The sequence below is a fragment of the Cajanus cajan genome, chromosome 3 (genome assembly GCF_000230855.2).
Source record: "Cajanus cajan strain Asha chromosome 3, NIPB_CcT2T_4, whole genome shotgun sequence".
Taxonomy (NCBI): Eukaryota; Viridiplantae; Streptophyta; class Magnoliopsida; order Fabales; family Fabaceae; genus Cajanus; species Cajanus cajan.
The window spans coordinates 70,367,271-70,418,779 of record NC_138519.1 but is presented as its reverse complement, the minus strand read 5'-3'; the positions used below and the strand labels follow the sequence as shown (position 1 = coordinate 70,418,779).

Sequence of the window (51,509 nt, the reverse complement as noted above, 5' to 3'; positions counted from 1 at the left end):
TTTATAACTTTCAAATCATGTAATAAAAATAATATGACAAAGATGTACATTTTGGTCTTTTCTCAAGAACGTTCAAAATTACAAAAGAAGAGAAAATTAAAGCTTTTTAAAACAATAACATCCAAAATAAGCCTAGCTATGCCCGATGTCACGTCCTATCAGAGCATACCCAACTGAAGCCTTAAGCATCATCACCAACATCCTCATGATGATGATCGCCTGCAACATAATTTAAACATATACAAGAACAACAAGGGAGTGAGAAACATCTCACTCAGTTTCAGGTGCAGAAATAAAGGTTAGATAGCACACACACACAACAAATATAAGTCACATGTAAATAGTACACATACATAATCAACAACACATATACACTTATTTATCATGCAATGATGTCATGGACTCGACTCATAAATGCATGCATGTAGCGCCATAAGGAAGTTTCACAATTCATCATCACTGGTGACCCTAAGGCACACCTGGTTACATCACTGGTGACCCTAAGGTACACCTTGTTAGCAGGTTACATCACTGGTGACCCTAAGGTACATCTTGTTAGCATGTTACATCACTGGTATGCGGCCTCAGCGGCACACCTAGAATCATATATGCATATGATGCATGTCACACATTCATTATTTCATTAACTCAACATTTGACTTATTACAGAATTTCATTTAGTACATCATATCATCATTTTTCATAGTCTCATAATCATAGCTTGTCTCAATAGTCCATTCTTATGTCTCATGTCATTTATGCATATTTCACATGGTCACGTCATAAATACTCCTCATAAGGTCCGCACTGGAATTCACAGAGAGCATCTTTATTCATATTTATTTTTAACATTAATTCCATATTCATTTATTACTTCCAACAAGGAAATAAAGTAGAACAAATAGAAAATAAAACAGAACAACAGGCAAGGGATTGGGGACCAATCCGACAAACAAACTATCTAACAATTATCCCTACACTCCTGAGCGAGGTTTCTTACTCCCCCTTTACCTAGATAAGAAGGAGTTGAAACTTGGACAGGGTCTCCTCTTCTGGATTCCCTCTTTCTTTCCCTCTCTCTTTCTTTCTCTTTCTCTCTCTCTCTCTCTCTCTCTCTCTCTCTCTCTCTTTCTCTCTCTTTCTCTTTCTCTCTCTAAGATTTTACCTTCTCACTCAGTATAATTTTTTCACCCCCTGCCTCCTATTTATAGGCATCCAGGGGTTCCCGGAATGGCCCGTACTGAATTCGGAACAGCCCGTTCCGGATCCTTCAAATATGTGTAAATTTTTGAACTGGAACGGTCCGTTTCCAAAAAGCAGAACGGCCCGTTCTAAAATCAGAACGGACCGTTCTGGGGTTGGTGTTAACACTGATTGACCATAATCAGAATGACCCGTTTCTAACTTAACTTTCTAGCCATTTTTTAAATATCGGAACGGCCCGTTTCCCTTTGGGAACGACCCGTTCTGGTAAAACTCAAATAGGCGTTTTTACAAATTTGGAACGGTCCGTTCTGGTTCTTCAAAAATTGTTCACTTTCATTCTTTGGAACAGCCCGTTTCACTTTTTAGAACAGCCCGTTCTGGGCCTAAAACAGAATTTTATAAAAAAAATTCATAAATAATTTAAATTATTAAAAACCTTTACAATATTTTATAAAAACCCCTTTTAATAAACTAACATAACTATATAAAAATATTCTTCATAAATATAAAAATAAACAATAACTAATATTATATTAGTAGAAAATTTGGGGTGTTACATTAATAATTCTAGTTAGTTTTGTGCTAAAAGGAGAAAGAAAATTGCCACACAAAAATTGAGACAAAATATAAAATATTAATTAAGATAATAAAGGTAATATATAATATTTTAGATTGAAATAATTAAATTACATTTACATGCATGATCTAATTAATATATTTATTACTATATAAAATAATATACTTATATATAATTTAATTTTGCAATTAATTTTTAATTTTAATATATTAAAAATAATCATATTTATTACATTTAATTTATTCCTTTTATCATAATTTAATTTTTATTGTATTTAATTTTATTCTTACATTTAGTTTTGTTAATTTTTTAATATTTTATTTTTTTACAAACCTGCCAACATGTGCAACACAAGGAGCCTCCCCCATGTTCTTTCTTCACAAACTGTCACGTGCAACAAAAAGAGCCTCCTTCTATGCTCTTTCTTCACAAACTGCCACGCATCACCACCTCAACAGAAGGCGCCTTGGGAGGAGGCTCGTTCTGAAAAACGCATGCCCCCTGCTCTTTCTTTTTTTCACGTGTGCAGGTGTCACATCAGCCATATAAGGCGCATGGGGAGACTTTTTCTAAAAAACGTCCCATCCCCTGCGTTTTCTGTTCTACGTGGCGCCACGCTGTCCAAAATTACCTATTTTAATAAATTGTTTTTTCTTTAATTTATTTCGTATATTTTATTTATTTTTATTTATTGGGGTCAAAAAGCCCGTTGGAAGTATGATAAACGTTGGGCACGTTGTTAACTGTTCTCTGTGCTTTCAAGACGATTAAAGTCAATCTTGGCTGCACCTTAGGTTTTTATTTATTTATTTATTTATTTGGTGAGTGTAAATTGACATGTTCTCGGTGTATTTATTAATTGTCCGATTCCAATTATTCTTTGATCGAAAATTAAAAGAAAACTAGACTTCTTATCTGTAATATACATATTAAAATATTTTTCCTTTTAATATTTAAATTTATTTAAAATTATTTTTAGTTTCTTCAATTTAATATATATATATATATATATATATATATATATATATATATATATTAGTCCAGAAGATTAATTGTATAATATCAATTAAATTAAATATAAAATTTTTATCAAAGATACTAAAGAGTTTTGTTTGATAAATTTAATAATAGATGAGTTTTTTTAAACATATTCACTAACATTTATTTTTCATAGATTGATTCACATAATATTACAAAATTGATAATTAAGGATGTGTTAATTTACATTTGCAAGATAGGATTTTTATTAGCCAAACCTTATTTTAATATTAATAAAAACAAAATTTAGGAGTACCATGTTGAACCACCTTATTTCAAAATATGTCTTATAATCACTAATTTAAGAAAATTGGTTTCACTAAGGATATTTAAATAGAGGAATTGAAATAAGTTTTTTTTTATAAAAAAATTATAGACTAAAAATTTTAAATTTGAGAGGTCAAACAAACTTATCATAATTGAAAAACTAAAATCATATTTAAGTTTATTTTTTATTTTATTATTATAATAACAACTTATTATGAATGAAAGATTAAGGATTAAAATTGTATAACTATGATATATGATTCATCCTTAATTCGTACAATTAAAATCACATAAGATAAGTTTAAAAGGAGATAAATTACATATGATATCAGGTTTGAGATAAGTCCTACTTTATACCACAATTGTTTTTTGTTTTTTTTTCATATTACTATTATTTTTTTAATTTCTTATTATTTTTATTTCTTCTCATTTTTTGACACCTTTATTTCATTTAAAAATTAATTAATTATTAATTTTAATTAAATAGATTGTCTCTTAGTATATTCATTCTTACTAAATTTAAAATTAATTAGTCACTAATTTTAATAAAATATCTTTTAATATAGCAATTTTTACCAATTTAAAGTTAACTAGTTATTAATTTTCATTAAATAAATTATCTCTTATTATATTAATTTTTACCAAATTTTGATCATATTCTTGAACCAAGAGTATCTCATCTCATCTTAGAAGTTGTTTTAGATTTCCTATGCACTATAACAAAATTTATTATTACCGATAATTATTTAACGCTAATAAATTAATTGTATTATTTTATTATTTAATAAAAATATTAATGACTAATATATAATGGTCACTAAAAATATATTTACATCACACTAAAATTTAATATTAGTGACAATTATTTATTGGAAAAAGCTTAAGTCTCACATCGATTAGAAATAAGATAATTAAAAAGTACATAAATGGGTGATAACTCTCACCGTACAAGTTTGCTTTATAGGGTTGAGTTAAACTTATAACTTACTATTTTAAGTTGTATTAGATTACTCATCATACCAAACTCAATAGTCCCTAAATTTGAGGAGGTGTATTGAGAAAAATCTAAATCTCACATTGACTATTGATAAAAATAATTAATTACTAATTAGGAGATAAAACAATTAAAAAAATAAGGAAATTAAAGAATATATAAGGAGAAAATAACTCTCATCTTACAAGTCCAACGTCGACTAGAAATGAGGTAATTAAAGAGTGTTTGTACTCATCTTATAAAGTCCCACATCGACTAGAAAGTAAAAAAAATATCACAAAAAGTTATTTTTTCGACTATTATAAGGATTTTTACCACTAATATAACTAATGTGAAAATGTCAGTAAAAGATTTCGTAATAACTTTTATTACTACTAAAAGTCATATTAAATATTATTAAAAGTCTATTTTATTGCAGTGATGTTTGACCGACCATTACTTAGCTTTATTTTTGCGGAGTGATTCAAGAAAAATTATTATATGTTCCAAGATTATTGTATTTATATTATTTTTGTAACTTATAATTAAATATTTTAATATATGAATAAATTGGAATATATAACATGCATGATCATACTATTAATAATTTCTTATGATTTTGGAGAGGGATCAAAGTGAAGTGAGATCGAGAATGTCTATTATATTTATTTATCGGGAGAGCAATGGCAGAGAGAAATAAAATGTGGAACCAAGAAAAGGTAATGACATGTTTGGATAATTTTTCCGTAAGTATTTATAGAAAAATAAAAATAAAAATAAAAATATTTTTTTTACAACTAAAAATTAATGTACATATACGTTAAAATATGTTTTTTAATATTAATACGAAAGACTTTATATAGTTTATTTGTACATAAGTTAATTTTAGATTATGAAAAAATAAATTATTGTATTTTTTTGTTGTAATGATTTGATAGATTTTTACACTTACTATAATTCAATAACTAAGCAACAAAAATATAAAAATCATCTAACTTATGCAATCAATACATGAATATTCATGCAACATTATGTATTATAAGTAAATAACATTATGTAGATTTTCTCAGTGGGATTATATCATGATCCTATACATACACACATATATATGAAGAGGAATATGTTTATTCTATGAGTAAGTCTACCTAGATTTATTTTGTTCAATAACTCATATTCTACATCAGATTTTAACGATCTAACCATTGAATTTAAAGTTTTTAATGCATAGATCAAATCTATAATTTTTAAAAAATTTGAAAACTATTTGATACTTTGTTTCATTAATTCAAATCAACGTATAAAATGATTTTATGATTATCCGTCAATTTGAACTAATGAAATGAAATATCAAATGATTTTTAAATTTTTCAAAAATTTACAGATTTGATCTATGCATTAAGAACTTTAAATTCAACGGTTGAATCGTTGAAATTTAATGTAGAACATGAGTTATTGAACAGAGTAAGTCTAGGTAGACTTACTCCTATATTAAACGGATCCCTCCTAAATATATATATATATATATATATATATATATATATACACACACACATATATATAACACAAAAATCCTAAGTTGTTGGTCAAGCAACAACCAGTTGTTTAACAACAACATCCACCAAAGAAAAACCATCAATAGTATGATACATCATGCTCACCTTCTCATGCCTCACTCCCATAATAATATGATCACCATAGTTTAACAACATGAAAAAGTAAGGATAATCTTATATGTAAAGAAAACAACTTAACAACATAATGTATCCACAAAACTCCATTTTCACAGCATAATATCTTTATGTGTCGGTCACGCATTACAACTAAGAGATCCCTTACAACATGGTTGAATAGTTTAATTGGCTTGACATTGAATCAAAATGACCTTTCATCTCTAGGTCAATGCAACACAACTTTTTGATATCAATCCATTTTCATTACAACACAATTTCTCGAATTTTTCCAATTAAACTAAGAAATTTTGACATCACTATTAGGTATAATATATCTTAGGCGTGGGTCTTCCATGACATTGACATGCATTAACCAAGTCACATGTAAGTTTAGCCCACTAACTATCCTCTCAATACCATGGACCCTTTTAGTAATCATTAAAGAATTTTATCCTTCTTGGAGGAGGACCACAATAGTAGACTTAGTCTGCATCCTAGCATGACTAAGATGTACTAGGATCTCAAGAAGAATTTTTGGTAGTCAAGTATGAAAAGAAAGGTGGTAGAGTATTTGGCAACTAGTCTGCTTGTTCGAAAGTAAGGTGGAACACCATAAGTCGAGTGGCTTACTATATTTGATGGAGATTCTAGAGTAGAAATGTGATAGCATTACTATAGACTTCATAGATGGATTGCTTAGGTGTGCCAGGAACAATGATGTTATTTGGGTAATAGTTGATACGTTGACCTGTAGACACCCAATTTCGTCCGGGGGCATAGAAACATGGGAATGGACCTTTGTTATGAAGGGAAGGAGCTCCCGAAGCATGCAAACAACAAGACAAGACTTTAGAAGGCCCAAAAGCTAAAAAAAGCTAATTTTGAAGATCGGAACGGACTGTTCCAAAATCGGAACGGGCCGTTCCCAATTTGGAACGGGCCGTTCCAAGGTCCTAAAAGGGGCAAAAACCCTAATTTGGAATGGGCTGTTCCGAAATTGGAACGGGCTGTTCCGAAATTGGAACGGGCCGTTCCAAACTCTTCAAAAGAGGGCTAAAGCTTTAACTGGAACAAGTCGTTCCTAAACTGGAACAGCCCGTTCCAAGTTATTAGAATGGCCTACAAGTTCTTTTTTGGAACGGCCGTTCCAGTCTAAGAAATTAAGTGTTAATCTCACTACTGGAACGGGCCGTTCCGATTTCAGAACGGGTCGTCCCAGTATATGAAATTTACACACAATGGCCATGTCCAGAACGGGCTGTTCGGATTTCGGAACGGGCCGTTCTGAACCCCTTCTAAAGGCTATAAATAGACAACTTGGGCTCATTTCTCAGGACCCCAAAAATTTCGTCCAGACTCCTTAGAGCACGAAATTTCTCTCTTTTTCTCTCTCCCCCTCTCTTTTGTATTTCTTGAGATTTTTGTGAGGCATTGTAGTGTGAAAGGTTGCCACAAAGCACCTAAAATCTTCCTGTTTTGAGGATTCAATAGAGCTCATTCAAGAGATATTTCAGTTAATCTCTTTCTCCTTTTTATTTATTTCTTCTATATAATAAATATTGTTATAATAAAAATAATCATGTGGACATTTTAGGATTAATTGTATAATTTAAATTTCAAGAATGTAAATAATTATTAATAAAAAGGGGATTTAATATTTTTATTATTATCATTTATAATGCTAACTTCATCATAGGGTACCAATTAAGGGCGCTGTAGGGGTGTTTAATACCTTCCCTACACGTAACCGACCCTCGAACCCAATTCTGGTTATTAAGGCCATATTAGAGAGATAGTATGGATGCATAGAGTGCCTTCTGATATTATCCTAGATAAAGATCCAAGGTCCACTTCCAAGTTTTGTCAAAGTTTGCACTAAGCCCAGAGAACATGGTTCCCAATTCTGGTTATTAAGGCCATTATTAGATTTTTAAAAACCTTTTCTTTTTTCAATGTTTTGAGTAAAACATTGGTGGCGACTCTATGAACTCATTTTTTCAAAATCATTAATTAAGGATTAGTCTGGTGTCCGGGCATTCCTTAATTGATGAGACTTTTAAAAGAACGTCTAAACCATTAGTTGCAAGATTAGAAATTTTCGTTGCGACATGACCAAGTGTGTTTTTTTTCTTCCTATCAACATTAAATGGTCTTTGGAGAAGCTTATCTAATTGTATATTAGAGAGATAGTATGGTTGCATAGAGTGCCTTCTGATATTATCGTAGATAAAGATCCAAGGTCCACTTCCAAGTTTTGCCAAAGTTTGCACTAAGCCCAGAGAACATGGTTGAGGGTGAGTTTCGTTTATACCCACAGACGGATGGTTAGTCAAAGAAGACTATTCAGTCACTAGATTTATTGAGGGTTTGTGTTCTAGATCATTTTGGTAGTTGAGAGAATGCATTACCTTTGGTTGAGTTTACTTAAAACAACTTTCATGATAGTATTAACATGACACTTTTTGAGGCTTTGTATGAAAGAAGGTGTAGGACTCCTCTATGTTGCTATAAGGAGGTTAAGTTAGTTGTGGTGAGATCATAATTAATTCTACAAACTACAAAAAAATGTGAAGATGATTTACGAAAGGATGAAGATTGTTTAGAGTGAGCAGAAATTTTATGTTGATGGGAGGAGAAACCCTTTGGAGTTTGAGGAAGGAGAACATGTGTTTCTTAGAGTGACACCCACTAATGGGGTGGGAAAGGAGATAAAGTCCAGGAAACCGACACCAAAGTTTATTGGGCCTTATTAAATCCTTCATTATATAGGTCCGGTGGCATGTTAGTTGGCCTTATTAAAGTTTATCTAGCCTACATGATGTGTTTCATATCTCCCAATTGAGGAAGTATATTCATGACCTAAGTCATGTGGCAGAGCCTATTGTGTAAATCAAGGAGAATCTTACCTATAAGAAGGGACTAGTTGTAGTTATGGATCATAAGGTGAAGGAGTTGAGAGGCAATTCCATTAGTCTTGTTAAGGTTGTTTGGGATGTGGCATTGATGAGGCTACATGAGAGCTAGAAGACAAGATCAAAGATCGATATCCATTCCTAAGTAAGTCAATTTTTTGGGACAAAAATTTTTGTTGTTGGGAAGAATTGTAACACTGTGTGATTTTGCACCTAATTGATTTATTATATGATTTATAATGATTGATTTTTGAATTGATTGATGTCATTTAGAACTCTAAGGGTCAAGGGATCCTTGAGAGTTAAGTTGTTGGTGAGGTAGTTTTAATTAGGGTTAGGTTAGCCTAGTTTAAGGAAGGGTATATAAAGTTTTTCTTAGATGTCAATTTCATAAGTTCATATCTTAAGAAAACTAAAGAGAAGTTAGAGAGATAAACACTGAGCCCAAGAGAGATTCTTCCCTTTCTAACTCCATAGAACTTCCCTAAACCCCTCCTTGAGTTAAGTAATTGATATAAATAGGAGATTTTAAGCTTCGAAAGTTGAGAATTCCAAGTTGAGAAAGTTGTACAACAACCTTAAAAGACTTTGGTTTTCTTCCTCTTCCTTTGATTTCTAAGCAACTAGAGGTAAGGGAAGTTTGTTGATCAATTTTTTATTATTATTTTTTATTTTTATGTTTAGTTGTTTAATTCTACCTGAAATTGTACATTGGATGACCATTTTGATTGAATTATGAAAAAGTGATTGATTGCCTTGAGTTTTGCCTTCTTGAAGTTGTTTTTAAGAGAAATGGGTGATTTGAATGTTTAATGGTTGCATGTGGTATCTTGTATTAGTTTTCAGTTGTTTATGACGAATACACATTAAATTTTGTGTTACATATTGGTTTGACTAATTAGTTTGTAGGTTTGAGTCAATTTGAAGATTCTACCAAGTGTAAAAATCTTCATCATGTTGGAGGTGGCTCAAATTATGAACTCTTTACTCTAATCACATTGAACATGAAATTGATAGTATTGGACATGAATTAATGAATTTTTTGATTTTTTAATTAAAAATTAATATTATAATATATTTTTTAAAACTTATTTGAATGATATAAATTGAGCGTTATAAAATTAATGTTATATTTTAAACATTATAAAATTATTTTTTAATATAATTTTATATATCAATACTAGTATAAATAGGATCCATTGTATATTTTTACTCATCAACTTCCTAATTTTCTTCTTCTCTTTCATTCTTTATCTCTTAACTTTTTTTTCTTTAGCCAATTTTATCTACTATTGATTGTTTGTTTGATTTATCTTCACTTAATGGAATCAAAACAAAACCAACTCAATTCATATCTTAATTTCATGTCAAATTTTCAACCTTCCATTAATCCAAATTCTCAAAGAGTAATCAACTCGTAAACAATGGAGATCAAGGTTCAACATGGAAGAAAATAAACTTCTCATCCAATCATAGTTAAATATTTTGAAGGATCCAAATGTGGGGATAAACCAAAAAGAACCTTCCTTTTGGTCAAGGGTTAAAGAAAATCACAAGGTAAATATCTATATCCAAAATATGTGAACTTGAGTGAGAATTTTAATTAAAATAAGTGTAGTTAATCTAATAATATTATCTGTATTTAAAATATGTTTTTGTTAATGTAATTTTTTTACATTATTAAGGTAATGTTATTTATGTTCAAAACTTTTCATTATTAATGCAATATTTTTGTCAATATTTAAAATTTTCATTATTAAAGTAGTCATTTCTTAACAATAATGCATCAACAATCGACATACATAATGATCCTTATCCAAACCTTGCTCCATATCTGAAAAGAAGAATATACTTCTTTATGATAGATAATGTCATCATTAACTTCAAGTTGAGTTTGTTGAGAATATTTTGAAACATTTTGGCATAATAGTTCGTAAAATTAGTTATTATTTTAATTATATATTATTTTTAACTTTGTAATTTTTATATTTTTGTAATTGCATAATTTAGTTGCTTTATCATTTTAAATAAAATTTGATTTAGTTAAGTATTTTTCTATTTTGTATCATGAAAAAATATTTCACAAAATAGTAGAATAAAAAAATCTCTTAATTTATAACTATAAAAAAAATCAATTTAATAAATAAATTATTAATGACATGTAAAAATGTAAGATTTTTTGTGAGATCTATTTAAGAATTGAAAGAGACATGTTGGATTGGAGAGGAAAATATTTATAAAGATGCTTAAATTGAAAAGAGTAAAAAAGGATGCTATGTATATATGAGTCTCACTTCAAAATCTAAAAGAGATATCTCCATTGGAAATGGCATAAGTCTTACACAAGGTACAAGTTAGAATGTAACTTTCTCAAGTTAAATAATTTTTTTTACAACAATAAAAATTTTATATTACATTTATTCGCTAATTTTATGCAATAATTTTTTTATTCTCAAATAATATATTTAGGTTCTGAATATATTTTATTCATTCAAATTTAACATAAATTTGATTTAGGTCCTTCAAACTAATTTAATATTAATCTTTCTAATATCTTTATAATTTCAAAATTAATATAAACGGTATTTAATATAATATTTTTCTCAATAATTAAAAATATTACTAGATAGCTTTTTTTGTGTAACAAATTTAATAATAAATAAAATTTATCAGACATTTTCATTAAACATTTGAGAAAAATGATTAAAATAAAGTTTTTTTTAATTATAGAAATTAAAAAATTATTGTTAAGTTTGAGAGAGAAAAATATATATATTTACTTTATATTTAAAGAATTAAAAATATATTTAAATATTAATAAAATATTTATAATTAATAAAATATATTTTAATTATTTCTAAAAATTATAATTACTTATGTGAATATATAAATTTTCCATGTACTAAAATTTTTTTGTTGGCCTAGAAACGTGATTCCTTGATACTTTTTGTTGATTAGTCGAAAAATGTACTATGTACTAAAATATCATATTTTGAGTTTTCGGTGACATGAGCACCGATTATATTTTCTAGCTATCTGTCCTTGTTATATAATTGCATCATGCCATCATTTCTCAAAATGGGGGGCACATGGAGGGCTATGGTCCCTCCATTTTTTTTAAATGTGGATTTTTTTTTGCTTTATCTAAAATTTATATAAAAGATTAATAGATAAAAGTTATTGTGTTAATTTATATTTATAAGAAAAGAAATATATATATATATATAATATAATAAATATATTAAAAAATATAAATAATAAATAAATAAATACTTTATGATATTAAAATATTTGTTAAAAAAATTATCCCTTTTAACATAATGTCATGACTCTGTCCTGACAGACATACATAATGTTTTTTTGTTTCTCTTGTATATATATAAATGTGGACAAGAAGAAGAAGGTGCTATATACCACAACACATGCAAATGTCTGCAACCAAGACTCTGATGGTCACAGAAGCTTCCATGCTTTGCAACAAATCTATCCCTTTGAATTTCCACCTTCTTAGTCTCAGCCATGCACGTAGATTTGGACTAGTGTGCTCATCGAGTAAGAATGGTGAGATGAAACTCATTAGAGTTAGGAAAAAAGGGAAGAGAATTTCACCAACCATGGTAGCTCTCAATGAGGGTGAGGTTGTGCCTGAGAAGTCCTCTACCTTGAAGCTTTCGGCTTTGGTCACTGTGAGAAATGGTAATGATGATAATAATAATATGGTGAGTAATCTTCTCACCATTTTCGGGCCTCCTAAGCAGACCCAAGGTGTTGTTCTTCAACTTGTTAGCACAGAGTTTGATCCAAGTACGTTTCTCTGTAGCTCCTTCTTTTTATTTTTGTCTGTTAATGTGAGAATTTTCATTGCAAAGTACAAGTGGAGTGTTGCTTGAGTTAAGGAGACTATGTTTGATCTAATTATTTTTTAATTTTAAAATTATCTTTAAAGCTAAAGTTTATAAGAGTTTTTTTTTTAAATAAATTATTGTTTAACAGATTTTATTTCTTTTAATCTAAAAAATAAATGATTCGAGATACATGAAGAGGACAAAAAGTGAGGAGAGGGTACGGAATGGAGAAAGAGAAAAGACAGCCTAAAAATAGGAGTGAAAAAGAAGATCACGGGTTTGAGAAAGAGAGAAGGGAAAGCATGAAAAACGAATGAAGTAAAAAATTTCATCATTTATCTTTTTTAATAAAAGTTATTTTTTTCTTCTTTCTTTATATAATTGTTTGCCAATAAGTAGGGAGAGATATACACAATTAGGAATGGCAATGGCCCGGAGCGGGTATGGGTTTCATGATACTTGTTTTTGTTCCTGCAAGTCAAATTTATTCCCGTTCCCGTATTCATACATGTCGGGTATGTAATTTTCATTCTCATCTCCGTCCCCGTCGGGTACGGGTACGTACTCATATCCGTCAATTTTTTTTATAAATATAATATTTTAAAATTATTTTTATTATATTAAAATTATAATTAAGTTATTTCTCTATCTCATATTATAACAAATAATTACACATAAAAAATATTAAAATTCTTTAATATAATTAAATTAAAAGTGGGTATTAAATTAAAAATGAGAACGGGGATGGGTACGGGTACGGGTGCGGGGCGGGTAAGTACATACCCGTACCCGTACCCGATTTAATATATCGAGTTTTACCCATACCCATATTCGTACCCGGTCAAACAGGATATTCCCCGTCAAAGTCAGGACAGGTGGGTATGGATATATTTATCATCCCTATACACAATGGCTTAGGGCTTGTCCCCTTAATTTTTTTTAGAATTTTAAAATTTTTAATATATATAATATTATTTAGATATAGTTTTATTATTATTTTGAGATTAGATAACATTTAAGTGTTCTTTTATTTTATAAAATATTTCATTTTATTTTTAGATGATTCAATAAATGAAGAGGCCAAAAAGTGGGGAGAGGGTACGGAATGGAGAAAGAGAAAAGAGAGCCTCAAAATAAGAGTGAAAAAGAAGATCAAGGGTTTGAGAAAGAGGAAAGGGAAAGTATGAAAAACGAAGTCAACAAATTTCATTTTATTTTTGCAGTTTTTATGGTGAAAATAATTGTATTTTTTTCTTTTAAAACACAAAAAATTTTAATATATTTTATTTTTAATAGTGTTTTCTTTTTATCATTCATTAGTACTATTTAAAGGCTATAAATATTTACATTTAGAAGATTTTATTATCTTTTCTTTCATGTTAATTTAATTATGAATAATTTGAGAATTAAAACTTATTTATTAACTGTTGCTAAAAAATGAGATGAACTCAATTACAAATATCTAAGAAATTAACAATTTTAGATAAATAATATGTTTAGTAAAATTAACTTATAAGCTAATTGAAAATTTATAATTTATATATATTTTTTACAATATTCATTTATAAGTTATAAGTCAGGAGTTAAAATTTTAAAAATTTATAAGTAAATTGATTGAATTAAAGTGTTTGATAAAATTAAATGATAAACTAGTTGATTAATATAAAATGATATATATTTATTTTATCTAACAATGAAAGTGAGAGAATATATAACATGTAGACAAAATCATTTCTAATTTAAAAAAGGTAAAAAAAAAAAAAAAAAAAAGAGAGAGAGGGGGATTTTAAGAAATATACAAAGATAAAAAAGGAAATAGAAGAAAAAACTAAGAAATTATTAACTTATAAGTTATAAATGACTTCAATTAGCTTATAAATAAGTTATAAACTCCTAAAATAAAAATTATGTGTCAAACAAACTTATTTTAATCAAATTAACTTAAAAATTATTTAAAACAACTTATAAATCCTCAAATCTCCTACAAAACAAACTTATTAAACTGACAAATATTTTTTCTTTTTCTAAGCATTCCTTTTAATATTCTATTTATATTTCCCCTTCTGTTTTTTTTTATAAATTATTTGTTGGTCCCAACGTATTTTGATTTCAAGTACACAATTTCAAACAAGTGGCTAAGTGAAATTTACAAAATTAAACTCAATATTGGGTTTATTAGATATATGTCAAACTTTACTTTTAGGATGGTAAGTATTATCATAATACAACATCCTACTCCTTATTCTAATTTTTAATAGTCTAGGACCATGTTCTTTAAAATTGAGTTTCTTATAAGATTTATTTTGGAATATTGGAGATCGATGTAGTACTTTCATGTTCAATTGCCATTAAAATAGTATAATCTTGGCTCTTAAAACAAAAAGTTTAATTTGTCAATATTTTAAATATATTATGTATTAACATTGGTTTTGATGTTTAATGTAAAAAGGGAGAATGGATGGAAAATTGAGCAAGAAAACAGTTTTAGAGTTATCCGAAGAGCATAAATTTGGAGGTGAGGGAAGAAGCATCTCCTACAAAGTCGATTTCATGGTGGATTCAGATTTTGGGGTTCCTGGTGCTGTTACCGTCGTCAACAACTATCACAACGAGTTCTTCTTGGAAACCATAACCGTTGCTCAAAATATTCATTTTGCTTGCAAATCTTGGGTTCAACCAAGTAAGCTTCACCCTCAGAATCGAACTTTCTTCGTCAACAAGGTAATTTATTAATAATATCATACAGCTTCTTCACCTAACCAACTAGTTCATCTAATCAATTTTAATTCACGTTAGCTTTGGATTTGCTCTATTCAAGTTGATTCATTATTCTATGACCATGTTGATAAATTAAATTAATTCACTAAATGTTTGGTACAGCAAAATATAAAAATAGATCGTGTTAGGTTAAGCTACCTAATTAGTTCTTGTTTTGTATCGCGTTATAAACATGTGTTAATTAGTTTTAATCATGTTAAAAGTGTCTCATATATTAAAGAATTTATAATGTAGAACAATCGAGATTATCTAAACAATGAAGTTTAAATAATAACACTATATTATCCAATCAAGAATAGAGTTCCTTAATTAACTGACATGTTCCATCTTTGTCTTGTATATGAAATCCACCTCATAAGAAGAAGAAATAAATAATTAACAATATTAATACTAAATTATAATTATTTTTTAAATCGGTAAGTATGCTTTATGAAAATCACTGACCCAAGACCAAATAAATTTAAAAGAAATAAATTTAAAATAACATAAATTTTAGATTAAAAATTTGTAAAAGATGAATCTATCAAAAAGACTAATTAAAAAAAAATAATTAAAAGATCAATTTTTATAACAAATTTTATTTATATGTAATACAATTAAAAAATTAAAAACAAAAAATATAATAACATTATAAAAATATAAAATAAGAAAGAAAAATAATAAATAATATAACTGAAAAACTAATTTATACTATAAATTCAAAAAGTTAACACCAAAGAAAAATTAAAACGTTTTAACAAAATATTAATATTAAACTATTTAATTATAATAAATACTATATTAAGATAAAATTTAAAAAATATAAAATAATATAATGATTAAAAAATTTATAAAAATAAATTATTAAAAATATTAAATAAAAATAAAAATAAACAAGTAATTACAATTAAAAAAAAATTAAAAGTGGGTATTGAAAAGATATGTCGTTTTTAACGGACTCAACTGAGTTTTAAATTGCATTCATTTATCACTTTGCACATGTACACTACGATAATACGATTGCGACATGCAATGCAATTATAACAAAAACATATGACCTAAATTTAAATTATTACCCTTTAACAAATGATTAATTAAACATCAAATTTCACAACATTAAATTATTTACATCTCCGTAATAATTCCTATTACATAATAAATAATTATACTCTTGTAATCATTTCAAGTCAAAGTACTGATATCATAGATTGCATTCTTAAAAAATAATGGCATTCTGTCCAATCCAATATTATAAAGAAAGTTAGTTGTCATGAATGATCCACGAATAAGAATCAGTCTCCTGTTTAAAGTAAAATAGGCCTAACATATATGGAAGAAATATTAGTATGAAACTAGTAAAATAAATGAGCTTCTCGTGCACTTACTAAAATATAAGATAATTTGTGAGATTCATTTAATAATAAATATTTTTAAATTATATATTATTAGGATATATAGGACAAATAGGTTGCTGATTGAGTTGAATTAAAAATTAACTTGACATTGTATGATCAATATAAATGTTATCCATTAAACATACTCTTATTGACTGTTTCACACGTCAACTAAATTGGTAAAATTAAACCGGAACTCACTCTTTTAATTATCTTTTCCCCCTTTATCATGGGTATTCCCTAACCCACTTGAGGCAGAAATTCATTCTACTGGTAATATTATTGTTGGGTATGGGGTCACATATGTAAATATTTTTATATTAGTATGATATTGTATTTATTTTAAATTTTATATTTTATATTTTTTTAGTCAATTTTTAAAAAATCTCATATTAATAGAGATTATATGTATTTTATTATAAATCTTTATTTTTTTTATGATCTAACGATATAAAATTTTGTTTATACCTCAACAAACTTTCTCACAAATAAAGGATCATGGTTTTAACCTCTTTTTCAGGAGAAATCTTTTTTTATTTACAAGTATGTAATGATGACTCTTAGAGTTTTAGTCACACTTGTCAGTTGTCATTAACTCATATCACCTATTGCCAAATACTCATCCAAGACTGAGTCGATCACTTGGTCAAAACTACCAATTTTGATATCACTGTTGGGCACCGGAGGTTCACACACACATATGTCTCTACATTTGTATAATATTGTCTACTTTGGACCTAAATCATTATGGTTTTATTTTTTGTCATCTTCCAAAAAGTCTCATACCACTAAATAATGTGTGTACTTTATAAACCTTTATTTCTCTACATGATTTAATGACATGAGACTTTGTTTGTACCCTAACAACTATGACTATTGTTAAATTAAAGAATTGCAAACGACAGGAGTTGAATACAAGATTTTTTGCTAAATAGATTATTCTCACAATGAACGTGCATAGTGCTACACATTTGAAAAATATACCAATTATTGTAATTAGTAAATTGAACAGAAATAAGTTATTGAATCTACAAGGACTTAAATTTATACTTGTATAATATAATTTTAGTACTAAATAGATAATTTTATGAGAATTTGAAATTGTTTGATAAGAAATATTTAAATTTAATAAAAATAAAATAACACAGTAAATTATGATGAATTTGAATTTATAAGAAGAACAATTAGAGATTGATTCACTAATTTTTCTTGTGTAAAATCTCTTAATTTTTATTCAACGTTGTAACTATACAGTTAATTTGACAGCTCACAATTATATTTAAACTTTAAATCCTTATGTGAGAAATTATAGGTTGTTTAGGAAAAATTTCTATTTCTTGATTATTTTTGTTAAACAATCTTGTATTAAGATCAAGGATCAAAAGTTGACAAATAAGATTTATCCTAATTTTTTGACAATAAATGTTATCGATGTTTAATTTAGGTCGTAATTTTAAAAGGGTTTTTCAACCTTGACTAAAAATTATGAAATCATGAAGTGATTGATCAAGGCACAACAAAAATTAAGTATAAGAATAAAATGATTAACTGAATAAATATTTTATTGAAGGAAAAACATAGAGAAATTACACAGTTTAAGTAGTTATCTCAATTTTTAACAATAAAGAACTTAACACTCATAACTAAGGATTACACAACAATAAAAAGACCCTTGAGTGATTTGTGATTATTAGAGTGACCTCACACAATCTCTCTCTAATCTCTAGAATTATACTAAGAAGAATATTGATAATTAAGAGTGAAATACAGAGATCTCTTAGAGACCCTATTTTTATAACAATTCTGATGAGTTTTTAGGTTTGATACGGTCACTTACAGCACCCATATAACTCGCTCTAAGCAAGCATGTGCATGCTTCCAAAGATACTCTCTAATTTGGTTCACTTAGAAAGTCCAAATAGCTCGCTTTGAGTGAATTAGTATAATCTTTCAGGATTATTCTCCGACTTGACTTGCTTAGAACGAGCTATTAGTCGATCTTAGTGAATTTCACTAGCTTGGAATGAGTCTTCTATGTAGCTTGGAGTGATGATTCCCTTTTAATACTTGTAGCTTTCAAATTATTTTCTCCTTGTATTATATCTCAATAAAGAAAAATATTAAAAATATTTAGTATTAAATAATTAATTCCTAAACCAAAATAAACTCTAGACTAAATTTTTTGTAACCAAAAACAAGATTTAATTAGAAGTATAAGATACATTATTAATTATTAATTGTCTAAATTGAATAAAACTTGTATGCATATTTGATAATTATTACATAATATACTTAACTTCTATGCCAACTTATTGAATTTAAATGTGATATAGTTATTGATAATACTTTTATATTAATTCACATATATTTATCAATAGAAAACAATTATAAAAATAGCAGTAAAATTAAAATTTAGAATCTTATATATTATTACCCCCAACTCTTCACTAGAATGTTGGGCAAGAAGTTTTGAGAATAAAGTGATAAACATGGTGCAAATGTACACAACAGGCTTATCTACCTAGTGAAACACCAAGTGGAGTGAAGGAGCTAAGAGAAAGGGAACTGATGCAGCTAAGAGGTGATGGTAGTGGAAGAAGGTTATCTTGGGAAAGGGTTTATGACTATGATGTGTACAATGATTTGGGTGATCCACACATGGGAGAAGAACATGCAAGGCCAACACTTGGTGGCCAATGCAACCCTTATCCCACACGTTGCCGCACCGGACGCCCACCTACTACCACCGGTCAGTTTCACTTATCACTTTTTTTTTTTTTTTTCTTTTATCACTTTTAATTAGAATTACAGTTTTATCTTATAATGTATACTTATATTTAATATGTATTTATGTATATTACGAAAATAAAATTTTAATTTTAATTAAAAAAACAACACTTATAACTAAAAACTTGTACTTAAATTTTATTCGTTTACTTTACGTTTGCTTGCCGAGTTGTTCTCACTAGAAAAAATAATCCCAAATTAAAGTACCATCATCGTTTGAATATGTATTTTATATACTATCACTATAATTTTTTACCCTTTATGTATTGCACTGATTGGTAATATTTATTCATATATAATTATTATCATGGAAGTAGTTCATTAATTTTTGTGTATATTGTTTGTTGGCCACTTTTACCCTCAATTTGTATTAAAAGATACCACACAACTAACTATTTGATCACTTTCACTTTTTTTATTTACCTCCTCCCTTTTTTTAATATTTTTATTTATATATATAGAGTTATGTCCTAAAAAAGACAATATCTAATTTTGTTAGCACATTCTTAGACCATCTAGTCATTTGATTTATTTTGCATATTTGTAACTTTTTAAATATCTTTAATAATAATATTATTATTTTTAATTAGTTCCCACGTATTAGTTACTTTTTTAAATATCCTAACATTATTTTTTAATCCGTTTCTCCCTTATGATATTATTAATACTAAAGAAAAAAGATGTACGTATGTGTCTCTATATATTATATTATTTAAAAACTATTGTTTTAAGAGAGTTAAAAAAAATTGCCTGCAATTTAAAAAGCTAACATTGAGTGAATTGTAAGAGAAAAATGAACACCAAAATATATATATATATATATATATATATACTTATTATTAGCATAGATATAAATTAGTTTACAAATTTTAAAATATAAAATAATTCTTCATATTTAGAAAGTAAATTAAAATTTAAAATAATATTCACATCGACATATAATAATAATTTATAAACAAAATATCAAGTTTTACATCTCACCAAAGAAAAAAAAAAAAGATAATGTATGCTTTTCCACTAATTTATATATAAAAAAAATAATAGAATCCTTATATATGTTGATCGATGCTAAACTAACGATCCGAAGTTAGTATTTTCTTTACACATCAAATTTATCGTAATACTTTCAATTCATGCTACAAAATTTTCACCTTCTTAAATGTAAGATTTACATATAAGATTATATGATTATTTGATTTTGTTAGTGATTTTTTTTTTTTTTGTTTTTGAATAAATTTCTCTGTGAAATGTAAATCCATGTAAAAATAAGAAAATAGGGAGAGAAAAAAATCAAAATTTATCTATAAATACATATTAAGTGTTGGATTGCAGAGTTTTACACTAAAGATCACTCGATTTATGAATATTGAGTAAATTATATAAGTTAAGTAAATACTACATCATAATTCAAAACCTTAATATATTAAGTATGTAAGTCTTTCTTACTTATATACTATTTAATATATCCAACTTTAACTAATGTAAAACTTACTTCACACTTGAATTTTAAATTAAAATTTAACCAACCAAATCTAGAATCTATTTGACTAATAACTTAAAAGAGTTTTGAAAAGCTTTTTTGTTTGGTTAAAAATAAAAAGTATTTTGAATTTCTTAAGAATACTTCTAAGTTTATTTTCAAACAGACTTGTAAATTTAAAATAAGTAGTGTTGAATTTACCAAAAGAGAAAAATAAGCAAAGGCACATAGCATGGACAAAAGTACCAAGCGAGGGAGTTGATAGTTACATGCATGCTTCTCTTTACGTTGTTTTCATCTTCACATGCAAACATGGACAGATACGAAAGCAGAGTCACGACCGAGAGAATCAGAGTTAATATACGTTCCTAGAGATGAAGAATTGGGGGACATAAAGAAAGAAACTATAGATCAAGGAAAATTGATGGCTATCCTTCGGAATATTATGCCTGCGTTTACAGATAAAATCTTGGGCAACGAGGGAGTTTTCAACATTGATCACTTTATTAAAGACTCAGGCCAATCTGAACCCTTGTCATGGAATCTGTTCAAATTTGGAGGTGCCATTCAAGAATTTTTTAAATTCGACCCTCCAAAAGTATTTTCAAGTAAGTTAAATTAAAGTCTCTCATTGCTTATTATCAAATGAATTTTCTACAACTCGAGTGAAGTGGAATGATTTTCAGGGGAAAAATCACATTTCATACAAGATGATGAACTTGGACGTCAAGTTCTTGCTGCGTTCCCTCTAAGTATTGAAAGGCTAAAGGTAATTATAATAATGACCCCATATTAGGGATAAACTTTTCCCATTTTTAACATGTCTTCTAATTAAAGTGCATAACTTAATTTATTACATTTTTCATTTTCTCTTTAATGGAAAAGTTAATTTAAATAGGGTCATAGTTAAAACCAGCTTTATGTTCTTTCATTAATTTTGTCACTTTGCCTATAGGTTTTCCCACCCGAGAGCAAATTGGATCCCTCAAAATATGGTTCAGTAGAATCAGCATTGAAAGAAGAACACATCATAGACCACCTTGAAGGAATGTCAATACAACAGGTACAGAAAATTGGTCCTCTTTCCTAAAGATAAGTTCCATGGAAATGTTTAATAATGTTGTTATCTGCTTTTAAAATATAGGTGTTGGAAAATAACAAGTTGTTTGTACTGGACTATCACGATGTTTACCTTCCATTCCTGCATGGGATTAATGCACTTGAGGAGCGCAAAGCTTATGCAACCACCACAATTTTCTTCCTCACCAAAATGGGAACACTGAAGCCCATTGCCATCCAGCTTGCACTCCCAACGGAGAATCCAAACACTTCATCAAAGCAAATTCTCACCCCTCCCAAAGATGCCACCTCCAAATGGCTCTGGCAACTTGCCAAAGCACATGTTTGCTCTAATGATGCTGGTGTTCATACACTTGTACACCATTGGTAAGATATGTATTTTATTTGGATAATACTTGGATGCAATGCAATTTATTATTAGGCGTTTTCTACATTATTTAAACTCGATGTTAAATATTGAGTTGAACTAACAAGTTGGTAGTTTGAGTGAACTGAAGTCGATTTGTTAAGTAAAGTCTTAGATATGATACATCTATTCTATAAAATAAGTGATAGAAATGAACGTGATGACATTGTTATCTTATAATTGAACAGGTTAAGAATACATGCTTGCATGGAACCATTAATAATTGCAGCTCATCGTCAACTGAGTGTGATGCATCCTATATTCAAGCTTTTGCATCCCCATATGCGATACACACTCAAGACAAATGCAATATCGCGTCAGACACTCATCAATGCTGAAGGTACCATTGAGATAGACCACACTCTAGGGAGATACTGCATGCAATTTAGCTCTGCTGTCTATAAAGATTGGTGGCGGTTTGACATGGAAGGTTTTCCTGCTGACCTCATTAGAAGGTAAACAAGATTCATTTCGCTAATAAAACTTCACATTATTCTTTGATTTAGAGAGCATTTCTATCTTGCTGTGTAATTCTGTTATATATTGATGAAAAGAAGTAGTTCATAAATTTGTTTCAATACATTGCATATAAATTAGATTGTGCAATAATGGACCTACTTTTACAACCTTTATGTATGCTAGACATTGACGATGAGATCTAATAATTTTTTTCTTATATAGGGGTTTAGCGGTTCCAGATACAACCCAACCACATGGCATTAGACTACTTATTGAAGACTACCCTTATGCAGCCGATGGACTTCTCATATGGTTCAGCATAGAGAAGTTGGTCCAAACATATGTGAACCATTACTATAGAAACTCCATTGCCATTTCTTCTGACAATGAACTCCAATCTTGGTACAGAGAATTCATCAATCTTGGACACCCTGATCATAAAAATGCTAGTTGGTGGCCTGAACTTGCCAACCCTGAGGATCTCATCTCCATTCTCACCACTGTTATTTGGAATGTTTCAGCACAGCATGCTGTCTTGAACTTTGGTCAATACCCTTATGGAGGGTATGTTCCAATTCGTCCACCACTAATGAGAAAACTAATTCCCAAGGAGGAGGATCCTGAGTACACAGATTTTGTCAAGGATCCACAGAGATATTTCTTGTCATCACTGCCAAGTTTATTTCAGGCATCAAAGTTCATGGCTGTGACCAACATTGGCTCTGCACACTCACCTGATGAGGAATATATAGGAGACATAAAGGATTTGTCTTCTTGGGTGGGGGAGCCTGAGATCATTGATGCATTCAATCAATTTTCAATGGACATGAAAAGTATTGAGATGGAGATTGGGAGAAGAAATGCTGATCCAAAACTTAGAAACAGATGTGGCGTTGACGTTTTACCATATGAACTTCTTATACCAAGCTCAGGCATTGGGGCAACAGGACGAGGGGTGCCAAATAGTGTTACAGCATAATAGTTCAATATGTGGACAAACCAACAACTGAATCAAATCAATTGTCTGTTATTCTTCACCTTAGCTGGATTAAAATGGATTCCACATTCAGTCCCTGGAAAACACAATAAAAAAGAAAATACAAAAAGGAATAATGCAACCTATGCAGGCTTGAAATCATTTGCATGTGTGTAATGAGTAGCATTAAGATTTGAAAGTTAAGCCATTCCTTTCTAGTTAACTATAATGTGTACAAACTTGATACATTGGACCAGAGTAAACTGTAAAAATAAAACTCAAAATGTGTATTAAAAAGCAATATTCTTAATTAGGAATATGGTTGTTGTGTTCAGGAGGATATATGATTGTTGTGTTCAGGAGAATATGTAGGACTATTTTCGTATTCAGCAACTATCACGGTGATCAAAAGCATCAAGAGCAACCTAACAAACTTATTCATCATAACTAAAACCAATTTGTTTTCTTTATTTTTTTAAGTAACTTCATGCTTAAAATGCAACTAAAAAAATTTGCCTAGTGCTATATACTCTACTTTGCTAGATTAGAGAAGTAAATTAACAAGTATTATCATGAGTTTCACATTGGGCAGAATAAGAAGCCCAATATGATAATTAATTCACAAGGCTCCCATCTAATGAGGTAGTCTTTTAGATTGGACACCTCCCGTATGTTTAATTTAACAATTATACTCTACATATTCTCCATTATTGGAGTATATATAACCATGTTCAACCAAAAGAGACTAACACGGGGCACTTCCGCACAAGTAACAATACCAAACTTTGGACAAACTGAAATGTTAATAATCTAGGGAGAAAGGGACGAGCAACAAACATGCGTTCTCATAAAACTTAATCTGAAAACCAATAGAGGAATAATGACACTTCCGCAACATTATTTATCTCGGCCTCAAAAAATACATCAAAACATCTATAACGATTACATTTTGCGAAAGGCGCATTTTGCTCCAGAAAATCTTAAATAAAAGCCAAACCAAAGGTAGGCCAAAACATGTATTCCGACAATCACAAATAAATAAAGCCAGAACAAAACCTGAAAACCATATAGCCCTGTTGAAAGCATACAACATTACAGTGATGTTTTTACCTCCATTTGCATAAAATGTCAGCATTAGCCTTAATACTTGGCGGCAGTATATGGGAATTCAGTATCCAGAAACAACTCAAGCTTGATTCTCATGTAAGAGATATATCTGGTTGCAGTTCAATAAGAACAAAGATCCTTATGAAAGATCCAGATGAAACATTGTGAGCACCAAACCCATAGCTTTTTCGCATGATTCTTCTGTATCGTTGCATCTTTTATAATTTCAACTTTGCTCCTGCATGGTGTGTTTTTTCTTAGATAGTCACATCTTGCTTAACTTTAGCTTTTCTCCTACTGGTCCCAGTAGTTTCTTAGCTGAGACATATGCAAGAGAAGCTCATCTCTGCCAAGTCCAGTGACACTACTGGTCATAATCCATGGGGGATGTTGCTTGTAGTGTTGTCTGATTAACTCCTGAAAATCCCTTATGTTCTCATCAGGCCGTTTCCCCTTTGCCACCTTCATTTTGTCGCATTTTGTGAAAACAAAAGTGATTGGTATCTGCAATTCACACAAGTTTCAATGGAATTTAGACTTGTTTCAGTACCTTGACAACACTACTTTAGGGACTGAATATAAAACAAATCATCATACATTATTGCGTCCAAGCCAATTTGCACAATCCAAATCAATCTTTTGAGGTGGAACACTTGCATCGATGAGAAGCAAGACAGCCACCAGAGTACTTCTGTTCAAAAAGTACCCTTTTGTGAAGGAAGACCAATCTGTCTTAGAAGCTTCAGGTGCTTTCGCGAAGCTGCATAAAAAAATAGTGTTTCATGTGATTAGTTAACAGTCTAAATCCACTCCAATACAGGGGGAGTTGGAAATACAAGGAAGAAAATCAATTAAGAAAACATAGATAAAGCCTGAAAATTGGGAAATACAGGTAAACATATTAACATACAACATTGTTGCTAAGCATTTTAAAAGAATATTAATTGTTTATATTATTAAAAACCTCAAGAAACCTGAAAAGCAAGGAGGATCCCTATGTCCTGCATCAATCAGTATTATCAAGCAAATATCAAATTAGAAGACCTCTCCCAACACGGATACAAGTGTACAGTTTCAAGATTTAATAAAAACTACATTTCCTTATAGTTTGTATTCCCAATGCCATTGAGACATTAATGCAACGCTAGGATTTGCAACCGAGACATTGAAACACTAGCGAGTTATGTTTTAACGTTTCAATTCTAAAAAGAAAGGGAATTAGCGAGTAACTGACTGACCCATAACCAGGCAAGTCAACAAGGTACCAACTTTTGTTGACCAAGAAGTGATTGATGAGCTGGGTCTTCCCTGGCTTCTTAGAAGTGAGAGCAATCTCCTTCTTGCGAACGAGGGAATTGATGAGGGAGGACTTGCCGACGTTGGAGCGACCGAGAACGGCGAATTCGGGTCGGTCATCCCTGGGGCAGTCCTTGGCGCGGGCGCTGCTCTTCACGAACTGGACCTCCTTGATCCGGGAATCGCCGGCGTAGGGTCCGACGGCGATGTTGGAGCAGGGGAGGAGCATGGAGTCGTTAACCTCGTGGGGTTCGACGCCCGGAGGGATGAAGAGCTGCGTCTTGGAGGCGGCGGCGGAATGGGAAAGTGAGTGTCGGAAAGAGAGGAGAAAGGGTGTTTTGGGAACGGAGAGGGACGAAGAGAAAGTGAGTGTGTGAGTGAGAGTGAGGGAAGATGAGAGTGAGAGCTTCAACACTCCGCTTCTCATTCTTCTTAGCTTTGGATTTGGATTGGGGAGTAGGGTTCGTTCGTGAGTTGTTTTGGTGGCTCTACTTTTTCTATATGCATAATCCGGGGATTTGCTTTTGTAGTAAGGGTGCAAATAAATTGACCAGGGTCTATTTGGAAAATTTTAAATTAAAATAAGATTGAGAAATGTTGTGCAAAGTGTGATCAACAATGGTGTATTTATAGCATTTTACATTATCAAATTTTGTGATATTTCAATTTTAAAAAATATGAATTTGACTACAGCAGAACCAGCGTAAAAGGAAAAAAAAAAAAATCAATTTGATACTTGCAAAGAGTTAATTTTTTATGTGTAAAGGATAAAATTTGATAACATTAGCTATATCAAAAATAAATTTTGAAAAAAATGCATGATTTCACTTCTCCTCAATAAAGCTCACCTAAATTAGCTTTCAAGATAAACTTTTTATTTAATTATATTTAGTTTTGAAGACTTTAGACACTATAGTGTCTTGATCAAAAGATAAATTTTAAATTTGTTTCACTGACATGGCTAAATTAAAGCCATAAAGGTGTCAAAAATCATGTTTCAAATTTCTTTCTAGACAGTTAATCTCCCTAACTTGACCAATTAATAAATCTGCGTGATCCTCTGTTGTTACCTCACCAAAAAGAATTGATCATGTGTTGAATTTCATCACTAAAAGAAATGAGCAACAGGAATGTACTCATAATATGTCAAGATCGCTTGAGCCACAACTTTGACAAGAACTTCATTTCTAACTCGTGAAAGATGCTTACCAAATTCTATCTTGCAAGTAATTAAACCTTGTTTTCTTCTTTCTACCAATCATAGATGGCAAGACTAAGTACTTTTCCCTATTCCTAGACATTCAGAGACTCCTAAAATAGAAGTTATGGTGTTCTTGATCTCGTTATTTGTGTTCATGCTAAAAAATATTTATTTATCAAATTTATTAATTGTCCTAAGGCCTTTTCATAAGTAGCCATGATGTCTCTCATGACTAAACTTTCCTTCTCTGCCTTGAAAAGAATAAAACAATCAACAACAAAAAGGTGTATGAGGGTGAGGCCCCTTCCTCCTCCTCATTCACATTTGCACAACGCCACTTCTCCTTTTCTTCCCTTGATCTTGCACTTCGTATGATGGATAGTCTCAAAAACTATGATAGCATTATCATCAGTAGATTTTGTTGGATACTCTCAAAAACTATCATAGCATTATTATCAATAGATTTTGTTTTCCACAAACGTTGACTACTCCAGACCTACAACTCAAGGGCATGCAAATATAAAAATATTTAAATACATATAAAAAATTTATAATTATTTTATAATTTTTAAATAGTTTCTTACTAATATATATGTATATATATAACATATATTTATATGAAACAAAAATATTAAAATATATTAAAAAATTGTAGATTGTAATCTTATCATCCGTGCAGCAGGAGGGTTATTACACTAGTTTTACTATATACAGTAAAAAATGAACAAAAATGGACAATTGCAGATAGTAAAAAGAATGACGGCGTCTATGTGAAAACAATACAACACTTGTCATGCACATTTTCCCTCCAGCTCTGCAACGAATGATATTTTGTTGGTGGAATTCAAAAGTAAAAAATCAATAAAAATGTAATCACCCAAACAAAACTTTTAATTTGGTTCCATATCTCTACTTCCGGCGACAACTTTGCGGTGGCGCCGTGATCCAGCTTTTCTATCTCTTCCGCGCTTTCCGGGGCCTTTTCTAGTGGGTGAGCTTCCAACCTTTTCCAGTGATGTTTCAAGCACGGGCAATGGAGGAGGAGGAGGAGGATAAGGTGGAGGCGGTGAATCTGGTGGTGCCAAGCGCAGCAATAGATCCCTGTGGTATTTCTGTAACCAGCCAAAAATACAGTACGGTAAGGTTAACCAGAGAGAAAAGTAACAATGAAATTTCATGGCTTGTCTAGTAAAACAAATGTAATTATCAAATGAAATAGGTCATATCCTCCCCCAACCAATCTAAAGTTTAGATTTTAAAAAGATAAAACTAATACATTTTTTAATAGCTATTCTTTTAATTTCTTCTTGCCAACTGAATATCATATCCCACTTCTACTTGAGTATGAATAACCGAACACGTTGAATTTGCAGCAGATTTAAATTTTAAGTGAACAACAAAACATTGTTAAATTTAAAACTTTTGTGTATGACTTTTAAAACATTCATACAAAGATATATATTTAAACATAAATTTAACCAATGTTTTTTCATACACACAAAATTTCAGTCCGCTGCAAATTGAATCATGAATATGACAAAAAATACAAATCTTTTAAAATTCTAATTCAATACACCCTATGAGGAACAAAGAAAACAATGAAACAGAAAGATAGAACGGGTTTATTTCTAAAAATGTAAACGGGTAATCATCAATTAATATGGAAAATGTTACTATCATTGTTACATTTGCTTTATAAAGAGTGCGCATATGCATGTGCACATCTTTATTGCATTACTAAATGTTTTAACTGTTCAAAATCATGCACATGTACGTGCTCATCTTTATTGCATTACTAAATGTTTGTCTGTTCAAAATGAACTTGTACCTTCAGGAAATGAAAGCAACGGAAAGTTTTAGTCAGATGTTGAAATAAGATAAAATAGTTACCTGAACCACAAAGTTCCGTCTTTCACAATCCAAGAACATGTTAAAATGAAAATCTACCCTCGACAAAATTTTGTCCCTGACAGTTGAGAAACTAATCTGGTCCCTTGAAGTGAATCGGTCAACTTCATTGAACCAAAGACAAGTGAAGAGGTTGCTAATAGGAACATGCTCTCGTACTATCACACATCCTTCAGGAACATCTGCAACTCAGGTATGAAATTTGAAGTTTGAGAAGAAGTTTTAAATATATAAAATGGAACAGGTGCAGATAAATAAAAGAAGGCAATTTCATCTACCACTTATAAGAGGAAGTTTGGCCTCTGTATATGGGGTCAATCCCTCTCTCTTGTAAAACTCGATCTGAAAGTCGATAGAGGAGTTATCATACTTTCCAGCAATTTTATTTGCCTCAGCCTCAACAAATACATCAAAGCGTCTATAATGCTTTGATATTGCAAAAGTTACATTCTTCCTCCACAAAAATCTAAATGAGGGAGACGAGTAGTTTAGGCGTTAAAACATGTATTATGGCAAGACAAAGCAAAAAATATAGCTAGTAAAAAGTCACAGAACATAAGTATGAAATTTTACCCCAAATTAATTACATTTTGGTACATTCTCCAGATTAACATACAAATATAATATTCCAGTTAAACTCAAGCTTGAGTTTCATAGAAGAGATACAGTATGTGTGTAATTGTGCTTATTTTATTAGTGCTCAAAGAAGGGTATATCCACCCTTGAGTTTGTGAGTTATGATCACAATGCAATTCAAGTTGAAACGAGAGTGGATATACCCTTACTTGTATACTTTAAGAGACAAACTCACTTTCAAAGAGCTTTTCCATAACTGACAACTCAATTTATGCTAGCCCTAGACAAGCACTAATGTTGGAGAAATGTCTATTTGAAGAAATACCTACACCAGATGACAATAATTATCCTGATTTATACTAAGCAGAGGCAGAGATCAAGACTTCTGATCCATTCTTATCTACAGAATGTATTGATTTTTCTAGCTAGTAATCGTGGGCTTCTAGTCTCTATGATACCACACCTCTGTAGCCCCCAAAACAAACAACTTTAATCAGTCATAGATGGTATTTTGGGACCTGCAGGCAGGCATGCCATGCAGACTAGGAGAGAAGTTTGGGAAGGAAAATGACTCACATGTAGGAAGCTCTATTGAACTACAGTTTCTTTTATTTTGCTTTTCTTTTGGTTATTCTTAGAGGACTTCTTATTCTCCTTTTGTGTTCCCAACTTTCTCATTAAAAAGAATGTGCAAGGCAAAGAGCTTTTTGGCTAGACCTCATTTGTTTTCTAAGAAAACTTGTAACTACTCTCAGGACATCATCTATAGACAATCTAAAGGGACTTTGTGTCAAGATAGATTAAGATGTCACTTTGGGAAGAAAAGAAATTTTGTACTTGGACTTCAAGAATTTCGATGTTAAGAAATAATCAGAGAAAGATATTTATGGAGAAACAAGCACATGATATGGAAACATGTGAGTTGCACCTTATATCTTGGAGGACAAATCATATACTGGATTGTGAAGACAATATTAGTATATAGACTTATAGAGCAATGTGACACACAGCAAAACTACATGAATAACCAATCTAGTTAAAGCAAGAGATGCATACCGACAAATATCAAACTCTTATCACCTAAACCATACAACAAACTATAAAACTAATCACAGGACTGAAAAAGAATATTTACAACACTTAGAATGAATAACTATAGTGGAATATTATAAACAGTACCAAAGAGATTAGCCAGAATATACCTTTCAAGAATTTGATATGGATCCACAACAAGCTCAAGCTTCCCATCAAGCCATATAGAATAACGAGCATTTGGAACCAATCTATGCAACAAAAGCTTTGGAATCTGTGGAAAAGGTAATGGTACATAAAGTACTACTTAAGGAATGAGAAAACACATCAGCGCCTACGCAAAATTTTGAGTTTTTTCAATTCATACATAGGAATATAGGATCTAGTCAATATTAGGAGGTCTATTGATCTAAGCTTTCCCCTCCCCCTTCTGCGTATTGAGCACAAATCAGTATGGAAGTATTAACCCTCAAAAGGTAGAATACATAAAGATGAAACCACAGTCAAACAATATTACTTTTCCACAGCAATGAACAGATCATAAAGAACCAGATAGTTATTTAAAAAGAAATATTTCAGTGACAAAAATGGCTAATAAACTGTATGCTAATTTCTATTTCAGTCATGATAGTGCCAGTCAAATATGCAATACTGACCTTTCCTGTCCGTCTTGCATCTGAGTAAGGAAGATTATGAGCAACAATAATTCTCCATAAACCAATCTTCTTGCTGATTCCCAGCTTGCCAGAACTACTCAGATATTTTTCTGTTTCTTCATCTACAAACATGAGGAAGCATACAGTCTTCCTCGAATAGTCACTAACATTTTGTGGCTCATTTATCTCATCAAAGTTTCCTGAACAATAAATTTGACTGTCAATCAATTACAAGCTTATAAACAAGTAAATAAATGCAGAATCAAGTAATACAGACCAAATATGGCTGATGCAACAACCACTCCATTGCACTGCTCCATTTCAAAAAGATCAGCATCATCAATGTCAAATCCAGTGTTGCGGCCAGGTTTAATTCCTTTTACAAATCTGATTGGTATACACATTCATCAATGAAGATGGAGAATGGATTCATGTCAGTAAAAGGATATAAGAATGATTTACTACTAGCACAGGAAACCATAACCACAAAGAACATCCGTCGGTGGGTATAAAGATGTAACTTATAAGGGAAACATTCAACAAAAACCAAAACATACCCACAGTGCACATTCATTGACTCTTTTATATCAAAAGAATCATTTCTCTGCTTCAATGTAGGATATCCACCAAAGTCCGAACCACCGAATTCTCCATCTCTACTTAAATTTTCTTCATAGACATATGTTAAATTCCTAAGGATCGGTGAAGGTGAGGGCAACATTGGCATCAGTCCAATGGCTTCTTCGACAGGAAGGTAACACACCGGGCATGCTAAAACATAAACAAACCCGAATATTCAGGAGAAACACCATGCACATTAAGCAGTCTAAAATATATCCCCGTATCCTCCATGCAGTCATGAATCACAACTTCAAATAAGTAATTGATATATGCAGGTATGATGGCAACTATCGCAAATTATAAGTGACAAATTGTGTATCACAAGAAAGACATCTTAGGCAGCAAAATAATAAGCTAAAACTTACGACGTGGCCCTGTACGCTTTTTATCAGCAGGTGGGGGAGGGAGTGTGAAGCTATTACACGGATGCCCTGGAGCAAGATGGTAGCCCAAAAAATAGCCAGGTGGCGGAGGGGGTAATGCAAGATTTGTAGTTAAGCCCATTGCATTTGTCGTAGAGATCTCAGATGTAGAATCACTTGTAGACACGCTTTCGTTAACATTAATGGTTGATGCAGTGTTTCCTTCCTGAGAATCTTCACCTGAAAGCAAGCAACACCACAAGCATCATGCTATGTTCAAATTAAGACAAAACCCAAAGGACAGATGTAAATAACAACTCACACCAGATTCCAGTAAACTCAGTTAAGCCAAACAAAAGAACTAGAGAACAATGGCATATCACCGGTTGAAAAACACAACCCAAAATAATGAAACAATTCTGAAAGCTCGAATTGTTCAGGGCATTCTCAGACACTAAATGTGGGAGAATGTGGACACATCCCCAAGCGAGAATTCAAGCCTTATTTGGCAGATACAACCAACATTGGTGCTGGAATTGTAACATAATACTTAATGCAATCACATAATGAGAATTCAGCACAGTGAGCATAAATAAATGAAGGGAAGGAATAAAAGGAGAATGAGAGAAATACAGCAACCTTTTCCAACATACAAAACCCAGATGAAAACTGCAGCAGAGATGAGACAGAGGAAGAGCATTCCGACCTTCTTGCGGCCAACAAACTTGCAGATCCAAAGGAACGACCTCTCTTTCTCCTTCTCCTTGAGCATCTTTGAAGCCTTGCGTGCAGTGCCGTTCTGTACCTGTTTATCCAAAGACCCATAACTTCCAGAACGAATTCCAATACCCAATGGAGCAGACATTTATGCCCCTCTCATTCCTCACCCTTCTCTTTCTCTCCACCCAGATCAAGCATTCATCGACACACCTCACCAATTCCCAATGCACTCTCACCAATCCCACTCTCACTCCCAACTCAACAATGGAAAAAATCAAATAAATAATAATATCAATATTAACAGCAAAACAAATTGATTTCTCTTTCTGGGTATTCAAGATCCCGAAATTACAGTAAGAGCAAAGCCAAATGAAACTTGCGCTTCCTGAAAAATCAACTGAAATACGGTTATATTACACTGAAAACAGAAACTGGGTCCCGAGAAAAACTCTCCCTTTCCTCCAAAAATGGGGATGAATCTAGGGTTTCTGATTGGCCCTGTAGGGTTTTCTGAAATCCGAGAGTTGGAAGAAATGCAGGATCGCAATATTTCAAGTTGTAAAAAAAATTAATTTTGCGTTGATCTGGAAGTGAGGATGATGATCTGAGTCAGAGAAAAATTTTCATTGAATATTATTTATACGAGGGGAAATTACCTTATTGGTGAATAAAATTTAAGAAAAAGAAAGAAAGCATGGAGCATGGTAATTTGTGAATTGTGTGAATGCCAGTGTGCACATTGTATTTGTCTCTTCAGACACTCGTGCCTCACTAATTATGACGTGGAAAATTTGCATAGCTTCTCTCTATATCTAATTACTACCTAAGATTAATTAATATCGTTAATGCTGCTCTATTATTGTATTAATTAAACCAAAAAGTATCTGAAATCTCGGGATAATAACTTTAATTTAATTTTTTTGTCGGTCTTCTATTGGCCAAATCCTCCACAGCCATCATGTTTTGCCTCTCCCTAGTCCCTATTGACGTGGTGATTGATCAACTGATTGATGCTATTGCTACGATACTTCAAATTGTGTCAAGTTAAGACAGTGAATTTTATGGTGGTTGGAGACAAATTTCTTGTAAGAACAAATTTGCTCAAAATTTGGCATAGAACCAGAATGCTGTAGTAACATGGGGATTAGCTCCACTTATTTATACGAAATTGTAGATAACCGAGGCCCATCTCAGTTACATCGTTGTATAATTGCTATCTATTATTATTGTTAATTTTCTTTTATAGAACGACCACCTAGTTAGAATTTTGTGTAAATTATTCTAATACATAACAAGGTTAAGGGATATTTTTTTAATTATGATATTCATGTAAAATATTTATTAATTTTGTCAAAAATTATTTTTTACTAAAATTTTGATTGATCATATATTTAATAAAAAGAATTAATTTTTTTTTATTTATGAGACTTGAATTTAAGACCTTATTTAATAAAATCGAACCTTTTCTTAATTGAATTTAAACATACATTAAGTTATAATATGAAAATAACACATGATAAATGTTTAAATTATTTGACAATTTTTTACCTCATATTATTTGGTAAACAATAGATAACACAAACAAATAAAGTTAATTTTACTACATTACAATTTTTTTTTTAATATTCATTGTAGTTTTTGTTATAGGTTAAAAGAAAGTTATGGTCCTTTATATAAAACATTTTACAATTTATATAAACTATTAATTTTATTTTTCATCTCTTGATAAATTACCAATTACGAACACGATGGTCACGTATTGTCGTTTTGATGCCTTCCCAAGGATGTCCACTCTCTTTCTCTACTAGCCAGTGAACAACAATGGAACAAAAAATTCTAAGGGAACGACAATGCTTATAGAACCACATTTTCGTAGAGCAATCCATGACAAAATTGAATATAGATTATAGAAGGAATTGGTAGAGACAGTGATTTCCATGGTGTTGGATCGTGAATTGTTGATGAGATAAGTGATTTTCCCAATCTTGATGATTGATCCATTAATTCATGGCTTGATTAAAAATAACAGAGTCACTGATATCGTATCAAGATTAGAGTCTTATTTGAATCTGTCATTGATATCGTATCAAGATTAAAGTCTTATTTGAAATTACCAAAAAAATTATGTAATTATTATTCTAATCCATGATTTTATATCAGAATAATAAAGAAACTCAATTTTTGTGACAAAGAATCAAAACTTCTTCCTCTAAATCATAATCACGTTTTTCGTCATATTTTAAATTAAGAGAAATATTAGCAACACATTCTTTTTAATTGGTTAAATTTTATTGAATAACACAAAATTTAGTGGGTCTCATACCCTTTTTAATAACACACCCTCTCTCTCCTAATTTTGTAGTTTTCAATAAATTATAACTAATAAAAATGTGTGTTAAGAGAAGTGTGTTAAATTGTATTTTGTTAGCACTCTTCTCTAAATTAAATCACAAAGATCTTTATCAAACTCATTTATGAAAGACATTATCCCTCTAATACCATATTAGAAATCTATGATGAAGACATTTGAGAGAAAATACAAAAAATACCAACTTATTGTGACCATATATCATAAAGCTCAAAATAAAACAAACAAATATCATAAAAAATCACTCTAATTGATTGAAAAATATGTTGAATATGCACATGGTATTCTTATTTACAATAAGTAATGAGCATTATCAACGAGTAACTAACTATATCAACTATCAAAATTTGTTGAAATACAAACTAACTTTAATAGAATTTTAGTCTCCAAATAAAGATGGTGTCAAAGGTCATTATTTTTTTAGAGTCATTTTCATATTCCAACTTTGTAGGTTATGCTTTGAGCAAGTACATGACAGGTTTATAATAGTTGAGCTTGAACATTAAGAACAATGAGGTGGAGTAAAAATTGTGGCGAACCTAAAATTTTCTTTCATGGCTGATTAGGGAGTTTTATGGTGGCAACCTTTGATAATGTTGCAACTCATAAACTTGGGGGTGGATGGAAATACTTATAAACGAATATCCCATTAATTGAAATAGAATTAAATTTAAAGTTCAAATCTTATAAATAAAAGAACATAGATAAGCATGACAACGGGGCGGGGCGGGGCGGAGGCAGGTTTTACGTTTCCTACCCCTCTTGCACCTGCCTCAGATACCCGCTGAGGTAAAATTTGGGTACCCATCCCTGCCTCTGGCAGGGTTCAGGTTTCCCTGCCCCACCCCCGCTCCTATTTTTTTTTCTTTTAAATAAATATGAACAAATTTTAAAAAAAAATAAAAGAAAAGTAAAATAATATAAATTTTTACATATAAATATTTTTAATTTTAGTTTATATATATATATATATATATATATATAATTTTTTAATTATATTATTAAGCGGGGTGGAGGTGGGGACAGGGACGGAGAGGGTATTAACATCCCTATCTCCGCCTCCCGTCCCCGATTTTATCAATTGGAAAAAACCCGAACTCGATAAACACGATTTTTCTCTATCTAAATGGGCGGGTTCGAGTGGGTATTCACAGGATGAGTTAGATTGTTATGCCTAAACATAAATATGAAAAAGTTTTTTTTACTGAAACTGATCTCTCACATTCTATCACAAAGAACAAAAGAAAATATGCTTATGTTAATTAGTATATCTAAGAAACACTAAAAAGTAAATACATTGTTCTAGAATTTAGAATTAGAATCAAATTATTATATGACTAATCTATGAGATTGTGAGCATGGAAGCAAACAGAATTCTAAGATGGAACGGTAGCATTGAGCAATTTGTTGTTATTATCCCTCAAAAGGAGAAGTGGTTTCTATTTTAATATCCATGTATTTCTTTTTCGGGGAATCTTTCAAACCAAAGTTATTAGCATGTAAAATGATTTCAGCCGTGGTTTTGAAATACGATTTTGAAGATCTTGGAACCAAAAGAGTGGCAGTGACAGTTGGTCCAAGTAAAGTGCATAATCTTTTCTTTCCTTTTGTGTGAAAGGTGGCATTATCTTTATTTACCTTTGGAACATCAAACATGGACATTATCATTGTTTCTTTGCCAAATTGGTGAAACTCATTGTCCATAATATTGCTTCCTCAATTAAGCAGACTTCTTTCCCCTTCTCTTCAAAACAGCACTCAATTAATGGGCAAAATGCCATGTAAGAAAATGTTCGATTCTTCCTGTAATTAAAATATCTTTTATATTAATTGTTTTTTTACAAAAAGTACCCTTAATTTAGTGCATGTTTGGTTTTTAACTCTAATGTGAATTTTCACGTTTGCTTGAAGTAAAAAAATTTTGCTTCCACGTAAAATTGATATCTAACGTGGAGAGAGAATGTAGAATCATGTTTTAAAAGCTAATGCAAACATGCACTTAATAAGTATGGGTGGAGTAACTAAATATTTTTTTGATGTTAGGGATAACTTTAAAAAAAAATATGAGTCAATTATCTAACTGGTTCAATAAGATTAAATAAGTTTGGTTAATTTAATTAGTAATATTAAATTTAAATTTATCCTAAAATTACATTCTTTTTTCAAAAACTATTACTCACATTAATGAGATTTTTAATTTATCATCTACCAACATTATTTCCAAAAAGGATAGGGAGTATAAAGTTAAGATAAATATAATGTTATTACTTAAATTAATTAATGTTTTTAAACTTTTATGAATTAAGTAATTATGAATTATAAAAAAGGGTCCGAGGGAATATATGTTTTAATAAAATATATAAATTAATTAACTAAACCAAAAATAACTACATTGTCGTTCTTTAACTGGAAGTAAATGTAATTCTGGTTTTTAAGGTTTTATTTTCAAATCAGTTCAGTTTTCTAAAATTTAGTTCCATTTACTGATTTTTTTTATTTAAAATCATTAATCTCTCTTTCTTTATTCAAAATATTTATAAATTTAATTAAATCTTTTATATTTTTCATAACTCACATATCAAAACATAAAAAAATTTGCTCAAAATAAAAAAATATCATATTCTCTTCGTATCCTGTCGTAATCACCATCATGTTTTGATATTATAGAAAAATAATTTTTTAACAGCATTTAACCATGTATCAGAAGATTTTTTTATATTATTCTGACTAAGTGAATATTGTCTTCGGATCAATCTTACCATGACAAGGTGATTTGAATAAAAACCAATTGTTAGTTTGAATAAAAAAAATTCACATATATAGTGTTAGAAGGTTTTGAGTTTTACTTAAAAAATTATTTGTATCTAATTCTCGGAATCAAATTGCACAAAAAAAAACATCTAGTCTTATATTTTAAAATTTTAATTTTTATATATCTTAAATTCATGTTAAGAATTTTTTAGTGATTTTATGATAAAGTAATTTTAAGAGTTTTAAATAGAAAAAAAAAATGATGACATGGCCATTTTTTAATTTTAAAAATAATAACCACAATCATTTCAAAAATATGTAAGACTAAAATTGCACAGAACCTATATTAATGAGATTAAAAACATAATTAATATATATAAAAGTTTTGTCAAATAGGATGACTTTTTTTTTTTTTAATGTGAAAGCGAGAACAACAAATTTGACAATTAAATTCTATTATTACTATTAAAAATATATAGGTAATGAGATTTTTTTAATAAGTCATACTACTTTTTAACGTAATTATATTATTTTAGTTATCTTTTTAATTTTGATTTTTTTTATAACTATATTATTAGTAAAGAGTATTTATCGACTTTGTGATAATTAATCTCTATTAAAAAATCAGACGGATCATTTTTAATGATTTCTCTTTTCAATTACATTTTTTTGTTTTTATTTTAATTATTTATGTATGAATATAGGATAAAATCTATTAATTTTATTCTTATATTGAGTTTTGCCTTTGAGTATCTTTTAACAAAATTGCTTCATAAACTAGTTGAAAATTTATAAGTTATCTAAAAAATGAACACATTTACCATGAAGCACTTGAAAAAATGCCTCATCATATCCTTAAGCCACCAAATTTTATGATTTTAAAGTAGTGTTAAGTGGTCATGGATGAACCATGATTTAAATGGTTGGATATATTAATTAAAAATTCAATGATTAAAATATATTAATCACACTAAGTATTAATACCTTTTATCCTAATTATAAATAATATGAGACAAATCATTAAGACCAAGAAAAATAATTAATTAATATGATTACTTTTAATTAATTCTACCATAAATTCAAGTTTTATTTCAAAGATATGCTTTTTTTTAAGTGAGTATAAAATTTAATGTTAATTATAAGTGAATGTTTAAGAAATATAATTAACAATAAATGAAGGTTATAAGAGAAATTTAATTCTGATTAACTTTAAAAACTAATGATTATTGCTTAGAACTAAAGAAAAATTTCAATTTGTTGATTATAATTAAAACTTAAGGTAGTATATATTTCTAGAGTTATTTTTTAATTCACGTTTTTCTCCCTCCAAATTGCACTGTTTCACTGCGTGTTTAGTTTCGCGTCCAGAGCACTTGAATCGCGTAAAAGACGTGAAAACAATAAGCAAATATTTCTTGCTTCTCCATCAAATTGACGTGATTTTGTTTGAAAAAGTGAATCAATACGCGAATCTAAAGACACACTCAACTTTGTTTCATCCACGAGGCATAGCACCACCCACAAGAATTACATCAGAATTCGAAACTCTACCAAGGATGGGAGTTTCATCCCACCAGTCCTCCATGGTGTTAGGGTCACTTTCCATGGTCCCAGTATGGTGGTGTCCGACATATCCCAATCAAAGGTTTTTGCCTTTTACCATTTCAACATCACCTTCATCTTGTGGTTGGTCCAACTGATTCTCCTTTTCTATTGTTTCCCCAATGCAGCCTTCATGACCTCCGTCTTCTTCTTGGAGATGGCCTTCAAGCTCTCCTCCTTTCCCTCTTGAGCGGCTCCTCGCTTATGATGTCTGTGTAGGTTCTAACAGATGGGTTCATGAATACTTTAATAAGCATTTCACAAGTATATCAATTGATATATCGGTAAAGAGGATAAAAGTCTAAGTTATCAATTTCACAAAAACTTAGATTTATAGTTATTTAATATAAGAGTTAATCACCAATATACTTCAATCTTGCATTGTTTTGTGATTGTAGTGTTCCATGATTGCAGTGTTATGCAATTATAGTTTTTTATTAGAGTAAATAGTGATAACTTTGAGCGAATTTTGCTCATTCAAAACATTTAATGAACTCACTTTAAGCGACCATTTGCATCCTTCCAGGAGTATTCTTTAACTTCACTTTCTTAGAACCAATTGTGATAACTTTGAACGAATTCTTCTTATTATGCTTCCTCTCTCTAAGACTTGTAGCTTCCAAATCAACTTTTTCCTATTCTTATCTCACCAACACAAAAAAAAAAAAAACACATAAAAATACCTAATATTTAACAAATAACATTCTCATTTGAAGTTACTATTGACTAAGTGTTTTGTGATCAAAAAATAAGATTTAAAAGCATAATATATAATAATAATCACTTAAATTGAATGAAATATGTAGGCATATTTAACAATTATCAATCTTCTTCCCGAGTGACAAAGGGGTTATGATGCTCTAGAGTTGATTTAGTTGAGGCCATAACAACAATAATCATCTTCATCATCAATGACGTGCTAAGGCTAATGGAAATCAACTTTGACATAAGTATTAGGGAGATGGAGAGACAAAGGCTATTTTTGTAATTATAACCTCAATATTTAAATAAAAATCATTAAATTATTAAATATTTATAAAAAAAATATTGTAAAATTAATTAATCAATTAAATATTATTATTTTCGAAAAATTTTGTATCTCACTAGTGAGGTACTTGATGAAGTACTTCATGTTAGAACCGTTCCTAAAAAAAACTATATATGAATCGAAAATATTTGGTATAATTAACTAATACTGTTAATTATTAAAATGTGTTATGGAACCTCTAGTGGATAACCGGTTCTTTTATAAAAACTTACTTTTAACGAAGAAATAAATGTTGTACGAGCTATTGTCACTTTGGCAAAGCAAAAGAGAAAAAGTAAATTTTAGATCCCATCCATTGCTCGCCTTATTAGAGAGTATAAAAACACACATTGATCCTATGATTGAAGATGTCTTATAACGGAGTTAAGGAACACCTTTTCCTATAAACCTTTCACCCAAAATTGGACCGATTATAAAAACACAAAACTTCCAAGTTTTATTTTTCTATCCTTCCCTTTTTCAGTGATTTCAAATGCTGCACGACACACCAATGGCCAATTCCTTCTTTTTGCGACTTCTTTAAACATATTCACTTTTATTAATTAAAAGAGTATGTCAAATATTATATTACTAACATTTCTCATCTTCTAATGCCATTAGTTCTCGGTAACTATACCTCAAGCTGTGTTATGTTTTGTAGCTCCGCTACTACCGATTAAATCAAAGCAATTAAATAAATTTTACAATCAAATAATATATTTCAATTAATGGGTTTTGACTTCGTTGAACTAGCATGACATTATTGACCTTCATCATCCAAGTTGCACTTTCTAAAAACAAAAAACAAAATGCACGTCTCCTTCCACACTTATTATGTTAGGTGTTTCTTCCTTAGTTGATGGCTAAGGGAACCCTTAGAGTGGATAGCAGAAAGGAGGGAGATATTTGATTTTAAGCCTACCTTTTCATTCATTCGAAAGGCCATATATAGCCATTACAAAACATGCAAAACAAAATTGGTTACAATCAGAGGGTCCTCCTGATTTGTAGGCAAGGAATCTTACGAAACGAAAACAAGTAAACAAGGTGACTAAGCACTTCTAGAAACATGAAACGAAAATAACAGGCAAATATGGTGACTAGGCAATTCTAGAACATGCTGACATAGTGAGCTTTATGGGATGTAATCCTTCAAATGGGCTGGTGTGGTAGTAGTCCGTTTGGGCCTTGCATTGGCCAATTGGGTTGTGGTCTGATTGCTAACAATGTCCACCTCTGGAAAAATCACCTTGTCCTCAAGGTGATAATCGGATTTGAGCGGTTCCCATGCTTCCCAACTAGTATCCTCTGGTGATAGTCCGAACCATTGAACAAGGACCATTTTGGTTGGGGGATCTGTTGAGTTGTCCAGGCGAGTAGCCAAAATTTCCAGGGGGCGAATTATTGGCTGGTGGTTGAAAGCCTCCAAAGGAATTGGATTGGTGTCCGGGGCAGGGCCATGATGACGTTTCAGCAATGAACAGTGGAAGACCGGGTGAATTTTGGACTCTGCTGGTAGATCCAATTGATAAGCAATCGTACCAATTCGGGCAAGGATTTTGTAGGGACCACAAAATCGCTTGGAAAGTTTGTGATAAGTGGAACCAGAGAGGGACTGTTGCTGATATGGCCGAAGACGAACATAAACTAAATCACCCACATCATAAGACATATCACGACGTTTGGTATCGGCATAATGCTTCATAATGGCTTGAGCTTTAAGGAGTTTTAGCTGCAATTGTGCCAATAGTGATTGGCGTGATGCCAACAAGGTATCAACAGCTTCCACGGAGGATGAACCCAATAAGTAATAAGGGAGGGATGGAGCTGGCTTGCCGTAAATGATATGGAAGGGCGAGTATCCGGTGGAAGAATGAGTAGAAGTGTTATAAGACCATTCAGCCAAAGCCAAGTACTTGGACCATTGGGAGGGATTGGAATGGACGAAAGAACGGAGGTATTGCTCCAAAACTAGGTTAAAGACCTCTGTTTGTCCATCCGTTTCTGGGTGATATGATGTACTCATGCGAAGTTTAGTACCACACAAGCGAAACAATTCGCGCCAAAACTTACTAATGAAGATAGGGTCGCGGTCAGAGACGAGACTACGTGGTATGCCATGATATTTCCAGATAATATCAAGAAATAACTGAGCCAACTTAGAAACAGAGTAATGTGTTGGCAACGGTCCCAAATGAAATCCCTTTGAGAATCGGTCTACAACGACCAAAATAACTGTGAAGCCCTGAGAAGAAGGTAAACCAGTAATAAAATCAAGGGACAAATCTTCCCAGATAGCCGTAGGTACGGGCAAAGGTTGTAAAAGACCAGCTGGTTTGTGAGTATCAGACTTCACTTGTTGGCAGATAGAACATTGTTGGATGAAAAGTTTAACATCTTTACGGAGTCCATCCCAATAAAAATTTGCCAACAGTCGAGCAACAGTTTTGGTTATGCCCATGTGGCCACCAATTGGAGTACTGTGGTATTCATCAATAAGCTTGAGGCGGAAGCTATTACTAGGATCCAGCCATAAACGATTTTTGAATAAAATCAAGCCATTATGCAACTTATAGTCAGGAGTAGCAGCAGGGTCAGTTTGAATACGCAAAAGTAATGTAGTTTAAGCAGAACTAGTGGCCACAGATTGTCTCAACTGATCCAGAAAAATGAAATTAGGCATGGAAAGGGCATAACACATACCAGAGGAAACATCAGGGAGTCGAGAGAGGCCATCTGCAACAACATTGTGAGGACCCGGCTTGTAATGGAATGTGTACTCATACCCCAGTAGCTTGGAGAGGTAATGTTGTTGTTCGGGAGTTTGGATAACCTGGGACAGAATCTCTTTGAGGCTCTTATGATCAGTATTGATAACAAATGGGTACCCCAAAAGGTATTGGCGCCATTTCTTGACGGCCGAAGTAATGGCGTGTAGTTCCCGGACATAAGTCGATGAATGGAGAAGTTTGGGGCTGAATGGTTTGCTGAAAAATGCCACTGGCTGATTGCGTTGCATTAGAACGGCACCCATAGCTGTGCCAGATGCATCCGTGTCAACAGTTAAAGGGACAGAGAAATCTGGCAAGGCGAGTACTGGAGCCTGGGTCATAGCTTGCTTGAGAGCGTCAAATGCATGTTGAGCGTCTGAAGTCCAGGCAAATGCATCCTTGCGGAGTAGAGCCGTAAGAGGGGAGGCAATGGTGGCATACTGTTTGACGAATTTCCGGTAAAAACCCATAAGGCCGAGGAAGCCACGAAGAGCCTTGACATTGGCAGGAGGAGGCCAGTCCAGCACTGCTTGAATCTTGGAAGGGTCAGGTTGAACCCCAGCAGTGGAAATGATATGGCCCAGATATTCCAGTTGTCTTTGTGCGAATAAGCATTTAGAAAGTTTGAGATAAAACTGACCTTCCAACAAACATTGAAATACCTGTTCCAAATGAGAAACATGTTGTGTAAGAGATGAACTATAAACAAGGATGTCATCGAAGAATACAACAACAAAACGACGGAGAAAAGTGCCGAGGAGGGAATTCATGGTAGCCTGGAATGTGGAGGGGGCGTTACAGAGTCCAAACGGCATCACGCGGTACTCATAATGTCCCTGGTGGGTACGAAAGGCAGTCTTAGCAATATCATCAGGGTGCATTAATATCTGGTGGAAGCCTTGTCGAAGATCGAGCTTGGAAAACCAGGTTGCACTACCAAGTTCGTCCAACAACTCATCAATGGTAGGCATCGGAAAGCGGTCATGGACAGTGACGGCATTAAGAGCCCTGTAATCAACACAACAACGCCAGGACCCATCTTTCTTGCGAACCAGCAATACCGGTGATGAAAACGGGCTCCGACTTGGTTGGATCATGGATTTGTCGAGCAATTCTTTGACTTGTTTTTCTAGTTCACATTTCTGGGAATGGGGGTAACGATATGGCTTCACGTTGACCGGGGTGGAATTAGGGAGGAGGTAGATACGGTGGTCGGTTGGGCGAGAGGGGGGTAATGATGGTGGGGGTTGGAAGAGGGGGTCGAATCGAAGTAGAAGGGCAGTGATGTCAGGTGGTAGGGGTGTGGTGTTGGGAGGTATTTTGGTGGTGGTTGGATCGGGTAGGGGAAGGATTTGTATGGTGAAAAGTTTAGATGCACCATTAGTTTGGATGCACCGCTTAAGTTGTGGGCTGGACATTGGGTCGGGTCGGTTGTGGTGGATGCCTCGTAATAGGACCGGTTGGCCTTGGTGGGTAAATGAAATTGTGAGTTGGGTGTAGTCCATGAGGACAGGCCCAAGAGACTTGAGCCAGGGCGCGCCCAAGACAATGTCAGCACCTCGTAACGGAAGGATGTAGAAATTAACATGGAGGGTGTGCTCTTGAATTTGAATTTTGACATCAGGACAGAGGCGATCACAACTCAAGAGGCTGCCGCTACCAACCATAACGGTCAGGGGGTTGTAAGGGATTGAAGGGAGATCTAAGAATTTGGCTACCTGGTCTTGAATGAAATTGTGGTCGCTGCCACCGTCGACGAGAATGGAAACGGGGTTGTTGCGGATTTGGCCTTGGAGGCGTATGGTGGAGGAACCAACACCGCCAGTGAAGGCATGGAGGCTGACCTGGGAAGGGGTGTCGTCAGAAACGGGCTCTGGAGGAGGTGGGTCCAGGACCAAGGTAGGGTCAGGTGTAAAATCGTCCACGATGGGGTCATCGGTAGTTAAGAGGAAAAATTTACCCTTGCAACGGTGGGATGGGGTGAAGAGTTCGTCACAGTTATAGCAAAGGCCCTTTTCACGACGGGCAGCCATATCATCTGGGCTAAGGCGGCGGAAGTTGACACGAGGTTGGGGTGTCGGTAGGAGGGGGGTGAGGTAGTGGTGGTTGGGGAGGCAGTGTGTGAACTAGGTGTTAGAGCTTGGGGTTTGGGGAAGAAGGCACGCCGACGTTCCTCGATTTTGTCTTCCTGCAGCTTGGCAAGTTGGGTCGTGTGATCCAGAGAGGCAGGGCGGAGAGCCTGAACCTCACGACAGATTTCCGGTGTGAGGCCAGAAATGAAACAGTTCAGGGCAAATGGGGCTGGTAAGCCAACGATGCGATTGGCCAGGCATTCAAACTCCGTAAGATATTGTTGGACTGACCCCTTTTGTGTGAGTTTGAATAGCGCACCAGAAGGTTCATCATAAAGTGACGGAGCGAAACGTGTTTCCAAGGCACGGAGGAAACCGAACCAAGTCTGAATCTGGCCATTCCAGTACATCCACTGGTACCAACTGAGAGCTGGTCCATCCATATAGAACGAGGCTACCTGAAGGCGTTCTGATTTTGGTGTATTGTGGTAATCGAAAAATTGGGAAATTTTGAAGATCCAACCAAGGGCGTCTTTCCCATCAAACCGGGGAACTTCGAGTTTCATATGTGGACGACGGAAACTGTCGGTGGAGTTGGGGTTTGAAGGGGGAACGTGTGGTGGTGGGGAAGGGGGCCGAACCATCAAAAGGGAGAGTTGTTCCAGGATAGAATCAACTTTGAGGGACAAATAATCCAAGCGTTCGACATTGGTAGGGTGGTTGGCCATGAATGAACGAGAGCACCAAATTGTTAGGTGTTTCTTCCTTAGTTGATGGCTAAGGGAACCCCTGAGAGTGGATAGCAGAAAGAAGGGAGATATTTGATTTTAAGCCTACCTTTTCATTCATTTGAAAGGCCATATATAGCCATTACAAAACATGCAAAACAAAATTGGTTACAATCAGAGGGTCCTCCTGATTTGTAGGCAAGGAATCTTACGAAACGAAAACAAGCAAACAAGGTGACTAAGCACTTCTAGAAACATGAAACGAAAATAACAGGCAAATATGGTGACTAGGCAATTCTAGAACATGCTGACATAGTGAGCTTTATGGGATGTAATCCTTCAAATGGGCTGGTGTGGTAGTAGTCCGTTTGGGCCTTGCATTGGCCAATTGGGCTATGGTCTGATTGCTAACATATTACTTGTTGTAATATCCCAAATTTTATTAAATAAAACAGGTTATTTTGATTTTAAATATTTATTGAGATTATTAGAAAGTTTATCATATTTTTATATACGTATTTTACTATTTATATATACGTATTTTACTATTCACATATACGTATTTACGTATTTATGAATAGTAAATATATTATTATTTTAATAAATAGTAATTTCCAAAAACAAGAACGTAAGCACTTACGTTTGTTTCAAATTATTATATTATTTTTTAATAAATAGTAATTTATAATATTATAATAATGAATAGTGCATAGTAACTTATAATATTATTTTAATGAATAGTGCATAGTGCATAGTAACTTCAAAATTTCTATAAATAGGAGCCTAAGGTTTTGAAAATTCAGAATTCTAGAGAGAAGGAAATTCTGGAGAAATAGAGAGAGAAAGTAAGAGAGAGAGAAGGAGAAAGAAAAGGAGGTTCTGCTCTAGTGCCTTGTTTAAGGAGAAAGAGGAAGAGATTCTGCCCAAGTTTTTAGAGAGATATTGCACTAGTTTCAACTCCTACTTATCTAGGTAAGGGGGAGGAGAACCTTATCTTTTTAAAATTTTATATACTATTATGTATATTTATTTATGTCATTTACTTGATTATATTTATTTAGTGGGGTATCTCTAACCTCATCTATTTGCTTATATTTATTTAGTGGGGTGCCCCTAACCTCATTATTGTTATATTTATTCAGTGAGGTGTTACTAACCTCATCTAACTCCTTAACTTTTAATTACCCTGTTTATTTATTTATGTTATTTCTATTATTTAGTGGGGTGACCCTAACCTCATTATTGTTATATTTATTCAGTGAGGTGTTACTAACCTCATCTAACTCCTTAACTTTTAATTACCCTGTTTATTTATTTATGTTATTTCTATTATTTAGTGGGGTGACCCTAACCTCATTATTGTTATATTTATTCAGTGAGGTGTTACTAACCTCATCTAACTCCTTAACTTTTAATTACCCTGTTTATTTATTTATGTTATTTCTATTATTTAGTGGGGTGATTCTAACCTCATCTATTTGTTTAACCTTTAATTACTATTACTTATTCTATGATTATTCTTAAATCTATTTTGAGTAATTTTTTTTTATGATTAATATAATTTGTTAAAATGTCTTTTACTCATTTTAAAGATAATTAATACTCTATGGCCATAGACGATAAAGTTTGAATTATTTGTAGCTGGAGGTTTAACCTTGGGGATTTAAATGAGTAAGAAATGGAGGTGGAATATCTTTTGGTTGGTGTTATAATGATGCTCATTTATCCTGACTAGTCACTACAAGTATAATTCAAATTTTATTGTATCAAGAAAATATAATATTTAATCTGTATAAATATATATTTATATATATATATGTTAAAATTTTATTTATAAATAATTATGTTTATTCGTTCGAATTATTGTATTTATTGGATATTGTTCTTACTCCTTTCTTTTCTTTGTTTTTTTTTAATTAAATATATTATAAATAGATGGATCAACTTGAGATTCCAGATCATTTTGCTGTTATTGTTACTGCTGTTATTGTTACTGCTGTCCTACATGGAAGGAAATTGGAATACGGAGGCTATTTGATGGATCTGTTATAACTTTACTTGTCAATCATATTATTTTAATTGTAATTTTCTTTCCGTTATGAATATATATATTGTATTAAAAGAGTAAGGAAAATGAATAATGTGTAAAATAATACGTTATTCTAAATATTTTAGAACGATATGTTATGTATTAAATTCACAATATATTCTTTTCTTTACTTTTATTTTTATTAAATAAATATATAGATATTGTTAATGATATAATTGCGAAAATATTATAAAATTGTATAATTTGGGTATTAGAATTAGGCGTTACATTAAATGGTATCAGAGCAACGTTCCATGTGTAACTTGGGGAAATGTGCTAACCATGTTTCTATTATAAACTGATCTATAAAATTACAGATGGCAGGAAGAAGGAATACCGAACTAACAGAGGCTGTACAAGCTATTAGGGACATGGCTGCCGCCTTGTTAAGGAATCAACCACCAGGAAGAACAGGAGAGTCACAAGGACTTGTAGAATTCAGAAGCAATAACCCTTCCCAATTTGATGGAGGATACAATCCTGAAAAAGCTGAATTATGGATTAAAGAAATAGAAAAAATATTTCGAGCTATGAACTGTCCTGACAACCAAAAAGTAAATTATGCAGTATTTATGTTAGTAGGAGAAGGAGAATATTGGTGGGATAGTACCAGGAGATTATTAGAAGGAGGGGGAATAATCATTACATGGGAAGTATTTAGAACCAAATTTTTTGAAAAATATTTTCCTAATGATGTTAGGAGGGCTAAAGAAATAGAATTTATGCAGTTAAAACAAGGGAATATGACAGTGGGAGAATATGCTTCTAAGTTTGAGGAATTGGGAAAATACTCTACTTTCTTTTATCACCCTGATGAGAGGATGAAGTGTATTAAATTCGAGGATGGACTTAGATCAGAATTAAGAAAGGCAGTAGGGATATTGGAAATCTCTGATTTTCCCACATTAATACACAAGTGTCGATTTTTGGAAGGTTTTGATCATAATAAGGATAATAGACCAAAATCTTTTGGCCCTCAATTTAGTAAGAAAAGGGATAATGAAAGAAAACCTTATGTTCGACCACAATGGAAACCCCAATCTTCTCAATTTGCAGGAAATTCCAGTAGGTCCATTAATAATCAAGCCAAGTGTTTTAAGTGTGGACAGGGTCATTATACTAAAGATTGTCATCTCAAAGGACCTATTTGTTTCAAGTGTGGAAAGCCTGGTCATGTATTTTCTGAGTGTGGACAACCAAAGACGCACGTGAATACTTCCGGATCCAAACCAAGACCTTCTACAACTGGAAGAGTTTACACCATGACCGGAACTGAAGCTGCTCAAAACAACGATCTAATACAAGGTAAATGTTTCATTAAAGGCAAAACTTTAAATGTACTGTATGATTCAGGCGCAACTCATTCTTTTATCTCCAATAATTGTGTTCAATACCTCCAATTACCAATTTCTTCTTTAGAGAATAATTTGATTGTTTCAACCCCTACAAACAAATCTGTAATTGCCAATAAGGTTTGTTCAGACTGTCCTATTTTTATTGGCGATAAAAAATTTCTTGTAAATTTGATATGCTTACCTTTATCACAATTAGATGTGATTTTAGGTATGAACTGGTTATCTTCCAACCACGTTCTTCTTAATTGTGCAGAAAAGTCTATAATATTTTCTGATCCTAAGGACCTATCGATTTCATTATCTAAACCAATAAACAAGTTTCCTTGGGGTAAAGTTCAAGGATATTTAATCTTATCCTCTATGGAAGCTAAAGAGGAAGTCAACTTGAAAGATATAGCTGTCGTTCAAAATTTTCCTGAAATATTTCCTAATGATATTCCTGGTTTGCCACCTGACAGAGAGATTGAATTTTCGATTGATTTAATACCTGGAACTGGACCAATTTCAATGGCACCCTATAGGATGTCACCTTCTGAATTAGCTGAGTTGAAGAAACAATTAGAGGAGTTACTTGAAAAACAATTCATACGCCCTAGTGTATCACCTTGGGGGGCTCCTGTTTTGTTAGTCAAAAAGAAAGATGGAAGCTTTAGACTGTGTGTGGACTATCGGCAATTAAATAAGTTTACCATAAAGAATAAATACCCTCTTCCTAGGATAGATGATTTGATGGATCAATTAAGAGGAGCCACTGTATTTTCTAAGATAGATCTAAGATCAGGATACCATCAAATCAAAGTGAAAGCAGAAGACATACAGAAAACTGCATTTAGAACAAGGTATGGTCATTATGAATATCAAGTAATGCCTTTTGGAGTAACCAATGCACCTGCAGTGTTCATGGATTATATGAATAGGATTTTTCGTCCGTATTTAGACCATTTTGTGGTGGTCTTTATAGATGATATCCTCATATATTCTCGAACTCATGAAGAGCATGAAGAACACCTTCAAACTGTTCTCCAAATCCTGAAAGACAAACAACTGTATGCCAAACTTTCTAAGTGTGAATTTTGGTTAGAGGAGGTTAAGTTTTTAGGACATGTGATTTCCAAAGATGGAGTGTCTGTGGATCCATCTAAGGTAGAAGCAGTTCTACTATGGGAACCTCCAAAGACGGTAACAGAAATCCGTAGTTTTTTTGGGTTTGGCAGGATATTACAGAAGATTCATTGAAGGATTTTCTAAAATAGCTATGCCTTTAACTCAACTCACCAAGAAAGGACAACCCTTTGAGTGGACAGAAAAATGTGAGAATAGTTTTCAGGAGCTTAAGAAAAGATTAACTACTGCACCAGTCTTAGCCTTACCCAATCCTAATGGACAATTTGTCGTATTTTGTGATGCCTCAAAAATGGGATTAGGGTGTGTTCTTATGCA

At 31.9% G+C, this 51,509-nt stretch overlaps 3 protein-coding genes across 5 annotated transcripts; 1 reads left to right on the top strand and 2 right to left on the bottom strand.

Moving 5' to 3' along the window:
* The first annotated feature begins 12,030 nt into the window (after window positions 1-12,030).
* On the top strand, window positions 12,031-23,920 carry LOC109795078 (linoleate 13S-lipoxygenase 3-1, chloroplastic). Its single transcript, XM_083071182.1, has 9 exons — window positions 12,031-12,447; window positions 14,938-15,209; window positions 19,151-19,388; window positions 21,227-21,514; window positions 21,593-21,675; window positions 21,862-21,969; window positions 22,051-22,352; window positions 22,581-22,847; window positions 23,074-23,920. Exons 1-9 carry the CDS (start codon window positions 12,066-12,068, stop codon window positions 23,828-23,830), a joined length of 2,697 nt encoding a protein of 898 aa, XP_082927308.1. The 5' UTR covers window positions 12,031-12,065; the 3' UTR covers window positions 23,831-23,920.
* Window positions 22,924-26,796, bottom strand: EMB2001 (P-loop containing nucleoside triphosphate hydrolases superfamily protein). 3 transcript variants are annotated; one of them, XR_003804044.2, is made up of 4 exons: window positions 26,173-26,796; window positions 25,532-25,694; window positions 24,938-25,438; window positions 22,924-23,924 (listed from the first exon to the last, which is right to left on the bottom strand). XR_003804044.2 is itself a non-coding variant. In XM_020354482.3 (3 exons), exons 1-3 carry the CDS (start codon window positions 26,655-26,657, stop codon window positions 25,229-25,231), a joined length of 858 nt encoding a protein of 285 aa, XP_020210071.1. In that variant the 5' UTR covers window positions 26,658-26,796; the 3' UTR covers window positions 24,698-25,228. The 3 variants fall into 3 exon arrangements, 1 of the variants encoding a protein (XP_020210071.1); XR_003804045.2 differs by having other exon boundaries at window positions 22,924-23,894; XM_020354482.3 differs by lacking the exon at window positions 22,924-23,924 and having other exon boundaries at window positions 24,698-25,438.
* Window positions 26,797-28,043: 1,247 nt separating this feature from the next.
* On the bottom strand, window positions 28,044-34,046 carry LOC109795725 (strawberry notch protein (DUF616)). Its single transcript, XM_020355248.3, has 9 exons — window positions 33,226-34,046; window positions 32,590-32,826; window positions 32,161-32,374; window positions 31,881-31,990; window positions 31,604-31,803; window positions 31,118-31,221; window positions 29,618-29,805; window positions 29,322-29,521; window positions 28,044-28,543 (listed from the first exon to the last, which is right to left on the bottom strand). Exons 1-9 carry the CDS (start codon window positions 33,449-33,451, stop codon window positions 28,322-28,324), a joined length of 1,701 nt encoding a protein of 566 aa, XP_020210837.1. The 5' UTR covers window positions 33,452-34,046; the 3' UTR covers window positions 28,044-28,321.
* Between the last annotated feature and the right edge of the window lie 17,463 nt (window positions 34,047-51,509).

Bases quoted from the DNA above. Each gene is read 5' to 3' on its own strand.
- EMB2001 (XM_020354482.3), bottom strand. From the start codon at position 26,657: ATGAGAAGCGGAGTGTTGAAGCTCTCACTCTCATCTTCCCTCACTCTC. The intron at 25,695-26,172 runs GTCAGTCAGTTA...TTTTTTATGCAG, and splicing joins GTTGACTTGCCTGGTTATGG to CTTCGCGAAAGCACCTGAAG. The intron at 25,439-25,531 runs GTATGATGATTT...TGTGAATTGCAG, and splicing joins ATTGGCTTGGACGCAATAAT to ATACCAATCACTTTTGTTTT.
- LOC109795078 (XM_083071182.1), top strand. From the start codon at position 12,066: ATGCAAATGTCTGCAACCAAGACTCTGATGGTCACAGAAGCTTCCATG. The intron at 12,448-14,937 runs GTACGTTTCTCT...TAATGTAAAAAG, and splicing joins TAGCACAGAGTTTGATCCAA to GGAGAATGGATGGAAAATTG. The intron at 22,848-23,073 runs GTAAACAAGATT...TTTCTTATATAG, and splicing joins CCTGCTGACCTCATTAGAAG to GGGTTTAGCGGTTCCAGATA.
- LOC109795725 (XM_020355248.3), bottom strand. From the start codon at position 33,451: ATGTCTGCTCCATTGGGTATTGGAATTCGTTCTGGAAGTTATGGGTCT. The intron at 32,375-32,589 runs GTAAGTTTTAGC...TTTATGTTTTAG, and splicing joins AAAGCGTACAGGGCCACGTC to CATGCCCGGTGTGTTACCTT. The intron at 29,522-29,617 runs GTAGATGAAATT...CCTGAGTTGCAG, and splicing joins CAAACTTCCTCTTATAAGTG to ATGTTCCTGAAGGATGTGTG.